Below are 72,089 nucleotides of genomic sequence, written 5' to 3' on the forward strand. Positions count from 1 at the left end.
ATGCTGCCTGAACACCATGGTCCACCACTTTTGGGACTGAGGTGTTCTAAACTTGTATTGTTGAACTCTTCCATTCATTTGCTTATGCTTAAAATTTGAACTTATATGAGCAGATGGATTCATGGCTTGGCAATAGAAAAAGAATATTAGTCCTGAATAGAGAAGATATGATATCCACTGCAGACCGGAATGCTTGGGCAACTTATTATGCAAATCAGGGAACAAAGGTTGTTTTTTCCAATGGCAAGCTTGGAATGGTACTTATCTACATACCTTTCTTTAATTTTTGATAGTTTAAACCTTCCTTTCTACACACACAGTGAGTGTTTGCGTGTGTGCATGAGAGAGAGTGAGATAACTTTCTTCTGGGAATTGCAGGGATCCATGAAGCTAAGCAGGTTGGCAAAGGCATTAGCTGCTGGTGTGAATGTAAAACGCAAAGCAAAAGGTCTACTTCCTCGCCCAGTAAGTTTATCAGATCTATGGTGTATTGATTCACCTTTCTTTTAGCTGGGAGTTATTGACGGTGCCTCTTTGGTTGCTTACTTGGCTTTTCACTTGAAGGTGTCAAATGAGCTGCATTGAATTGCCGTAGAGTCAAATGTACATTGCGTTTTTGTTCTTAAATTTTTTTATACCTGCATTGGTTGTATAGTTTCATATGTGCATTGAGTGTTCACACAAAAATGCTAAGCCATTTAAATATTCTTGTGTACTACATTTTGTGTAGTCTCGGAGGCAACAAAAAATTTGTTTGTTCTTACATATTAGACAAATGTTTGCAATCATGTCTTGTAATATAAGGCCACATCATCCGCAATTTATACTTTAGAGATCTCGTTCCTAAATAATTATTTAAGTAGACTTTGGATTTTTTAATTTTTTTTTTTAGAAAGAAAATTCATTTTTGGCTGAGTTACAAAAACAGAATTAAGAATGAGTTATGGGAGTTATTATCTCATATTTACCTTCACCTAAAAGGAAAAAAAAAGTGGGGGAAGGGGGGGAATTGTTTTCATCGTTCACAAACTACAATGATAGTTATGAAGCCTAAAATTGAGGATTACCTTCACTATTTGACAGGTTCGAGCTGGAATAGTTGGGTATCCAAATGTTGGTAAATCATCTTTAATTAACCGTTTGTTGAATCGCCGGATGTGTGCAGCGGCTCCAAGACCAGGTGTTACAAGGGAATTGAGGTATGTCTTATCAATCTTGTTTCTTAATTTTTTTATAGTAGAGAAGGAACGATAAGAGCATTCAGTTAAAATCTTTACTTTTAATAACAATGATGATAGTCCAAGAAATCAAAATTTCTTCAGAATTCTGTTAGGAATGATTTTATCTAAAAGAAGGTAAAGTTTTTAAATATTAAAATATAGTTTGGAAGAGGCACAAAATTAAATCAGATACACTGGGAATAGGTATTGAGTTTTGCATTTCATATCTTTCTGGGTTTGAAGAAAAAAACTTCATTTTTCTACTCTAGGTATAGATGAAAAAAAATTGTTGACTATTTCAGTGCATTTTTCTTTACTTCTGTATCCTATTTTTTAATCTTGGAAAAGATGGGTTCGATTTGGGAAAGATCTGGAGTTACTGGATTCCCCTGGAATAATCCCAATGCGGATCTGCGATCAGTCTGCAGCAATAAAACTTGCCATATGCGATGATATTGGAGAGAGATCCTACAATGTTGCTGATGTTGCAGCCGTTCTTGTGCAGATCCTTTCAAGGCTTCCAGCAGTAGGTGTGTTACCTTTTCTTTCTTTAACTGGTTTTGTTGTTTCTTGGAACTAGGTAGGAGATTTGTTGCAAAGAAACATTGTTGGTTAGGGAACAGTTTCAGAATTAGTTTATGTTTAATAGGTAAGTATTTGAAACTAGCAAATAATAACATGTTATTGAACTTGTGCATATCATAAATAGATAAATGGAAGACTAGAGGTCAATCTTGCTTTAGCTTTTTTTTTTCCTAGTTGGTACTCACACACACATGCCTCCACTGAGGCCCAAACCCTAACCTCTCTTTGAGAAGTAGGGGCTTGGTATCGCTAGGCCACTGGCCTGTTGGTAATCTTGCTTTAGCTTTGGTTTTGGTCCTGGCCTAAATTAACTGAAATGCTAGAAGTGGTTTGAGTCTTGTTTCTTGTTATGCAAATTTCAGCATGTTGAGACCATCTCCACAGTTAATTTCCGGATTCTAATTTTTTTTTTTTTTCTAAAGAAAAGCGTGATGATAATTTTTTTTTTTTCTAATTGGTACTCACACACACATGCCTCCACTGAGGCTCGAACCCGTGACCTCTCTTTGAGAAGTAGGGGCTTGGTACCGCTAGGCCATTGCCTGTTGGTGAGCGTGATGATAATTGGAAAACTTCATATGTAAATCTGCTGAGATATTTGGACATGTGGCCTCATGTTAGTTGGTATGAGAGAATATGATCAAACTTATTTGGACGAGACCTTAATTACGATAAAGTCCTTTTTGTTGTTGAGTTGTAAGGGGCAATAACTCTTGTTCAACCTGCTCCACTTCTGTAGTGGCTGAATTTTAAATTTGTAGTCAATTGTCAAAACTTTGTAAATAACACTATTTTATCTTGCATACGGTGACCCATGTTCCATTTGAACTTTGTAGTTTAAGATCTTAAGCTTTTCATTAATTAAAAAATAACTTCTATTGTGATATACACTAGCTTTACAGAACTGGAAGCTTTTGAGACTCAAGGTAAAATTTGTGCTACAAAGTGTGAGAGTTTGAGGGTAATCAGTTCGTATAAATAACACCAAAGGTTAGGTCTTTCTACAATTAACTCCTCCCAACAACCTTGATTTACTGGGACCACACCAGGTATTGTGGTCTTTGAGAGCCGTGGTAGAACATATGGAGTATGGACTAGTTGAAATTTTCTCATAGTGCGAAACATCACATTATACATTACACTTGAAGATAAAATCTGAACAGATTTGCTCATATAGTCTAGCAGGAGACTTATCATATTATGACAAGTAGGGCTGCAAGTGAGCCGAGCCGAGTAAGGTCTTGTTTGAGCTCGGCTCAATCATGAAACTATAGTGCTCGAACTCGGCTCAAGCTCATTTGGTAGTGCTCAAGCTTGGCTCGTCCATTATTAATGAAGTTCGAGCTCGGCTTGATAGCTCGTTCAATTTTTGAGTGGTAGAACCCTTGTCATTTTTTGAGAGTCGAGCTTTGCAATAGACACATTCTGCCTTCAAAGAACCATCCGCAAGTATAACATCCTGAAACTCATTCCAAACAAGAGAAACTATGAATAGAAGAATTTTCAGACTATTTAATAAAGAAAATGAGAGATACTTTCAAATTTTCTCAAAAAGAAGAAACCCCAACTCTCTCAAAGAAAAAAAAACTCCTAAATTTATACATAAAGGTTCAATAGATGAAGAGATAAAAACAAAAAAAAATCAACAAATCAGTAAGAATAAGTTGTGTTTTCAAAACAAATAAAATCCTAACTTTTCAAAAGCAAAAACACCCAATTTATGTAAAGATATTTGAGAGAGAAGATAAAAGAAGTGAGGAAGTAAAAAAATTCAACTTACAAAGAAGATGTTCGGCGTTGTTGTGGGGCAAAACGAGCAACCGAACCAGTTGTGTGAGTAGAGAAACTGAGAAAGTAATATGAATCATGAATATGATATCTATAAATGAGAATTGAAGAGTGAGGAGTGGGTTTCAATTTTATTGTGTATCAGTGCATCACGTGGATAGTCAGACTAAGACAACCTAAGTTCTAGACTATGATGGATGTCGGCTGATGAGAAAAAGGGTGTGTGGATCACATGGGTACTGGTGGCACGCTAGCCGCAGGTTTGAAAAGTTGAATACTCCAAGTTTTAGACTAGGAAGTCTAGGATGGCATGGTGGCAGATTTTAAAAAAGTTGAATACTTATTTATATAAATTTATTGATTGATGCGAAAAAGTCTTTGAATCACATGGGCATAAGTTAGAAAAAGTTGAATACTTTTGTGTGTGTATATATATATTATGAATATATAGAAAAAGTTGTATATATAGAAAAAGTTGAATACTTCTGTATATTTTATAATTGAGTATGTCTATATATATTATAATCAAGTGTGTTCGTGAACGCATTATCGAGCCCAGTTCGTGAACGGTTCATGAACAAAGGGGTCGAGTCTACTGATATTCAGACTCGGCTCATTTATAAATCAAGCCTCATAATTCGGCTTGAGCTCGAGCCGAGTAATTAATGAGCCGAGCCCGAGCCTGAGCCGTTCATTGACAAGGAATAATAAAGGTCTCATCCTTGTCCTTTCCTGATGGTGTTTGTTCATACGTCTTGAATTAGAAAATAAAAATACGTGGCCCTAAATGTGTAAATAGGAAAATGATAGTTTGTAACATGGTTAGCATAAGCACGTGTTATACGCGTATAATATATGTATGTATATATAATATAAAAATAAACTTCCTTTGTCCATATAAGTTTCAGACTTAACAAATGATACTCCTATTTTTTTTTTGAATCGTATAGTACACATATTAAATGTTTTACATTATACATCCTCAAAACTACTTCACTTACATAATTATTTAAAAAAAAAAGATTACATTGCCTTTAATCATTTTATTAGAAGAAAAAAATAAGTTATAAAATAGTGTGCAATTATGGTAACATAATTGGCACTTAACGTAAACATTTCATTTTCCCGGTCAGTAAGAAAGTTAATAGTTTTATATCTCGTGGGTCATAACTATTATCATACAATATTATATATCTATGCGTTATATTATATGCTATGATGAATTAATTCAACTACATAATTATATGCACTTTGTTAAAACTATGTATTAATAATTGAGATAAATAATACAAGAACTATTTTTTCTGGTAAGTAAAAAAAAAAAATAAAAATAATGCAACTCTATGGATGTTTTATAATATTCTTATGACAATGAATTCATTTTATCACACTATTAATTTCATCAATATTGGAATATCATTGGAAAAAAATAAAAGAACAGTATAAAAATTATAATTATTTTAATATACTTAAACAAATAATATATAAATACTACCAAATTTTTCACCACAAATTTTTCATTAGCATCGGTATTGAACCTGTATACGTAAATATGCATTTCTTTACAATTTATGTTTTTTTTATGCCGAATTTTTAGTCTTACTTTTAAAGAATCGTACTATATTTTTACATATTACGTACTTTCTTTTTCCCATTCCACATTTTACGCTGCTGGTCATACCATGCTGACAGGGCTGGCATTTCAGTGTGGGCCAGTTTCTCTTGCTTTCTTAGTAAAAGGACTGGAATTCCCCTTTATACTAGGATGTGGCAAGTCATTTATAACTGGAGAGGCAGAAGAGCCAGTCTCTTTTCTGTCCTCTTGCATAAAATTTTGATTTACACAAATAGACCTACTTGCTATTACCAAATAATTGTTGAATATTAGTCTTCATGCTCGTTGCCACATTTACCAGTGGCTCATAATCGTGTACTTTTCTTGTAACTGAGATCTTCAAATGCTAGCATGAGCCAGTATTAACGGGATTTCCCTTTTTCTTTATTAACAGGTACAGAAGCTCTTTATGGTCGCTACAAGATTGAGATGTCTGGTCACTGTGGTAAAACGTATGTTTTAATTATGTGTTGCATGATGCATTATTGACTTCACTTCGAATAAAAAGGTGACTTGACATGACAAGATGGTCAGGAAAATTTCTAAAATCTGAATAAAAAAAGCAATTATGCAAGAAATGACCACTAAATCACTAATTATTTGTGAATTATAGATTTTTTCGGAAGCTTGCGCTTCAATTAGTCTAGTGACAAGTTTTAATTATATGTTGCTTCCTGCATCATAGTCTTCACTTTAAATAAAATTATGACTTGACAGGATGGTTAGGAAACAAAATATTCAAAAATGCATATCAGGAAAATCTACTATTTAAGGAATGACAACTTATTCTGTAGAAGTATATAAATTAACGCATCCCTTGCAAAGATCTGATTCCATATTTTTCTTTTGGAATCTATTTGTTATCAATGCAGACACCTTGACATTTTCATTCCACTCCAAACCGGACTTGAGTTGGAGCTAATGTGATTTTATGAACTGCAGATTTGTTCAGAAGCTTGCGCTTCAATTGTTCAATGGTCATGTTCATCAAGCAGCATTTCGAATCTTGACGGACTTCCGGAAAGGGAAATTCGGTTGGTTTGCCCTGGAGATGCCTCCCAGGTAATGCTGCACGATAATTTGTTTGAAGGCCAGAATATCTCGTCTTTGTCTTGTTATTCTCTATAGGAATCTAGGAATCCTTTATTCCAATTCACCATGACAAATCTTTTTCTCCATTCCATTGGGTGGTGGGAGTAGGGGGGGTGAGAGAGTTAAATATAGGGTCCGATTACAAAATGTAATGAGATACCGGACTTGAGATTTATACCTTGTATTGCAATTGTAAGCATAACTTCTGATACAGGCTGTTTTATGTACATCTTAAGCTAGTTAAATGAGTCTTTTATGTATCTTGTGTACACAAAGCAATTGGGGGACAACTCTCTAAACCTAAAGCCAGGATTTTCATCTGAAAATAATACTACAGGTTCTGTTTTTATACGTTATAGACAGAATGTAATCATCTAGAGGCATGACTTCTCCATATAGTGCGATCATAAGCATGGTTGAAGTTTGAGTAGTCTGAATTTGAGGCTACTTTTGACTTTTCACATGCTTGGATGATAATTTTTAAAGATAGGGTGGATTGTACACTGAAAATTCCCGACTCTAATTTCCTCTTCGGGATTGGAATGGACTGAGAAATTTGTCTAAACCCATCCAACTTAGTATATACACATCAATTACACGTGTACAAATATTTACAATTTTTTTATGTTAAAAGACATTGATTCATGCAATTTTATTTGTTTGTGTTTAGGCTTGAGCTAGGAAGGTTGAGCTTGTGGTAATTCAATAACATAGGCCAGTTCGAGCATAAACTATTCTTAAAAATTTGGTTACTAACAAATATGCAACAAATGTTAATGTATCCTGCGCGTATCAAGTGCTTAGTGTCTTCTATACTTGTATAGAATTGAATAAGATTATATGTTACATTCTAGAATAGATTAAAATATACACCTAGAGTCTTCTTTACTTATATCTTTACTCATATAAAATTGTATAAGATTATGCGTTACAGTCTAGAATAGATTAAAACCATAAGTTGTCCCACAGTGTGGGAGAAAAATATATTTCTTTTTTATTATAGATTTTTTAAGTAAGTACGTAGATGTGAGGAGTGTTCTACAATTTTTAGGTTGTGGGAAAGTGGAAACTTATATAAAGGGTAGAGAGTCATTTGCTCTCACACAACGCATATCATAAGCCATAACATAGTTCATTCACAGGTCTTAACATAGGTAATTCATCATATATGAGACGTCCTGCTTATGTAGAAGCATTAACCATCCATGACTAGATTTTGCCCTAGTTGCTCTCTATTTGTTATGACTATATTTTACCCTACTTGCTCTCAATTATTTTACTCTTGCTCTCAATTTTGTTTTGGTAGGGTGATTATTAATTTAAGGAAACTTATTATTATTTTAAATGAATGATATCCTTTTACTAACTTGTAACACATTTATAAATAAATATTGGTTTATAATGTCTCTGGGATTGATATCTAACAATAAGGATGGCAATTTCCTCTAACCTGTTGGGTTTACGCCCCACTCCGTTCCTAATGGGACGGATTTGGTAGCTTCATGAATGGGTTTTGGACGGATATGGTAAAAGAATTGAAAATCTGAAGCGGGTTTGGGGCGAGGGCGGATTTAGTGATGCCCCCGCCCCGCCCCGACCCCGATTGTGTGTGTGTATATATATATATAATGTATATATTTAATTTAAGTGTCCATTAATATATTTTGACTAAATATTCGTTAGAATCACTGTTTACTAAAATTTTACAATTGTACACGTGATTCAATCATCAAGGATTCAAGATCTTAGTATTCTATTCCAAGTCCAGGAATTAATTCAACAATTTCAATTTTACCGCAATTAAACGGAATATGCGGGGCGGAGTAGATATTTTGTCTACCACAGTAGGGGCAGGGATGGTATACCAATTATAAACCCGTCTCGGAGTTGGTATGACGAATTTTTTAATGGGGCGGAATAAAATTTAGCCAACTCCATCCCAACTCCGCCCCGTTGACATCCCTATCTAACAATAATAATAATAATAAATATATATATATATATATATATATATATATATATATATATATATAAAAGTGAATAGGAGGAACTCTCTACTTGAGTTATATGAACGTCAATAAGCCTCTAGTAGTTTTTTCTAATCACTCACCAAATGTCCAAACTAGCTCTCCAATTAACTATCATGGTTGCTAAAAATATGGTTGGAAACAAACGCATATTGTTAGAGTAGGTCATAGTCCCATCCTGCAACAATTATTGAGAATATATATATATATAATATTAAGACGGCCTCAAGGATCTCAATTGTAGATTATTATTTTTTATAATTATTATTTTTATTTTTTAAGTGTAGACTATTTGTTTCAATTATTTTGCCTTCATTTCATATATCTTACTTCAATGAATTACTTCATACCTATCCAAGATGAAAAAGAGTTGTCTCATCGTGGTTACAGTTGTTCGTTTTTGAGATCAAAGATTTCTTATTATTTGTGACATGAGCAGACGGATTTATTTTACTTTTGAAATATGATTAATTTTTTCAATATGCAGTGACAAATTAATATTACGACATGCATTTAAAAGATGGGCTAAGTGCATGGTTAATATAAAAATTCCCCGATCAACCATCACTTTCTCACCTTTCAAAGTTGAGGGTTTCAAGTCTCCATAACTAAACGTGTTTTTGGGATAAAAAAAAAAAAATCACTTTTTGTCCTGTGTTAATGTGTGATCCTAATTAAAAAAAAATGTGTATGTGTTTTTGGTTTCAAAATTGACAAAAATGTTAACTAAAATGGACCATTTTTAAAAATTATGCAAAGTAATGTTATGTATTTTTTTTTTTTTAAATGTTAAATTCATTATAAAAATAAAATTTTATTTTCTTATGAAATATCCTTTCATTACTTATTTTTGCAAGATACATATTATTCTCTAAGAATTATTGATGTGAATTGCTCTCTTCCAATGTCCAGCCCAAACCAATATAAATAGACCAATCCAGGTGGCCCACTAATGTCAATGGCCCGAAATCAAAGATAACAGAAGAATATTGGGGTATTTCAGTCATTTCAGCTCATAGGAAATGCAAGGCCTACGTTTTCGCTCCCAGTATTTTAAGTTGGTTCAGCATTTCCCTTCAATTTTCCCAACTCTCACATAAAAAGCCCTAATTTTTGTTGTCATCAGTCTTTTTGACGATTACACTCAACACAGATATTTTTCTCCATTCGATCCTGTGGAGGGAGTTGGGAAGAGAGAGTAAAATATAGGGACCCACTACAAAATGTAAGGGAGACGTACTCCACTTTACAATTGCATCTAAAAGAAAACACACTTATAATTCAAACTTCACACATAAATAATTATTTTTTAAATTTACACGACTAACATTCTATAATTCTATTTGTTGGGATCCAAACAACAAAAAGGTATCTATAAATTATCTATTTGACATAACCAAAAAATAATAATAATAAATAAATAAAAATAAAAGAGGTTATCCATGGTGAACCAAAAAAAAAAAAAACTAAATAAACGAAAGTACAGGACCTTTTCTCTCATTTTTGGAATAGTGCAGGCCGACTTGAATTTGAACCTATTTTTTTTAGAGTAGCGTGGAACTTGATGGATATTGTATACCAAGACTCAATTTTGTGGATTTAACTATCCGAATTTGCAAAGGCTTACTCTCGACTTGAATTTTTTGGAGAGTGTTTTGGTAATTTTTGCATTTGTTATGTTGTCCTAGTGCGAGGGCATATGTTCATTCTGAACTCTCTGTATTCTGTATTCGGTGTTATTTTTTATCATTAAAGTGAAATTCTTGCAACTCCTTAGACGTAGCCCTGATTTTTTGGGTGAACTAAGTAAAATCTATGTTCTTATTATATGTGTGTTTAATCTCTTTCTTATATTTTCAGTTTAATTTAACAATATTTTCACAGACTTGGATGATATTTTTTTAATGATTGAGTGGATTATACACTTTAAAGTTCCAACTTTAATTTATTTGAGATTGGACTGGGCTGAGAAATTTGCGTACAACCAAACCCAAATTCATATATTACACGTATCAATTATTCATGCACTTTTAATGATAGCCCATTGAATAGACCTAGTGATAAAATATGTAAAAAAACATATAGCGCAAAGTTCATGTACACAGCATAATCTTAATATGTGCAAATATTATATCAAAATGCCTGCATGATAAAGGCATATGATATTTGAAGATTATGCTGTGTGCATAACTTCGTGCTTTCTGTGTATATTTTTTTAAAATATGCTTATTCTCATATTTACATTGCAATTATATAAAGTCCCATGTACTTATTGTTTCTGACTAATTTTTCGTTTTGTTCTCTGTACAATTTTTTTTTTCTCGGTCTCAAAATAAATGTTCACAACTTTTTAAGAGAATAATTTTTATTATATTAATAGTGAATAATTTATTAAATTTATCCTAATGAGTTCAAGTGATGCGATGGTTCACTTTTTATTAGTTTTAAGAAGGTTAAATTGATAATATTATAAAAAAAAGTATATTGACTTTTCAAATTAGACTAATAAAAAAATAATAATAATAAACACTTATTTTGAGACGATGAAAGTATAGTTTTGATGTTTTAGATCTTTCTTTGGGTTTTGAGAGACCGAAAACTTGATCATTTCAAGGTTGTAGATAACGTGTGCGATGTATACCTAAAACCGTCGATGATGTATACCTAAAACCGTCGATGTTATTATTAGCAGGAAATTTTAAGAATTTGATCTGACAATGAACTCACCTGCACTATTTAGACATTTTGTGCTCAAGAGTGATAAATAGTTTAATATGACATGAGTGGAGTGAAATTACCTTTTTGTCCAAAAATGGTGGAACTGTTAATTATAATCCAAGCATATACAATTAGGTGTACGATTACTCTCATAATAAAACTGTTAAACCTAGAACACAATTTTCTTAAACATACATATATGTTACTAGTTAGGTTGACCCATTTATGTTACTTATTAGTGAGACAGTTTGTGGTGAAATTTCTATTAGGATTGGTGTTTAAAAGCTTTATTAATTTACCTAAGTCGTCCAGGAATTCTGATATGATTGTAAGACTAATATATACTGTATTAAAACACAACGTCACTCATTACATCGGAATTGGAAGTCAAACACTTAATGTTGACCTATAATACAATGTAGTTAACATTGTACTGATTCAAACAATTCCTAGAAACATTTGATAAACACAAAAAAATAGGTCACTAACAAACATTTGGTTAACTTCTAAACAAGCATTTGTGTCACAAAGCTCACTCTCTTGTTCAATGTCACGTGTGCGTATCTAGTGCTTAAGAGTCTTCTATATAATTATATTTTAAGAATGGACTATAATTTAGAAAGATAAGAGCTACTGGACATATAGAAAAAGACGAGAATAATTTAGATTATTATGGATTCGTGAATAACAGGGTATTTATGAAGAGTATTCTAGAATTTGGTTAAAATATTTGTGAAACCTATATAAAGGGTAGGGTGTGGATATCATAATCCTTTAACATAGTTCCTTCCTCTTATATGAAACCTTCGTTATCCCTTCTTAGTAGTTTGGTGACCAATCTACTTGTAGGTAGAATGCATCTCCCACATTATGAGAATACAAATAGTTCACTTCTAACCAATGAGACAGTGCACTAAATTTTAGACTTGCGTTACAATTCTCATTCTTTCAGTATAAGCCCTCAACAGGTGAACGAGCCTAAACCAAACTGTACTGTCAATGCAATGCCAATTGCACTGGCAAAGTTCAAAAACAGGACGACAAAGCAAAGTTCAAAAACAGGACGACAAAGCAAAGTTCAAAAACAGGATGACAAATCTCAAAATAAAAATTCACTTGAGTCACATTAACTTAGGACGACAAAGCAAAGATCAAAAACATGACGATAAATCTCAAAATAAAGATTCACTTGAGTCACATTAACTCATAGGGGTGAGGAGAATAAAATAATCACATTACATTCAAACAATTTAACAGTATTTAGCTACTTGTAAACAGAGTAGAAAGTTTAGGTTTTATAATAAGAAAAGTAAACCACGACAGTTATTGGTTATATTAGTATATATAGGGGTGTAGAGTGCAGTGATATTACATTGGCTTATGTTTTAATCGCTCTATTTGTACTCACATTGAAATTTATTTGTAATATATATATATATATATTTTTAAAAAAAAAGAAAAAGAAAGAAAAACTTTAGCAAATGACAAATTTGTATAGTAATACATATTTTGAAGGTTTATATTTGAGAATTGGCCCAATTGAGTGGTAATTGAATGTACATCCCTTGTACTATGTTATAACTTATAAGACGCTTAAATGGACTAACCATAATAATATTTTTTTTTTATAAAAAAATTTAGTGCATGTTCGTAACTTTTGTTATTGGCTCTGTCTCAAATTAAGCGTCTCTTAGAACGTGAATATCACCGGCCTATATAAAATATGAAAATGTTCTAGTAAATACTAAAATAATAAGATTATTACACACTTGCAATTTCTTGTGGAAAGTGCATATTAAAAAAATGTAGTACTCAAAACCTTTCTTAGGCAAATTTACTTAGAAGAGGTGATGATGAATATCCCCGTTTTTCTCTTTCGTTGTTAGTCTTATGCTTCTCATGCTATGCCATTTTCTAACGAAATTGAAACAAATCCAACTCTCCACTGCTAAAAATAGTTAGAAATTCCACAAAAATTCAATTTGCTTCAACAAAAATTGTTTGGGGATTTTTTTTTTTTTTAATTAAAAAAAATTGCTTTTCTTTTTTCAAATTGATACACTTTAAATTATATAGGAAAACATTTTTTAGAATTATTTTCCTTTGAAAGAAATGGAACAAATTGATTATGAGAGAAAAATAGTAACAACAATAAAGATTTAGAAATTTAATCCCTCAATCCATACTAAAAACTACACTCGGACAAAGTTAATAACCAAGTGAGGGCTAAACTAACAAGTAAATCCATACATAGATTAGTGCATAAACAAGCCAACAATCCAATCTTAATGACCATTAATTTTTTTATCAGAAAATGTAAAACCCTATAATGCAACCACAAACAAGAACAAGTAAATAAAATAGAATGCACTTGCGGAGAGAAATGGTAACAAAGTTGCGACTTCTTGTAAAAAAAATTTGTTGATGTTTGAGAGAGATGTGATAGTGCCTTTGTCATGTAAGGTACAGAATAGTCAATTTTTAAGTTGTATTGTAGCTCCACTTTCTAGGAGTACTAAACCCTGGACGTTGAATCAGGTCTGAGGGATACGGTATTTTTGAATATTTTAAAATTTTCACTCTGCTATTCGCTACAATATTTTTTTTCGAATTAAAATTAGCAATAACAAATCACAATTTCAAATTTTGAAAAAGGGCGACACAAGCTAAAAACCTTAGTGTTATCCTTAAAGAATAATTGTTACAAGATTTATGAGTCGTATTAGAGACTTAATTTTTGCTCGCATTTTTGACATGTACATAATAACACCGTAAATTTTAACAGTAATCATATTTTGACTCGTGTACGAAGGCACGATAATTCCATGATTCCAAATTCCGAATGTGATGGTGATTGGATCATGATTTCATTGTGAAAAAAATATATATATTCAAATTCATCACCAGACATCTGGTTTTGATTTTAAAATAATCAGACAGACTTAATTCTTGATTGCATTTTTGACATGTAACATATATTTATTTATCAGTAATTATGTGATTATTTTTCCTAGCTTGTTATATGTGATTTTGGTAACATTGTAATTGTACCATGCTGTGAAGTAGCATATTATAGTTTAAGATGACTATTGATATTAACATTGGAACCAATAAAATTCCTAGTTCTCTCTATATGGAAGCATTGTCAGTTCTCCGCAATTAAATTCACTGTAGATGCCTTAAATTTTTTGAGTAACCACCGCATTAGATAATCAGTGGTTGAATTGCTCCTCATTGTTCTTGGAAGCACGATTTCGAATCTTTGTATCTCTAATTTTTAATCTAACATTCTTACCTTGAAAAAAAAAAAAAGGAACAATTCTCATTTATAAAAAAAAAAATTAATGATAATATAATCCTTTAAGTGGTTGGTTAAATTATACATATTGTATGCTATATAGTACATAAATAAAAAATAAACCTTTACTCAACTTTTCTATTCTATAGAAGTATATAATACTATGCTTTCTTTTGAAATATGATTTATATTTTCAACTGACCCATCCTAGCAATGTTAAGCCATATATTAATTTTAAATGATTGTCCAAGTGCTTGGTTAATATAAAAATGCTCCAATCAATTTCTCCCATTACTTTTTCTAATGTATTACTTTGTTATCCTATTTATCGAAAATTAAAAAAAAGAGAAAATACACAAAATGTGTATGCATTTTCATTTTTCAGATTCAAAGTTGACAAAAAATTTATAGAAAATCATTCAAATTAATTTTATTCATTTTAAAAAAACCTTGAAGCCAATTAAAAAAATAAAAATTTAATTATCTTATGAAATATCCTTTTATTATTTATTTTTTTGCAAAATACATATTGTTGGCTAAGAATTATCTGGGCTGGATATGAATTGATGTCTCCATATGCCCAGCCCAAACCAGTATAAATAGACCAATCCAAGTGGCCCACTAATGTCAACGGCCCGAAATTGAAGATAACAGAAGAAGATTGGGGATATTTCAGTCATTTCAGCTCATAGGAAATTCATGGCCTACGATTTCGCTCCCAATATTTTAAGTTGAGTTCGCCATTTCCCTCCAATTTTCCCAAACTCTCTCATAAAAAGCCCTAAAAATTCTTATCTGCAGCCCTTTTTGATGATTTGTTGATTACACTCAACACAGGCGATAAAACAAAGAAAGATTCATACCGTAAAAAGGTTACTTTCTCTCACCCCATTTAACATTTTCTCTCTCTCTTATCCTTTTCTAGGGTTTGCTGTCTTCGATTATTGCTACCCAAGGTCTAGGGTTTCGTCTCACTCGTATGGTTCGCAATGATTCTTTCAATTTTTTTCTTGAATTATTGCTTTACATTTGTATTTTGTCGCTTGTTTCGTCACTACTGTTTTTATTGAATGAATCTCTTGACAGATTGAAATGAATAATTTGATTTACTACAATTTTTTTACTTTAGTGATTGGTTTTTCTATGATGACACAAATTTTACATTTATATTTTGTCGCTTGTTTCATCACTACTGTTTTTATTGAATGAATCTCTTGATAGATTGAAATGAATTCCTTATATATATATATATATATATATATATATATATATATTATAGTTCTAGTAACTGGGGCTTCACAGTGAACAACATTATATGTTACTTGATTTCGCGCAATCTTGAAGATCTCTCTGTGTATATAAATTGTGGCAGTTATATGAGTGAGACAAGTGTGTATAGGCTGCTGAGCCATTTTTTTGACTCAACTATTTTCTACATGCTATACAATACTTTCTCATGTTCTTAGTGGCTATGAATTACTGTTGTATGTTTGCACTGATTGTATCATTGTGATGCACAAAAACTTGTATGTCTCTATCATTTTATTGTTACTCATATATACGTATGCATTTGTGATCCGATTGATGTTGTTGGTTTAGTGATTTGGTTATTTAATGGGAAATATAAGAGCACGGTTGAGTCTTACCTGTAAATTTTAAGAACATTCTTGCACTTGCTGCTTCCTTCAAATATTCATATTTGCTATAATCCTAGGCATTTCTTCGCTCCTTTGTATTAATTGTTGGTGTTATTCTTTATTACATGAATTGTATTTATAATCAGGTTTATATTTGTGCAGCTGCAAACTAGTTTTTTGAGAGCGTTCTAATATATAATATAGCATCAGTTTGAATTTGTTGAAGAAATGGGGAGAATATAATTGGTCTTATAATTCTCATCCTTTGTTTTATTCATTTATTTTGTTTAAACTTAATATGCATTGTATAAGTATAAATCTGTATGAAAATGCCTAATCCACTATGCTGGAAAGAGCTCCGCTGTTTTTGTGAGTAGATAATGGATAAAAAGTGAATTATTGGGTGGTGTGGATAAAAACTGGGTTGTTACCAATAGGCCAGTGGCCTAGCGGTACCAAACCCCTACTTCTCAAAGAGAGGTCAGGGGTTCGAGTCACCTCAATGGAGGCATGTGTGTGTGAGTACCAACTAGGAAAAAAAAAAAAAAACTGGGTTGTTCAACTAGTTTTTTTAGGGTATGATATCTATGTAGTGTCTTCAGTTGATTAATGTTCACGAGGACCGGATGGTATATCGTGGTGCATAGATCCATTACAGATGGTAGATATACAAGGAATAAAGACAATTTTCATGTCTTTAATTGTACGGGATTGTTTTAGACTTTTAGTCAAGTAGGAACTTTTGATTATGCCAAAAATAAAGATTGAATGAATAGCCAAATTTAGTAATTAAACTCTTGAATCTTTTAACATATTGAATTACGTTAATACTTACCAAAATAAAAATAAAATTATGTTAGTATTGTTATAATGCTGATTATTGGGAATTTAGATCTTTTATTAATTGGTTGTGTCTCTAAGGATGATTAACTTATTATCTTGTGGTAACTTTGGCTTTGCTAGTCTAATTAGTCCAGAATCTCACAAGTTCTGATCAATTTTTTTTTTGTCTTGTTGTCTTTGTATTGTCTCAGTTTGTCTCCCCTCTCTGACTTTCTCCATCTATTTGCTATACTTTTAAGTTGGAATTCTCTCTATCTCCCTTTGTATATATATATGTTATAAATATGTGTTGTTTGTCTTCCATATATTTGTGTTTTCCGAATTTCTTTAATTTCTGAACGTTCCCTTAATGAAGCTTTTTCTACCATTATTCTACAATGCAGTATATCTCCATTCATTACGATGGAAATACAAATTGAGGAAAATACTGTTTTCATGTTATCGAAGTTTGCAAGAGATATTAGTGATAAAACAGTTTAAGATTGTTAAGGATCATATATTCAACCTTTTTGGTTGATACTATCATCCCTATTCTGAGTACCTAGAATGGTTTTTTACTTATGTAAAAAGGTACCCAATGCTCATATCCTACATTCTTTTATTCTCAAATACCACATAAGCCTATGTAGTGAACAACTTAGTATGTCTTTTTCAATAAATGAAATGGCAGACGTATAACTTTTTTGTGTATGGAAGTGGAAGGTGTTTTATGAGAATGTTAACTTATTCTCGAAGTCTTACATCATCCTTTCTTCTTTTTTTATGCGTTTCAAATGAGTATACATCTCTATGTAAAGGCCAAGGTCATGACATTGGAAGGACTAAAGAACCAATGTGTTGTGAGGGTACAGAATGGATGTAAAGTGAAGAATCCGATTGTGTGGATTAATTGTATGTTTAATTGTTCAACAAGGCTTCTTAGAGTATAATGTCACTGTATTATCTTCAGTTGATTAATGTTCACTAGGATTGGGTGGTATAGGCTGGTGCCGAGTTCCGTAACAGATATGCGAGGAACAAGGTAATTATATGTGTGTGTGTGTTGAAATATTGAATAAGTAGCATAACTTTATGAATCAAACAAACACACCACCCCCCCTCCGTTCTTTTAAGATATTAAAAATTATGTTAATTTTGTCATGATGCTGATCATTGAGAGTACAGATCTTCTATAAAAAGGCTGTCACAGTTGATGATAGCTTTTTTGTCTTGTTGCTATCTTTGTATTGTCTCCCTTTCTCTCCTCTACTGCCATCTATCTTCTATACTTTTATGCTGGACTCAGTCTCTCTCTCTCTACACAAATATATTATATAAATACACAGGAGGTATGTTTTGCATATATTTATGTTGTCCTTGCTGCTTTAGAATTTCAGGACTTTCTCTTTTACTTTTTCTTCCATGTTTTGCTGGTGCAAATTTTTGGGTTTATTTTGTTCTGTCATGTGGGCTTGCTCCATCTGTTGAAGATGTTGTCATCTTTCTATTTTTCCTTTTTTTTTCTCCTTCCCTTTTTTTTTAATGGATTGAAGTTCCATATTTTTTAGGCTCCTCTTTCTTTCTTCCGCATCCCTTGGTAACCCGTTCCCTTCCCTTCTGCTAATTTTTCTTCCAAGTTAGTCTCTTGTCCTTCCCAATAAATGAAATGGAATGTGTAAGGCTTATTTATTTATTTATAAATATATGGTGGGTGGAGGGTTTGTAACTTTGGTATCTGTGTAAGTCATGCCTGTTTATGTTATTCATTCTTTTGTTCATATCTAACTACTATGGCGTATTAGATATTTATATTACAATAATGTGATATGGGACTGTAGGAGTAATTGTTTGGTGCAATATAAAATTTTGAAGTGCCAAGCTTGTGAATGAGGTTTTGAGTTTGAGGTTATCCGCTTTGTCAGTTTATATCCGGTTTGCCCTTCTAAACATTCTTGATTAATAGGGATCAACAACTGGTTCCATTTTTGACTCTTTTTTGTTTGTCTGTTTGTTTTTGTTTTGTTTTTACACAAGGTCATATGGGATTTGTTGAGGACAATTTTTTGTAGTAGTGAGTCATGTGTGTGTAGGGCTGGTGAGTATATGTTTAAATTATTTTTGTAGGCAAAATTAAGCAGAATGATGAAAGGATAGAGTTCACAGCATCTTTTATTTTTTAATTGGTTTGAATTCCAGAATTGTGATTCGAATACATGCTGGGTGTCCAAGTTTATAATTTTGAGGAACTTATAATCTGATAGATTTTTATCTTTCTTTAGATCTCTCATGGATGTTCATTTATTGAGATAAGAATAATTTATTTGACTATTGCTTTTGTTCCATTCATTGGAAAGGTGATGGATGGTAATCAGGGTGCTTTTAGTGGATTCATTTCACACTCGGAATCTATAAGCTTGTGGGTCTATTTGATTAGAGACATGTAGTGACTTGTGTTACCTGTAAAGAAGATACATAGAATACTTGTCAGTAGCTTTCATTTGAAAAATTCTCTTAAGAAATATATATTTGGAATTTTTTATTTATTTATTTTTAATTGTGTATGTTAGTTTAATTCTTCTGTCTTCATAGATAATGACTTAGACTTCATAGTTGCCTAAATCTTCACATTCAAAGTTTTCCGAATCAGGTTCAACTTTCATTTTGTAATGTAAGCTTACGATGGATTGCAATAAATATATTCCAGGTTACTTTGACATGGATTCCTCGAGGGTAACCCGCAAGATGTCGATTAAACTATGGCCACCTAGTCAGAGTACACGGCTAATGCTTGTGGAACGAATGACCAAGAATTTTATCACTCCATCCATTTTCTCCAGAAGGTATGGTCTTCTTTCTAGAGAAGAGGCTGAGGAGGATGCCAAGGAAATAGAAGGCGTGGCTTTTGCCACTGCAAACCAACACTTTGAGAAGGAGCCGGATGGTGATGGAAGTTCTGCAGTTCAACTTTATGCTAAAGAATCCAGTAAGCTTATGCTGGAAGTTCTTAAAAGAGGCTCTAGAAGAAAGGAAACTGGAGAGGAGACAAAAGTTGAAGCTTCTTACGAGACTACTTTTGATATATCTGGAGGTCGCCGCGCATTTATTGATGCGGAGGAGGCTGAGGAGCTGCTAAAACCCCTGAGCACTCCAGGAAACAAGTATACTAAGATATGTTTCAGCAATAGAAGTTTTGGCTTGGATGCAGCCCATGTTGCTGAGCCCATCTTGTCATCTATCAAGGATCAACTGAGAGAAGTAGACCTATCAGATTTTATTGCAGGAAGGCCGGAGACTGAAGCTCTTGAAGTTATGAATATAATTTCGTCAGCCCTGGAAGGTTGTGAACTGAGGTATCTGAACCTTTCAAACAATGCCTTGGGTGAAAAGGGTGTGAGGGCATTTGAGGGGCTCCTAAAATCACAGAGTAATTTAGAGGAGCTCTATTTGATGAATGATGGTATCTCGGAAGAAGCCGCACGAGCACTGTGTGAGCTTATTCCGTCATCCAAGAAACTTAAGATCCTTCAGTTTCATAATAATATGACAGGAGATGAAGGGGCAATTGCTATATCTGAAATTGTGAAACAATCTCCTGTGCTGGAGGATTTCCGGTGTTCTTCTACAAGGGTAGACTCTGAGGGGGGAGTTGCCCTGGCTGAAGCACTTGGGACGTGTACCAATTTAAAGAAGCTTGATTTGCGTGACAACATGTTTGGTGTGGAGGCTGGTGTTGCTTTAACTAAAGCTCTATCTGAATTTGCAAATCTTACTGAAATCTACTTGAGTTATTTGAATTTGGAGGATGAAGGGTCTAAAGCTCTGACTGAAGCTCTTCTGAAGTCTGCTCCTTCTCTTGAAGTTTTGGAGATGGCTGGGAATGACATCACTGTGGAAGCTGCTCCTGCTTTGGCATCCTGTATAGCTGCAAAACAAACTCTCACCAAGCTAAACTTGTCCGAAAATGAACTCAAAGATGAGGGTACTATCGTGATTGCGAAGGCATTGGAAGAGGGTCATGACCAGTTAATTGAAGTCGATCTGAGCACCAATTCAATAAGAAGGGCTGGAGCCAGGATCTTGGCACAGGCTGTAGTATGCAAACCTGGGTTTAAGTTGCTGAACATCAACTCTAATTTCATATCTGACGAAGGGGTTGATGAGCTGAAGGATATATTTAAAAATTCTCCTGATGTACTTGGGCCTTTGGATGAGAATGATCCTGAAGGAGTCGACTATGATGAAGAGGCCGAAGAAGATGGTGCTGATAATGAGGATGAATTGGGATCCAAACTTCAGGATCTCAATATTAAGCACGATGAATAGAGTTACCGTGTGACAGGTATGCTGCCTTGGCATAACCTACCTCGATAGTCATCGTAACGGTTCTCACTATTAATTATGGAAGACTGAATTAATGTGTAAGCTAGTTCAGCTGCATCCAGAATAGTATAATAGATCCATCAATTAGTAGGGTTAATCTCATAACATTTGTGTCTGCTTTTCCCTGAGACGTTAGAACGTCTCAGGTTTTGTATTTTTCTGCTCTGTTGTACTTGGAGCACTGGATTCAACTCTAGACGTTGCTCAGCTATGTTGTACTATTTTTATTTCCTAGTTTAATTGCTTGTGGTTTGTTGTCTTACACTTTAAAATGCGTGGATGCTGCTGCAAATTGAAATAAACCTGCTGCATGGATAAATAGCAGTGCATATATACGTCAACGTATCATGCATTTTGCTTTCATATAGCTGTGAAGTAGCCAATAATGGAGGTCATTGTTGGATTAAAGGAATTTGGATCATGCATGTTTTTCTACATGCTTTTGATCTGAAAACTTTTACAGAAGGAATGTCACATTAGCTACATAATGCATTCTGTTTCAAGATCCTTCCCAAGAGATCTCGAAAAGATCAGATGCTGCCTGCTCTGTGGTAGAGGCAAATGACTGTTTTGGAGGCTATATATGTATATGCATATGTCCTCTTTTTTCTCTTCTTCTGGATCACCTAGGTAATGTGCTATTGTTCCTTGTGGATTCAGTATGATCTCCATGAGCAAATGCTCATAACAAAGCAGAAGAAATGGAGGGAGACGTGAAAGATGGCAACAATGATAACTTACGACATTTATTTAACTGAAAAAATTGGTTGAAGCATCAGAGTCCTGAATAGGACTTTACTAACACCATTTTTTTTTTTTTTCGTCATCGGTAAGAAATTCAGATACCCATTTTGTTCATTTGGAAACTCGAACTTTTACCATCCACTTTGGGAGGTAGAGAAGATACTATTGAGCCACGACACTTGGTTATTAACACCAAATTGACTAATAAAAAAATTAATTTCAATAAAATAAATAGTATTAAATTGAAGGTGGTTTTTTTTTTTTTTTTTTTTCCCGAAAAGGTAGTGTTGTCTACCTCATTGTGAGTACTTTTAGGACTTTGTATCACAAGATAGAGTAATGATAAAAGCTTTTTGATTTTTCTTATTTGAGTTTATTTAATTAAATTACTTTGTTTGATAATGCTAAACATCTTTTTGCAATTTTGATTATTTATTTCAACAATTCATGTAACTTTAAAAATACAAAAAAGCATATGTGTGACTGTGTGAGTCTGCTTATCTATCAAAAAAGAAAAGAAAAAAAACAAAGAAACTATTTGAGAACTACTCACATCAAGAATGTCCTTATCATTGGCTTCTCTTCTATAATTTATAAACATATAGTTATTTTCCCTCAACCATGTATCAATAAAAGGAAAGTGAAAGAAATAAAATTTTATATGAATTAAATGAAGCAAGCACAGAAGTTTTTCTTAATAGGGAAAAGAAATGTCCACTTGTGTCGTTGTGTGTGGCCTACGGTCCAAAATTCATTCACAATCACTCTCAGTGCTCATATCCTTTGGCACACCCCTTTGAAAATTCAATTGGCTCTGTATTTCATTCAGACAAAATCCCAAACAGATAAGAGGATAACAAAACACCGTTAAGAAGGAAAGATAAGGCTCTACCTTCAACAATCTCCCACCCTCTCTCTCTCTATTCTCCTTGATGCCCTAAGCTACGCAAAACCCATCTTTGCTTTGTCTCCAATTCTTCTTCTTCCATATGGTATCACTACTCTCTCAACCCACCTCCATTCACACCCCAACCCACTCTCTCTTCTTCAACCCAAACCAACACCACCATGTCCCTCCATTCCAATTCAAGCTCCGACCTAGCCGACTACATCTCTCTGTAAATTCAATCGAAAAGAACAACTCTTTCTACACCAACAGTCAAAATCAACCCAGAACGTCATTTCCGGGTGGGTACAAGCGCCCGGAGATTAAAGTACCCACTATAGTCCTTCAGCTGAACTCCGAGGAGGTGTTGGACGATAATGGCGTTCTGGGTTTGATCGATGAGGCGGTTTCGAAGTGGGTTGGGATTGTGGTGCTCAATGGCGGTGAAGGAAGTGGTGGGAGGTTGTATGAAGCTGCCCGGTTGTTGAAGTCGGTGATTGGCGACCGGGCGTATTTGATGATCGCCGAGCGTGTTGACATTGCTGCTGCTGTTAATGCCAGCGGGGTTGTTCTGTCTGACCAAGGTTTGATATCCCTTGGCTTGTATTATTGTTTGAACTTGTCTCATTTCCACTCTAAAAGTACTGATTTTATTAGAATTTAATTGTTATGTTTAAAATTTCCATGGTTTCATTACATGTCCACTTAAACTGTATTTTAGGTTAAATTGCCTAAGTTGATGAATTTGTAGGGTGGTGTTACTTTAACAATAATGACAAACTAAAATGTGCTTACGTGTTGATTGAGAAAAAGGATATAAAGATGTGATCCCTTAAAATTTGACCATAAGGAACACATGCCAGTGAACATCAATTAGATTATGTATCAAATGCATTGTCATACACTCGTGTAACTTAAAAGATGTTCTCTTTTTCGCCTAATGGTTCACCAAACTTCTCTGCCAAACTTTGATTTGTTATACAACCCAATGCTGGTTATATGAAGCCAAATCTGGTGGATGTACTGATGTTGAGAAAATCGCAATGTACACGTCCCAAAACCTTTGAGAGTAACATGATGTCTAGGGAATAGCTCATAAAAACTGAAGGCTGGGTGTTATCATTACTGCATCACTCTGTTTGATTTTACATTTGGATGTGCAATACCTACCTTGTATAGTTGTTATACATGGAAACTGATAAAGTTTTCTCCGACATTTAACTTAGATGTTTTTATGAAAAAAAGACATCACGGGTTGCATTGAAAATTTTGAACTACCAGTTTCTTAATAAAAAAACTCAATTAAGCAATAAATTTTAATGCCACAACCCCTAAGAAAGCAAATGTGGTTTGTCACAATGTTTTTTGTTTTCTTTTTCGTTTTATATTGTCCAAGTTGGTCACTGCATTTTCCTTTTTCTTTTGATAACGATATATACAGAAAGTAGAAAGGCGCCACTGAATTCATGCAGAGTATACAAAAAAACATATTGGAACGGCCAAAAAAGCCCCTCAAAAAGGAGAAAAGACTACAACTCCAAATTACAGTTCATCTTGCTCCAAAAAAAAAAAAAAAAAAAAAAAAAAAAAAGAAAGAAAGAAAAATCATATTACGTGAGTCTCCATCCGAAATACTAAGAGTCCAACGAACTCTAGAATGACTTCTTCAACTTGGATTTTGAAAGGTTCAAATCTGTAAAAGATCTTCTCTTCCTTCCTTCCAAACATACCAAATGAACCTACATGGCCATGCTCCAGATACAGTGCACCCTAGGAAGTGGACTTTTTCTCTGACCAAGAGTCAAGTGTCTCCCACACTCTCAGGAAAGACTCTAGACCCTATAGAGTGGAAAAGGCAAGCTCCACGTCCCTCGCAACAATGCAATTCAACTAGAGATGCTGCCCTCTTACACATACAACACCAGTTAGCAAGAATGTTCTTCCCTTGGTCAACTTGTCAATTTTAAGAATTTTTTCTTTCAAGGCTATCCATGTAAAGAAAGCAATCTTAGAGGTGACCTTGCTCTTCCAAGAAAAGAGGGCTATTAAACCACAAAGGCTCTATACAAAGATTTTGCCTCAACATTACCATTCTTAGAGGCCAACCACCTCAGATAATCTTCCCCAAGTTCACGTTGATTGGAATTCAATAAATTTGGATACAAGCTCCTACTCGAGTAGGATCATGCGCTTTGCTTCACTGTTATATTGCACAGGCTGAAATTGTGAATATGTTAATGTAATGTGAACTTTTCTTTCATGCTCAGTCAAAAGGCTCCCAACATTTAGACTGCTTCTATCGCTTAGCCTAAAATTCAATGTCAGTGCATGATTTTCATCATTCAATTTACATTCATTATCTTCATAATGTTTTTCTCTCTCATTTATTATTATTATTATTATTTTTTTATAACAGGCCTACCTGCAATTGTGGCAAGGAATACAATGATGGATTCCAAATCTGAATCAGTAGTTCTCCCTTTGGTAGCAAGAAATGTACAGACTTCAAATGCTGCTTTAAGTGCATCTAATTCTGAAGGTGCTGATTTTCTCATATACAGTATTGGTGGAGAGAGAGTTGCTGAGGAAATGGTGAACCCCGTTCTTGAGTTTGTGAAAATTCCAGTTTTTATCATGATGGCATCACTTGGACAGGACACATTATTTAATGAAGCATCGATATTGCTCAAGTCAGGAGCTAGTGGTTTAGTGATTTCATTGGAAGAACTGAAGTTGTTCAGTGATGAAGTTTTGAGCAAATTGTTTTACTCTATATTTGCATTGAATAAGAGACCACAGAAAAAACCTCAAAGTTCTGACAAGCTCAAAATGTTGGACGTGGATAATGGTTTTCCCAGGAAAAAGGGGTTTGCTGGCTTTGTTAAATTGGAAGATAGAGAACGACAGTTCATAGAAAAAGAGAGATTGGTATTGCTTGAAGCGATTAATGTTATCCAGAGAGCTGCACCACTGGTGATCTTTTAATATTACATTTGGTAGTTGAGTTCTTCAGATGATTTTACTTTCTTCAATGGTTTGCTTGCTTTACACTTATTTGGGCGTATGGGTCTTGATGGCAGATGGGGGAGGTCTCACTTCTCATTGATGCTGTTTCTCAACTCGATGAGCCATTTTTACTGGCTATAGTGGTAATTGTGTGCTGAACTTCAACAAATTCTGGTTCCACGGATATAAATTGGTATTAGCTCTAAATTTCAAATAGATTATCTTGTTTTTTTGGTTGGTACAATCTCAAATTAGGTGGCGTTTTACATCCTCCATGCATTTATTAAGACTTACAAATAACAAATGCCCTTAAAACATGTGACGTATTTGCTTTGCTGCTTCTATTTGAGAGTTCTGTTCTTACAAAATTCAATTGATGGGAGTGCACCAGGAATAATATCTAATAAGATTCTCATTTCTATATAAATTTCATGGACTACTTAACAACGTTTATGCTCATCTTCTATGGCCAATTGAATGAATGAGCGTTAAATTACCGACACATAGTGAACATTATATAATAGAAAGCAAGGCACGAACAATTTTCTTTGTGGACATTGATTAAATATAGCGGTCAATCTTACATTACTACATTACGTACATGCCCGATTTTGTTATAGCACTTTGACATTTTTGGGAGGCAAACCATCCAGTATTGGTCCCATCTTTAATTAAATGGCACATATAATCTCTCTCTCTCTCTCTCGCCAACTAAAATTTCCATTGGAGGCCTTCTCCAAAAGAAATTACATTTGATTTCTAGACCATCTTATTTCAGTGATAATCTCTCTCTTTCGTCATGAGGACATGTACATCTGAAACAACCTCTCAACTGAATTCCTCTATCTGGAGCATCTCTGAAAATTTTAGTGAAAAACACTAAAAATTTCATGGTCCTTTCCTTAGTTCCCTACTTCGTGGATCCTGCCAAAGATTTACCTTTTCCCTTTACTCATCACATAGCTAATAAATATTTCTAGAGAATTTGCCCATCCTTCCCAATGAACTCTGTAAGCTTCAGTCTTTGAGATGTTCTAACTTCACTTGATATCCATTCTCTTCTCATTTTCCCAAATTTACCCTCCACTCCTACCCTTCAAGGGGGGATCGCTCAACACCACACTTGTCACCTGCATAACCTTTTCCCAACAAAGCTTGGTTGGATACCTAAGCTTGCAATGAGTTGCATGTTGGTAAGAAGGCATGGTGTAGGAGCTTTTAGTTGTGAGTCAGAATGACAATTTAATGACTCTTTTCGTAAATTCATTTGCTTCCATGCAATAACACAAAACAGTTAACTAGATAATTTTGCAGACGAAAGGGTAGCAATTGTTTCTGTGGTATTGTTATACTTACCTGTGTCTCGCTTGACTCTTTTTTCCATTACGCACTCCTCCACACTGCTTCTCTCTCCCTTTTTAATCCAATTTGGAATTATTCATGCAACTATTTTGGGGTTTTGCTACATGAGTCTGCTCTTCCTTTCCAGCTTGATGAAAACCATCTCTTTAGTTGAGGCTTAATATTAAGATATTGTTGTTTTCATTATCCCCTTCAATATGTCAACAAAATTATTAAATTATGACCAATTCAAAGAATTTTTATTTATTTATTATTTATTATGGTAACATTGAACATTGTATCTTGATCTTTTTGTTATATACATTGCATTTATTTTCAGAAGGTTATTGGTTAATTTTTTATCATCCATGTAAATAATTTAATTTTCTCTTTTATGTTTCCTGAGTTTTTTTTCCTTGATATCGTCAGGGTGAATTTAATTCCGGCAAATCTACTGTAATTAATGCACTTCTTGGGGAAAAATACTTAAAAGATGGTGTTATTCCTACAACAAATGAGATAACTTTCTTACGTTATTCTGAGTTGAATTCTAATGAGCAACAACGTTGTGAAAGGCATCCAGATGGTCAATATATATGCTACTTACCTGCTCCGATTCTTAAAGAAGTGAGTTTCTCTAAACTTTCCAAGTTTTTACATTTTAATTTAGTTCCGGTAGATTATTTTCCTGATAAAAACACACATTCATTTGCACTTCTTGGTGCAAGATTGTAAAGTGTGTACTTTTGGTTGGCTTTTTACACACTCTATCATAGTGAACCTATATTGCAAGAAGTATTTTTTGTCTGAATTATGTTCAATTTCAAGGTTGCTAATATGCTTTTCAAACCAAATCTTCTGCTTCTATAACTGAGAAATATCCTTACACCAGCTTGCATTGTGCAATAATGTTATATTTAAATTTCTATTTGGTTTTATAAATGCTCTATTCGTATCTGCTGTTACTATTACTGTTGTTGTATCTGCTATTTGGTTGTTTTTGTTTTCTTTATAAAAAAATTAAACAAGCTACCAAACCATGAATTAACTTGGCAAGAAAAGATGTCATTTGAATGGAACAAGCAAATAAACCACAGAATTAACTTGGCAAGGATTCCAAAGTCGGAGGAATTAATTAGTTGCAAATAAATGCAAAGATTGGTAGTGTATTCTTTGAATAGTTTTGAGTTGTCATGTGATCTAATCTGAATGCCAAATGTGCTCTAAAGAGTAAGAGACACTGTCTCATTTGGTGAGAACTAGAAGAGAATATTTGGCTTTAATTGGAATTTGATACGATGGACATAAATGAGGAAAAGAAAAAATAGAAAAAAAAAATAAAATGAAACAGTTTCACATTATATCTATTGTGGTGTTCTTTCCATGTCTCTTTAGTATATATGCTGGTCTGATACTTGATTTTAACAGTCTGCTGATAATAATTGCTTTACTTGAATAAAACTAATTTACTTTAATCTCTTTGTAAACAGATGAATATCGTTGATACGCCTGGAACTAATGTGATTCTTCAAAGGCAACAACGCCTGACTGAGGAATTTGTGCCCCGTGCAGATATTCTTCTTTTTGTTGTTTCTGCCGATCGCCCATTAACTGAAAGTGAGGTATGATTTAGTGGCAGCTGTAAATCCTCGGTGGCAGGCTAGTTGATGTCTGTGTAGTTGTGGCAATTAATAAGATCATTTGCTTTTGTACTTCCTTACTGTTTGTTTCTTGTGGAGAATCTAAATTCGTGATCTTAATAACAAATGAGGAGTCCTTGATGCCTGGCTAATCTGAATATGCTGTTGAGAATTGTAGATGAGAGGCTGACATGCTATTGGTTTAAATATATCCAATCCTTTGATTCTTAATAATAAAAGTTAAAGATTTTTTTAAAAAAACTCAAAACTGTTATGAGGGCTTACATTTAATTTTATATAGAAGTATCATTTAATTAATATTACTAAGTTTGTATCTGCAACCACGTCTTTGGTGGCCTTTGGGGCGACAATATATTGTTGCACTCCTTATTCAGTTGTTCAAGGGCTGAGAAGAGAGCGAATACTGGAAGATAGATCAGCTAGACAAATACTATCTGTGGATATTACAAAGGGCACCAACCAGGAAAAGTAATGATATTATACAAAGTTAAACTGATATCTACAAGTAAATACAGTTTCGCAATGAAAGGTCCTGTTAATCTAAAAACCGCTACATGTCTACTTTGAACTAATTTACACGGTTATCCATATGTTTTTGATTTGCTCTTTTGTACATTCTGTCAATACTTAGCTGACTGAATGCAACTAGATAGTGAGGTTCGTAGAATTTAGCTTGTCCTGTCCGATTCACATATTCTCTATATATCCTGCTGCAAAATGCTTGTCGGCTAATAATATAGTCAGATTGTGTTCCTTAATGTACAAATAAACATATAATTTGCCAGTTTTAAATAGTTCTTCTGTTGCATTCTTTACATGTCTCCTGGTAACTCTGTTCCATCTTTAAGCCTGCTAAAATCAATAAAAAACATACTAGTTGGCATCTCTCTCTCTCTCTCTGTGTAGTAGTATTATTACTGCCAAGAGCTTAGCTAGAGTGGTATCTTCTTGGCTTGAAAAATAGATGGTTGAGGCCTAATTACAGGTGTGTATGTGTGTCTATCAACAAAAAAAAAAAAAAAAAAAAAAAATCTAGAATTTGACATTTGTTATTTTTTAGCTATTTGATTTCTGATTTCAATGCATGGGTATTGCAATGAGGTCAGAAATTCTGTTTCCCTTCTTAGCAAATGGCTTAACTTGAGTAGGTTCAACTTTTTGCTTCTTGGTGTTGTAAAATTCTCTGTGGCAGATATTTGGGGTTTCTAACTTTTTCTAAGACATGTTCTTTCTTGCTTGGCTAGAATTACAAATATTATATGTCACATGTGCATAGTGCATACAACTCCCTAGATTGTGCATGATCTTTGTTTTTCATATTTCTCACTGGTTTTAATCTGATCATTTATGTTAGCATAATCTGCATTGTTATGTAACTTGCTACACATCTCCATAGACACACAACAACATTCAACATTTAATATTTTTTATGTCATGCATTCATTTTATGTTTTCTTTGGGCATCTTTTCTGCATAATTTCCTGCTGAAGTTCTGTTACGAAATAGTCATGGACTGTTATTTCATTTTTTCATTATAGATGTCTAGCAGTTCATGATCAGACGTGCGTTGTTCGAATGCTTCTTTTGTTTAGGTTTCTTTGTACATCTGTATCATAGTGAACCATAGCTGTATTTTTCCCCCCTGAATGGGATAATTTTATGAAAATAGCAAAATAATTTTTTCCATGAACTGTGCAAATAAGAAAATAGGGGCATGGACATGGAAAGAGGGGAACCATTTTCAGTTCAGAAAACAAATAGAAAGTTAACAAAAGTTACAAAGCACAAAATCTGACATAAGAAAACTAAATCTTCAATTGAGAGGCCCATAATGGAAGTGGATTCCATGACAGCATCAGTAGCAAGCTGAGAAGCAGTTCTGAAAGCAGCACCATGAACTCTGCAATACGGCACTCTCCCACTTACATCTTGACAACAAAATTTCTCTCCTTCCACAGATTCCACAAGATAGTAGCAAAAGAGCATCTAACAAACTTGACTCTAATAGAATTGGCAGCTGCTTTCTGTATGATCCATTCAGCCATAAGAAGAACAGACCCAACCCTGTGATATTGAAATCCCAGCAAGGAGCACCACCAGATCCAAACCTCCTCAGCCAAAGGAATATGAATGAAAATGTGATCAGTAAGATACTCCTGACAATTATGGCTAACGGAAGTAAGATGCAACGTCTTTTCTTTAAGTTGGAATAAGAAGGCATGGCATTATGAAAACCATACCTGTATTTTAATGCTTGTAGTCTAGGAAAAACATTTAAAATATATATTAGAAAAACTACTGTCCATTTATGGTTTCATTTTGGGCAGGCTGGTTTGGGTTAGAGGTCTGCCTAGCCCAACTTGAGCTTCAACAGTACCTTTGCAAGCTCAACCGAGCCTTGCCTTCAGCCCGAGCAACTGAAGCCCAAGCTCAACTTTGTAAACTTGAGTTCCCAGAAGAATTTTGAAAACATATTAGCAGAGTATCAAACAACCCAAACACAGAAAACAAATAATTCAGGAAAAAGGAGGAAAACTTAATTTGAAAAGCTAAATCGGTCTTAAAAAGTAAAGTTTGTTAAAATGCATTAAATTTACAAAACTGAATACTTACAAACAAATAGCAAAACCAAGGACAGATTAGAGCAAAAGACTATTTAGTGGGGGTTGGACTGATGGTGCTTGTGTGAGGGAGGGAGGGGCATTATAATATCAGGGTCCTGCTTGGGTTGGTTGGCCTGGACTGGGTGACAGCCCTCAAAATAGGTTAAAACAAAGATCAACAATAGCCTTTTCTTTCTTTCTTTTTTGAAACAAAAACTTAGTTGAAGCCTTGTGCTCGATCTTAAATTTTTTTTTTTTTTTTTGTCTGTTTCTTCTGTCCGGACCATCTGATCCTTTTACCTTTTCCGATCGCCTGGATGCTAGCACAATTGACCTCGGCTTTTGACTGTGCCTATGAGAGAAATGAACTTTACATATTGACCTCTAGAAAAACTTTACTTTTCCAGAGTTTACTTCTTTTATGCGGAACTGAAATTTCTTGTTTTGGGCATGCACATTTCAATTATTATTATGAGTTAGATATTCCCCAATTCGGTACTCTTGTTACCATGGTTTGCCAGACCGGCTGGTGCCAAGTCTGAGTCCCACTGATATATTGGTGGGACAGAAAGTTACAGTAGAACCGGCAGGCTCAAAGCTGAAACGGATGATTCAGTCCATTTCTAACTGATATATTGGTGGGACAGAAAGTTACATTAGAACCGGCAGGTTCAAAGCTGAAACGGATGATTCAGTCCATTTCTAACTGAATTGTCCGCCGAACCTCTGGCCCAAACATTGACAAGCTCAAAATGTTAAAGTGGTGGAGCCGTGGAGTTTTGAACCAGGGACTTCTTGAATGAGAATCAGAGATCCATCCTCTATGCCACTTGTTGCATTTGTTACTTTACCCATAGTTTCATATTTATTTAACATCAGAAGCTGTTTACTTTATACATAAACTTTATAATGCTTAAATATAATCAAATATGAAATAATATATAATCAATTAATATAATAATACATCACATGCATATATTATCAATATTCAACAAATAAACATTCCGGAGATGTTCTTGCTTTTAGAAAAAAATTATTTTCTATTTTTTAAATTTTCATTTGTAAGTGGTAACTTTTTTTGTGATATACATGTTGCATGTGTTATGATTTATAATTTTCTTACTATTTTTGACTTGCATTATATTTTTTCATTTATTTTGATTTTCAAATTTGTTTTCTTTTTTTCTTTTTTTATTTTTTATTTTCAGTTTTTTAATGATCACATAATATATACTGTACAGATTTTTATTATTTAATGCTTAAACCTATTATTATTCATTAATTTCATAAAAAATATAATTACTAAGAATTTTTAATAACGAAAAAAAAAAATCAACTTAGAATTCATGAATAGGTGGTCTCTTCAAAAATTCAATAAAAAATCACTAAGAATTCATCTATATTGAATTATGTTGTAAAGGTTGTGTATTGGCTCATTTTGGGCACTAGGTGCAAGATCGAAAATTTCACGACTGTGATAATTGATTTCATTACATTATGGCAATACTGACCTGATTCCGTTACACCACGGCCGCGGCTGTCAACCATACTTGTTATAGTAACATATTATGTATTTTTGGCATTTTAATATTTAAGCTAACCTAGCATGTTTATTTCCAATTTTGATTTTGGTTCCATTTGTGGTTCTTTTCAGGTTGGTTTTCTTCGTTACACTCAGCAGTGGAAGAAGAAAGTTGTTTTTGTTTTGAATAAATCAGACATCTATCGGAACGCCAATGAGGTTCAATTCTGCATTTTATTCGTTTTTTTTTTTTTTCTTAAATAATTATTAATAGGATTCTCTTATAATAGGATCTGCCTAAGAGGGTCACATTTTCTGCTTGAGGCACCAAAATGAGTTTCTATTGCCCTTCAATTCTTTTACATGATTTTATGCAGCTCGAGGAAGCTGTTGCATTCATCAAGGAAAATACCCGGAAGTTGCTGAATACCGAACATGTGACTTTATATCCTGTATCTGCACGAGCTGCTCTTGAAGCAAAACTTTCAGCTTCCTCTGATGTTCAACAAGTATATGGAGAACTATCTGTGACTGATTCCTATTGGAGAATCAGTAGCTTCCATGAACTTGAAAAGTTCTTGTATAGCTTTTTAGATGGGTCAACAAGTACAGGAATTGAACGAATGAAGCTTAAGCTTGAAACACCTATTCGAATTGCAGAGCAACTACTTTTTCGTTGTCAAAAGTTTGTGAGACAAGAGTGCCATCTTGCCAAGCAGGACTGGACTTCACTGAATGAACTAATCAGTAGTGTAAAGGGGTATGCAATGAAGATGGAAAGTGAAAGCATTTCTCGGAAGAGACAAACCTTATCATTGGTATGTTTTCTGTTATTGAATTATTATGAGCCAGATGCAAAACCGGTATCTAATATGTATTTTCTATCTGTAGATTTTTGGCAATATTTGTCTATTTATATGTTTTTTGGACTTCATGACATAACTTTTATGCGTGAAAATGCAGATTGATTCTACACAAGCACGAGTCATCAAGCTTATAGAATCAACTCTACAATTATCAAATCTTGATCTCGTGGCTTCATATGTTTTTAAAGGAGAGAAATCTAACTCCATGCCAGCCACCTCAAGCATCCGAAATGACATTATTGGTCCTGCACTTTCTGATGCACAAGTGAGTGGCTCGAAGCTGTTTGGGATTTTTTATTTAAGCTGCAGTTCTTTAATCTAAATGTAGGAACTGTATATTCCTCATTGTTCTTTCTTTTCCTGAATAGTGCCTTTAACAATTGCCAAAACATGGCTTATCAAAAAAGAAAAAAAAAAAAAAAATCATTTTCAAAATCATGAATTTAGGAGCATGCAAGGCTTGCAACTTGAGTTGTGGTCCTAAGTTACACAGATTACACCTTGAGCTGTAGTCATTGGGTACATATTTAATCTACTTTGAAGAAGGATCGCCTATTTTGGTCATTAAAGTTTTCTTAAATGGCTTATTGTGGGGCATATCATTTGAAACAGTTTTATTATTATTATTTTTGTATTGATCAAAATTTTAATTACTTTTTTTTTTTTTTTTCATAATTAAATTTTTAATTACTGATCAAAGATGTGATATAAATTAATGATTGGTCAAGATATTATTTGGTTGTCTTCAGTCATTTAGATTGTGAAAAATTGGACTTACAAGTCTCATTTATTTGTATATGAAGACATTTGCACATTCATATCTTATATGTCTTTGGTACAAAGTGATTATTAATTCCAAATTCTGTATGTGCTTTTAAATGTGGCAATCATGATTATTCATTCAAATGGATTATATTTTAAAAGGGCTTAAACTCAGTTTATTAGAGGAATTTTTAGATATTTTTTTAAGACTATACATTTTGTTGAGATGCATTGCGGTAATTTATTTGTCATTTTTTTTTCTTTTCTTTCAGTAGTAATCATGGGAATTTAAATTAGCCATTTATCATAAATGGATAAAATGGTAATTTAGATCTTGTTCACTAGAATTTTGAAGAATGAACTTGATTAGAGCCATTTTCTTCCTTTTCATCAAGTATGCTGAAACTACAGGGACATTCCTGAGGATTCAAGAGCTATTTGGGAAATTGTCCATAATAATTTGAAAGAACGCATATAATGGATTTTTGAGTGGAAAAACAAATGCATGCTAGTAAAACATAAGTTAATTCTGGATCTATTCGGCATGATTTTGGAAAGAATGATTAAATGAAAACCAAGACATGTCAGGATAGCACTAGAAAACTACTTTAGCTTTTTTCTAGAGAAATAAACTCCAAAGCTTCTCTCACCTGGGTGATGAATGAATAGTTTGTAAGAGTAGAAGAAATCATCCTTGTGCAAACTGTTCACGCAAGAGATTTTAGCTTACGTATAGCTTGTTGCTTCTAAGTGAAGTTACTTTCTCCTTCTATTCTGTCTTTTTCATGTAGTGCTACTCATTCCCTGAAGTACTTAATAATAGATAATGCTTTAGCGAGATCCTATCATATTATAAATGGGAAAGAAACACATAGAAGTTTGTCATTGTATGACATACACATGTCTTGCAGAAGTAATTTTATCATAATAAAAATGATGTCTGCTCATATGACATGTTATGAACAATGGAATAGCTGCATATTTCACCAAGTAGCCTAAAGGTACTTGATAAAAATAGACATTTGCCTATTTATGACTCGAGAGTCTGTTCAATATGTATGTTTCATGAAATAGTCTTATTTATACTTGGAAAGGTGTATATGAAGTCTTATCTTTTACTTAGTAACGTGATTCCTATACATTGTTGCTTAAAACATTCAAAGATAAGAAAATACTTAATAAAATAATTTTTTTTTGTTAGTTTATGTATATACATTTATTTGTTTTTTACAAGCAATTTGAAACTGTCAGTGATCTATTGGGTGGAAGTTCTTAAAAGCTCTGATCTCTGTTAATTTTTTTACCTTTTCGGCTAAGTATCCGCATCTTATTAGTGACTGCATTCTAGAGAATTACTCCTGCCTATTTTTCTCTGTAATGATTTCATAATCATATTTACTTCTGGATATTCAGAGGAGTTTGTCTTATCTGTCCTTTCATGTATTATTTTTGTGGATGTTGTCTTGTTATGTAGAGACTACTAGAAGAATATGTGACTTGGTTACAATCAAACAATGCTCGTGAAGGCAGGCTGTACAAGGAATCATTTGAGAAGAGATGGCCTTCACTTTTTGATCCGCACAACAAGTTTCAATGGGAGACCAGTGAGCTGCTGACAAGAAAATATGATCTGAGCGTCAAAGTGATAGAGAACTTTAGTGCTTCTGCTGCTTCCAAACTTTTTGAGCAAGAAATTCGTGAAGTGGTGAGTTCAAAAACTTTTGTATAATAAATAGAAGTGTCTTGAACAAGAAGTTGACCTGACTACTGATGCACAGGTTTGGTCATTGATATAGACTTCTTTTGCATACATATACTGATATACACGTAAGTGTACAAATCAATATTGTTATAAGTACAACCAGGTCTAGTCTCTGACTTGATCGCTACATTATAAAGTGCCCAAGTCATCCTGGTTCCGAGTCCTAAGTCTTCTTTCTTTCTCGACTTCCCTCCCCCCATATCCACACACACACACACACTAGAGAGACGTGGAAAGCTAATGAAATCTGCAACAAAGTTGTGACTTGCATTCCATCAATTCTTTTAGAGAAAGATGATTTGAGACACATCAACCACACATCTCAAATGCAGGGATAAAGCCTGTAAAAGACTTATTGAAGGAGGACGTTCAATAGATGTATATCATAATCCAATGTTGATTGAATGAAACTTCATCCTGGACCTCACCACAGCCATATAGCCATATAGAGTGGTCTGGGTAGAAGAAACTTCCTTGACCGTCTCCAAGAGGTGTTTAGTAACAATTTAAACGGGTGGCTACTTCGATATGTTTTGGTGTGCTGTTTTACCTTTGAATGTAGCCCACGTGCTACTTGGTTGTCCTTGGATATGTGATTTAAATGTGACTCATCATAGTGAAGAGAATACCTATAGCTTCAATTATAATTATCAAATCAAGGTCTGCAAAGCCATTAGAAGGTAACTCTAAAGCACAGTATAGGCTTTCTCCACAGCCTTGTGATAACAAAAACACTTTGACAAAGAAGTGGCTAAGGAAATTCCCCATGTCCAATTTAAGGGTGTTTAAACGAAAACAACCGGAAGAGTTGTTACTGAATGAGTTCATTTAAGATTTTCTTATAGAGATTGTATGGGTCACTTCTATTGTGTCAAATAGTGATATCAAGTACAAAGTCTATTTTTGGGAGACACTTTGGACATTCTAAGGCACCAATTTGATATTTTCTTTTGCATTTTATCCTTAGATTGATGAGCGAATTGAGACTGCTAAGTGATGTCTAGGAGATTTGATTAAGTGACTTGTGGAAAACCACCTAGATATTGGGGACTGATTGTTACCTATCATGGGTATGCTTTTAATAGTTTGGTCAACTAGTCAACTGATAGTTGTTTGGTTGATATTAGGTATGATAATTTTTCTCATTAGCCTATTTACCTTATTCTTTTTGCCTTCATATTGTTGTTTGTTTGAATTTCTTGATTCCTTTGTTTTGCTTGTTCATGATTTTCATGCCGATATACGATTATAATATTTTTTTACTAATAAAAACTATGAACATTGCATATGCTCATCATAGGAATCATGAATCTATCGAAGGAGATTGTGTTATAATTCGTGCTACCACAACCTTATCCTAAGAACTTTATGACATTCGAAACCCAAATCATTGGACATTCCACATCATTCATAAATCCAGACCTAATGCATATTAATTTGACTTTCCATCATATAATAGTATTAGTTCAGTTTTCCATGTGGAATAGTTGTCACCTAGCTGAGGCACCTTAGAGCCTCCTATTTTTTTAGCTTGTGTTCCTACAAGTGGAGTTACATTTTCTTTTCCATGTGGAATAGTTGTCACCTAGCTGAGGCACCTTAGAGCCTCCTATTTTTTTAGCTTGTGTTCCTACAAGTGGAGTTACATTTTCTTCAGCAACTTTAGTTATTCCACCATTTCAGCCACAATATATGGATTGGATGGAGGATATTTTTGAGCATCGGAGTTCTTTTTTGTTATCCTGGATTTTTAACGCAATACTACCTGCTTTACTCTCCGTGGGAGAGTTCTTAGCCGAGGACAATTGACGGAGATCATGAAACCACTCGCATGTGTGAGCTGCTTGTACTTTGTCTTTACTTTTGAAGAAGAGGCAAAGATAGACGAGCTTAGGAATTTGATGTAATTAGGGGTAATCTTTATTATTTTAATAACGTTTTAATTTTTGGTTGTTTTAGTAATTTATTATTTTAGAATTTTTAGGGTTTGTTTATGCTTTTTGCCTATACAAAGGCTATTGCATAATCAAACAATTCAGTTTTTGAGGATTGATGATCATTTATCTATTCACTCTGTCTTCTCATCCCTTCTTTTTTCTTCTCACCCTATCTTACACGCACTCTACAAACATAGTGAAGTACCCATGTCGGACACATATTGCTTGGACATGGGTATAGGATATGTGTCTGGGACTTTAGGTTGGACATGTACTTAAAAAGCATGTCCAATCATTCAATTTTTTTAGATTATTATTTTAAAAATGAATTAAATGTCTATATTGAACATTATGTTACATAAAAACATTACTTTACTCTAGAAAATAAAATAATTAAGTAAAAGGGTAAATTACAATGGCACCCCTTGTAGTTTGCCCTATTGACAACCGTATACAACTTGGCCCATTTTTGAACAATGACAACCCATCAGGTTTGGTAAAGTGAACAAAGACACCCCCAACCATCACCTACCACATTTGACACATGATAAACTGACATTATTGCCCTTTGACATGTTAAATTACCAATTTACCCAATACAACTCTTTTGATTGACCAAAATACCCTTTAAAGTTGAGTGTCACCCCCACACATGAAATTATCATATTCTCATACTAGTAAACCAAGCACCACCACCACTTCACAGCCCCGCCAATCCCACCACCACCACTTCACAGCCCTGCCACGACCACTTCACACCCCCATCACACCCACCACCACCACCACTTTAGCCCCACCACACATTTTGCATTCTATTTCTCTGTAAAGCACTAAAGCTTTATTTATTTTTATTTTTTACAAAAAATAGATCTTATATATATATATATATATATGTATGTATGTATGTATGTATGTATCGATTGTATAGGTTCGATTTTGAGGCTTTATATCTGAAAATTGTATTCTCTATTTTGAAAAAGATTTAATTTTTTTGATGTGATGGTGATATGATATGAAGCAAGACACCACCATCACCACCGTTCGCATTCCGACCTCGTGCGACAACTGCGGCGTCCCTTCACGACGCCCGCCATAGCGGGATCTTCCGACGCCTCTGCACCTACTTTGTCCTCCGACTTCATAAGGTGGGGACATTAGTGGTTCCGGCTTTTCGCCATTTGGGTTTAAGCATATTGTTCACTTCTTGCTTTGGTGGGAAGCAAAACCAGTGAAAAGGGAGGTGGGCAATGGTGTAGGGGTGGTGAATGAGGAGAGAAAAAAAGAAGGGTGGGCATTGGTGGAGGTGCAATTGTGGGTAGAGGTTGTCGGTGGTTTTGGAGAGGACTAAAAAGGTGAGAGAAACAAAACAGAGTAAAAGAAAATATGTGGTTAACATTGCAAGGGCATTTTGGTCATTTAAATGTTATGATATTTTGCGCCAAAAATGAATAAAACATTAAAGGGCAAATTAATTATTTCATCCTTTTTTAGCTTCTGTTTGGATCCAAATTTGATAGGGGGTGTCGTCGTCAAAAAATGGGCCAAGTTTTAGATGGCTGTCAATAAGGCAAACCACAGGGGGTGTCACTGTAATTTACCCTAAATAAAATGAATATTTTGCCTTGCCCATGTGTCTTCTGTTTGGAGATTTGACACGCCCGACGACACATGAATACATACCCGTACCCAATACAAGTACCCGAATCTATGTAACATAGTTCTCACTCTTCAACTCTCCACTTGTTCTGTCTTCTTATCCCCTGCTTTATTTTTGGTCCTACATCAGTTTGTTATCAGAGCATTACCATCTGGCATCAAGTGGTATACTATCAAAACATACTGGTCATACATCACTTGGAGCCAAATAAAAGTTGTGTTTTGAAGCAATTTTGAGGAATGATTCTTGCTAACACAAGCTTAACTGGATTATGGTAGGGTAGTTTCATTTTATATGATGAAACGAAGCTGGTGATATTTGTTACTATGGTTGGATGCTTCATTCCAACTTCTGAACTAACTGCTTCATCAATTCTTTTAAGTAGTTCCGGCGTCTTTGAAGAATAATTTCAATGGTGAAATTGTGTAGTGCTCTATTTGATTTGAAGAACACATGGAAAAGGAAATGGAAAATTAGTAGCTTATAAGTGTGTGGGGTTGATGTTGCCATCGAATGAGATCCTAAGTGTTCCTTTTGGGTAATTCTCCTCAAGTGAAATAGAACAAGATTTATTATTAAAAAAAATTAAAAATTAAAAATTAAAACAGAGCACATGAAGTTGTCTAAAACTCTAAATCCCTATTGAAGCATCAGCATTTTCAGTCTACCTATTCTCGGTTAAATTAACCTAATGCTAATGGATCACTCTATCTTTGAATTTCAGTTCTTGGGAACTTTTGGTGGACTAGGAGCAGCTGGTATGTCTGCATCACTTCTGACATCTGTGCTACCAACCACGTTAGAAGATCTTCTTGCTCTTGGCCTTTGTTCTGCTGGCGGGTAATATTTCTTTTCTCTTTATTAATGAGTTTCCATTTCTATTTTACTTTCTGTTTGCTGCTATTGTGAAGCCTCTGACTTTTTAAATTTCATTCATTTGTTGTCGTTGTTGATATATTGATGTTGCAACCAAATTAATAGAATTAGAATGTTCTGGGCTGAGCTGTTAGGGTTGTATTTCCAAGGCCTTAAACGGATGTGTTAATGAATGGTTTCACTATGCAGAATGGGAAAGGGAATTCGATATGCAATTTAATCTGGGATGTGCCATGATGTGCTTATATTTAGGTTGTGATGAGATAGTTGTGAGTTTGATCTTGAGTTCTATCTTGACTGGCAGAGTAGGGTTAATGTTTTGGGGATGAAACTACCTTTTATAACATTGCACCATACCCCAAGTATCTTTCTAAATTTTGATGTGCTATGTTCTTTGCTCTCGTTTTATAAAATAAACACAAATCATTTCTATTAGATTTTACTCACATTGTGGATTTTTCTGTCTTTTAAGGAAAAACAAATTGAGGAATTGGAATTGTATTTTTGGTTGCCAAATCAATTTTAAATTCACTATTTTGGATTCAGCTCGAGCAAATTGGATAGTAGACTGGTATCCTGTAGATTATTCCTATCGGTGGTATACAATGATTATGCACTAGTATTTTGGGAATGAAAAAGCTGTCATTGGGTTGCTCCCATCTGAGCCCAAACACTCAGCCGTTGGATCGAGAGGCTGTAAGAGTATGGTCTCCATCAAGTGGATGAGGACACGAGCTTAAGCTAAGAGCACCCTCGTGATAGACTTACTGTTTGGGGACTACAATTTGTTTCTATACTTACCCAGAAACTAAACTTTTCAATATTTGCATGTAATTGTAAAGTTTGAACAAAGATAGGGGAAGTGAAGAAAGATGTCATTATTAATTTACAAGAAAATGTGGTATTGGTCTGCTCCAGGAATTACTTTTCTAGGTGTTGAAATTTGATGAGAGTGGAAGAAATTCTATGGTGCTTCGTCGAAAGAGATCTGCTTATAATATCATATTTATATTCACATAGGTTTGGCTAATGTGGGATGGGATATGATATGCTTTTGAAGTATTGAAAGTGATATAATCTGTGTGCCCATCACTGTGGTGTGTCATATGGGATCAAAGGCTTCACAATTTTTTTAGTGTTGTGTTTTAAGCCCCAAAGACCTGTATGATGTGGTAGATTCTGAGAGTATAATGACAACATTGACCTGATACTTATGTAGCAATTTGTGGACACTTTCTACTTACCTGTGATAATAGTATTTTGGATATTAAATGGTGTTGACAGTAGCCTCTACCATTGGATTACTTTCTTGTGTTTGGGTTGGTACGGGATCATTCATCAGCTTATAGCTTATGTGCCTGAGCATATTGCTGAAGCATGATGATAATAGTGCATGGCTAGAAGTTTGTTTTTGATTCTTGGAGTTGCATGACATGCCAAACTTGTGCTTATATTCCTGTAGTTTGTGTTCACATGCTTGCGGGTGTGCACATGCATACGACCTTTACAACATTTCGTATTAGTAATTCCATACTTGAGCTAATTGAACTTTTGTTCCCCCTCATCTAATACGTCCGTGATTCCACATTCAAAGAATTATATCATTTCACTACTGTATATACCTGACAAAACCTATAATCTTATTGACAGTTTATTAGCAGTTTCGAATTTCCCAGCCCGTAGGCAAAAGATGGTGGATAAAGTGAAAAGGACCGTTGATGCCCTGTCACGTGAGCTTGAAGAGGCAATGCAGAAGGATCTCGGGGAGTCAATCGAGAATCTGGAGAACTTTGTAGAACTTATAGGTAAGCCATATCTGGATATAGCACAACAAAGGCTAGACAAACTTTTGGACACTCAAGATGAATTAACAAATATCGAGAAAAAACTTGAAGCATTGCAGATCGAAATCCAAAATCTCCACGTATCATGATAGTATATCACTTAATACTATCATTTTTGGTGTTCGTTCTTCAGCAATTGTTGCAATAGGAAGGTCAGATGTTGTACCAGCATAGTGATTATGATATTTATTTTTATTCTTTATGTATAATAAGGGTTGTGCATGAAGAGCAGCTGTTGAATGTGCTCGAGCATTTGTGCAATGCCTCCCTTTTCCAGAGAATTTATCCTGCTATGTCTCATCAATATGTTATTGACATATAATAATTTTGTGTGCTTTATTATCTAGTAGAACTAATGCATCTTACAATCTATAAAGGTTGGAATTGAGATTCATAGATGTATTTCATTTCCAAAGGCCATTCAGTATTCTGGTTAACAAGCTTGAGAGAGAGGTGAAATAACTATTTTATACAAAAATATTGTCAAAGCTAAGTATGTTTCTTATCTTTCTTTCAGTATTGATGATGGTCTCAACAGTTGCTTGCTAAATTTTAGCTTAGCTACTGAAATCTCTTTAGTTGTATCAAATACTTTGGTCAGTTCCTGCATAAGTGGTTCATGAATGAGAATGTAGTAATGATAGGTATTCGGAAATGCAGAATAGAGAATATGTGAGTGGGGTGTGGGTCCCATTATATGATGTTAGGGTGACGGTCTAAAACTTCACTCACACAACCATCGTTGGCATTCTCGGAATGTGTCATTTTTTGTGAGAATACAAGTTTCTTTCTTTACCTTGATTTTTAATATAAGTTGGGGGAAATTATAATTTATTTATAAAATTTTAAAATAGTTGCAGTAGAGTGAAGGGTCTTTCTCACAATGTTCTTTCAAAATCACATGGTTGCCAAACTGTGCAATTCCATTACTATGCTCCTCACTTAGACATTTACCACAAATCAACATGCATTGCATATAAGATCAAAGGCAAAAGTCAAGAATGATTGTCCCTATAAAATTCCTACTCCTTTGCCAAAATTACATGTTAGTATAGAAATGGAAAACCTCAACATTTGACTTTGATGCCTACTCTACCATAACAAACATTAGTGGTAATAATAATTATTATAATAATAATTATAATGACAGTAATAATATTGTCTGACGGTTGAGATTCCATTAATGTGTGGTTATATGTAAAGTTAGCCCTTCAAGTCATCAACCATTATGTTTCTGTGCCGTCCATAAAGTTTGTCTCATGCTCAATGTATTGGTTTTATATAATCAAATTATTATTATTATTTTTCTTCATAATTTAATCAAGCAAAACATAGTTTCTTGACATGTTTGATTGCTTTATATGGTAGGGTCTTTTTTCTTTCCTTTGTTTTCTAAGGTAAAAGAATCACAAAGAACCAAAAAGGTGTCACTAACATGGTCAAAAAGGTTGCATTAGAGTGCGCATTGTTGACATGCTTGTGTAAGCCATGAATGGCCTCTCTTCGTTCTAGTGAAGCCCTTAAGATACTAATAATAATGTATAATTAAACTTGTAAAGTAGATGGAAAAATTAAAATAAAAAAATCAGTGAATTTCATCGGAATCGAAGGCGATGACACGGTTTTTAAATTTTTTTATTTTTCAAATTAAAAAGGGTTTGGTCGGCCAACGTAACAAAAAAGCAAGGGATCAAGAGGTGGATAGTGAGAGCAATTTTGGTGGTTAGGGTTTTAAAGAGAGTTTTAGGGGTACATATTCTTGTTGGCCTTGGTAGCAGACTAGGCTTTTTGTACCTGGAATAAAAAAATGTGAAGAATCACCAAAATTTACTGTATTGTTCAATGTTAAATGCTTTTAGACCTAGCCTTTGAGAAATACTTTACTAGTTACTAGGGTTATTGACTGATTTTTCTCTAAAGTGTCTATGATTAACCCTCTTTGACAGTTTTCTAAAAACGCTTTTGAGAGAACTATTGAATTCTCTACAAATGACGATTTTCTAAAATCAGATATTTTCTCTCCAAACTAATTTTGAAAGACATCACTTTCAATTCTATCTTAATAACAGATTGAAGACTTGTTTTCCTTCAGTTTTCTAAAAATGCTTTTGAGAGAACTATGGAATTTTCTACAAACGACGATTCTCTAAAATTAGATATTTTTTGCTCTAAACTAATTCTGAAAGGCATCGCTTTCAATTCTATCTTTTAAGAGTGGGGTTGGGGTTGGGGTTGGGGTTGGGGTGAACTATTGTGCAGTGATGGAGCCTACAACCCTCTAAATGGGAGATACTAATTCGGTGTAGCGTTGGAACCCACATGACCTTGCGGAAGTCCCTATCAGGACTTATGGTTTAAAATGGTCTTTGAGAAGGCTTTTGTAGGCTTAATGAGGCATTTGTCTTCGTTAAACAGAATTGTGCAGGGCATATGACCTACACCACCGTGGCTTGTAGTTATTATTGGGTAATTCATTCAAATTCTAGCAATAAGAATGGTCAATGATGGAAGAACATATTTAGAGTGCCTGACGCACCTTACACCGGACACATTAAATACCTTCTCTGCCAATTGGTCATTAAAGTTTCCGTTCCACCAAAAGAAAAATTGACAAAGACCTATCATGTTTCATTTTCAGGGCTATAACCCTATAACCTCAAACACCATTAAATTTGCTGATGTACTGCTGTACAGCATTGAATCCCAACTCCTGAAACTAGCAGCATATTGTGTGACTTGTGAACAGTCTCACTAACTTAAGAACTGAAGCACCAAATAAGGTGTACTCAAAATGTTTATCAAATGGCAAAAGATCAAAACAATAATATGAGAGAGAGAGTTGTGTTCCTAAACACATTTGTTCCGTTGCGAGTACGTGATTGATCGGGGACCATGTAATAATTTCTCATTTCCTGAAAAACATTATCTGAACACATCCTTATACAAGCATTATGTACTCACACATTGTCCTCCTTATACAAGCATTATCTACTCACACATTGTCCGTACAATCTTTATATATATATATATATAAAATGAAACCAAAATGAGTGATAAACATGGAGGCGGTAGCCAAAAAGCAGAGTGATGTTGGTTTCCTCATCTCTATAAAAAACAATAGCTTTATGAAAAAATTGGTGTGTAAAGTAATATTTTTTTTGGTTATATAGTAAGAAATCAAAGGTAGTTGGACCTCCATTTACATACATACACACACATATAGATATATTACATTAATGAGTTGGTATCATTTAGTCGGTCGGGTTAATTAAAAAAAAAACTAGCAAGTTCAGTTGATTGCCATTATTAAAAATGCTGTCTTCCCATCTTATTATAAGAGTTGACATACATCCTACGCTAGTATTGGTTAATTAATATAATCATACATAAAGTTTAGTTGAAGAAGAGGGTCATTAAGTGATTTTATATTTGAGTGAGGCAACCAAGTAGTGGTTTGATAATGAGTAAAGTCTATCAGCACAGTTCTTCCAGTCTTAGTAAAGAGTGTGACCACATAATACTCCAAATTCAAAGACCTAAATTATCTATTTAAAATATTAATCCCGAAAAAAATTCTTTGGAGTTGACTTCAGGAGAATTCAAACTCTCAGTCTCTAAGTAATCATGTGTGAATCTTTGTTATTAAGTTATTCCTTAGAGTTGTTAAACATAATTTACAGGAGTTTTAAGATGTCGTTGTCTACAATATATCGTCAAAAGATTATCAGTAGCTAATGACATATAAATAGAATATTTAGAAGAATTCCAAGATTCTTGATTCTTGAATAGTCGCTTTAATTTGGGGGTGCTTAATGTGTGTGTGTCACTGTGTGAATTAGCCGAGGGCTTTAACGTCCTAGTCTCTCAACTTAGGTTTTGACCTAGGACGTCACTCAACTGTAAAATAAACAGGGACAAATATAAAGCAACAATTGAGGAAGCAAATAGCAATCCCTATCAATGAATACAATACCATAAAGAATACTTTGTTTTTGTTCTTCTGTTGGAGCCCTTTTGGATGAAAAAGGGAAATACCTATGGAAAGCTTCTTTTTTAAATATCATTTTATAAAGTATTCCCAATGGACCAATAAAATTAAGAGATTCAGAACAAGCCCATCAACTCCTTTAAACAATAAAAAAAATAAATAAACATTTCCCACTTCTAAAATCTTTAAAATTATCAAATTTTTTTGTAAACCTTTTCCTTTGTTTCTATTGCTTACTATAATGTGTGGCAGGGCAAAAGCTGAATATTTCTAGTGGAATAAAAAGCTCCACTCTCTCTAGTCACCACAACAGGGTCCCCTCCGTGAACACTTTTTTCCACCTATATATTCACCCTCACATTCACCTCTCTTTCATGTTCCCTCCTTTCTTTCCTCTCCAACTTCCTCTCTCCCTCTTTCTCTCTCTCTCTCTAGAAACCAAACAGTGGGTTTTCCTCTAATTTTCATTTTCATCTTCATCACTCACTTCTGATCCATTCAAGCTCCAAAATTCTAGCATTTGAGTATAAGAACCAAACTCCTCTGTTTTTCCCCTGTTTCTGCTTTGTTTCTTCTACTCTGTTTTATTCGAGCGTAAGACCAAATTCCTCTGTTTCTGCTCTGTTTCTACCCTGTTTTATCAACATCTCATTCACCATTGACAATATGTCCTCAAGTGTGGTGTGTCAAGGGTTGCAATCTTGTCTCGAGCCTCGGCTTGTTGAACCACTAGTTCTGAGGCACAAATTGTCACCACCCAAATCAAACTCTTCCCAATCCTTTTCATGGCCTCAGATGCCTTCTTCCATGCAGCTACAGCCAGAACCCCAAGAGACCCCCAATCACGAAAATGACGATAACAAAAACAAAACCAATGAAATCAAAAACGACCAAAGCAAAAACTGCGACAACAACAGTGGTTGTGGTGATGGTGACAGCAAAAACAGCAGCAATGGTGATTTGGGTGGGTGGAGCTTCATACAAGCTCTCACCAACACATCTCCCAACTGCAAAGAAGTGACTGAGAGTGAGAAAGTCTATGTCCACCCTCTCGTAAAGCGCTCTTCCTCAATGCTAAGCAACAAAAGCTTGGAAATGTGCACTGAAAGTTTGGGAAGTGAAACTGGTAGTGACATTAGCGAAAGCAGCGATGAATTCACTTCTTTCTCGTCGGAGAGCCAGAAGTTCCGTGCCATACAGAGATTAAAATCCCGGCAATTCGCGAAGAAATTGAATCGCAGAGGCAGTTTTCCGCCTCCCCTGAGCTCCATTAGTGGCTCAGACAGTGTTCAAGTGAGGCCTCACCGCGAAGGTGGCCGGTTGGTTATAAAAGCTGTAGCTGTCTCTTCTTGTAGCAGCTACTTCCAAGCTGAGCGTGTCGATGGCCGGCTTAGGATCTCTTTGTTGAAGGAGTGCTGTGTGGACAGTGAGGAAGAAGAAGAAGAAGAAGAAGTAGGAAGTGATGAAGTTGTTGTTGTTGAAGAACATGACAGGGTTCATGAAGATGAAGCTGAAGCTGAAGCTGATGGCGAAGAAGAATATTTTGATGGTGATGATGATGGTGATGATGATGATGATGATGATGATGATGATGGTCATGATGATGATGAGGATGGTGGTGATGGTGATTACTGGAGTGAGGGCATAGGAGGTAAGAGTGGGAGTGAAAATGAGGTTGGAGAGCTTCCAAGACCAAGCAGGTGCAAGGAAAGTGGGAGTGGGAGCAAAGGGATGCCAAGTTGGGGGCCACTTTGGGTGGCTATTTCTTGAATGCTTAAAGCTCTCTGTTGGAACTCTGTCTGTCTGTCTCTCTTTTTTTTCTCTCTCTAGAATCACTATTGATTTCTATGTTTCCATTTCCTTGCTGCACCTTGGATTTCATAAATGGTAGTTATTATGGTTATTGGATATGATTCAGTGCTGTCTCTCTCTCTACTGTGTGTTTCTTCAAAACCATCTTTGATGGATTACCTTACAAAATTACAATTATACCCTTATGTGATGTATAAACAAAATACACTAGTGAGAATAATTATGGGCTTAACAACATCATAACCAACCACTCCAGAGTTCAGATGTCAAGAAGGTTGGCATGATTCACCAACTACCATAACCATAGTAATACTGCAATGCCTTATTTCACCGAGATTATCACTTTCATGGGGTACGTTAAGTTTATTATTTTAATTTTATGATCATTACGACAATATGAGAAACATCATATCTTAGGTATTTTTTTAGAGTCTGGATCCTCTCCTATTATAACACACATGATATAAAAGTTGGACAATTTGAATCACTTTTACGTAAGTGTTGTAACAGTAGAGAATTTAGACTCATTTCCTCAACATCTTATTTGATACAAAAGATAAATTAAATGAAAAGGAAAGTAGATACGATAAAAGAACAGTGAAAAGGTCACATTTTTTTTTGTAAAGCAAATAGTCGGAAAAAAGGAGAGAAGATATCTCTTTTCATTCACTTTCCGAGAGATTGCATTTTTGTATGTAGCAACTAGCAAGGAGAGCTCCTCCCCTCTATCAAATAGGGGGAAGTTCCTCTGTCCTTTCCCTTTCTCTCCCCCATTTCCCTCCACGCTTTTCCCCTGCCAAACGACTCAAACTCACTAGAATTCATCAAGGTTATATAAAAATAACCAGAAGGACAATTAGATAATGTTTACCAACTCTGTAACAAACAAGGATTAGATTGGCATTCTGGAAATTTTGTATCCAATAGTAATCAACAGAGAGCAAGTGGGAAATGGTACGACCTGAGTACGTATATGTGGTAACTATCAAGAATAGGTCCCACAGAGACAAACATGCACTGACCTCACATAAAAATGAACCGTGAGACCATGTGCCAAGGGCCTCTTTCAAGATTCTTAACATTCTACTGTCAATATCTTTCATACAGACGTCCTCCATCATCTATCGCCTTAATTTACAACATATTGTGAGAAAATTACCAAGACACCCTCCATGGTTTTATCGAATAGCTCAATGTAAAAAAGGGTAAGACGGTCTTTTGAGGTGCACGGTGTAGGGGTGTATTTGGTAGTTGACAATGGACACATGGGCCGGGTGAGGAAAGTGGGTAGCATTCCTTAAAAGAGGAGGGCAGTGTCCCAGCGTGGAGTTAGGGCTTCCATACATTGTTTGTTGTGAGTTGTGAGAGGATAGGGGGGGAGAGAGATGGATAATACAAGTGCATGTACAACATGCCTAATACATCATTGTGTCTCTCTATATGTCATGTGCATTTAGAACCCACTGGTCCATTACCCACGACTAGCCTCTCTCACCATATCACCATGGGAATGAGCAAGATCTTTAGCCAAGTGACCATGTCTCCTCATTAATTTTCACTAATCTATGCAAGAAAAACTTAAATGAAACAAAGATGGTCTTAACAATTAATGGATTAAATCTCTTATAAACAAATGACAAGTTTGTATTTGAGAAAAAAATTGATTCTATACGTCTGGTACCTTAATTATCATCACACTTGTTGTCCAAGTTTTGTTTTAACATTTTGAGAGGGTAATGGTGAGTTTGTGAGGAACATGAGAATGTTTAGAAGAAGGCGATGCCATGGGCATCTATATTATTTTTGAAAACAGTACTTTCTTTCTTTGTTTTTTGCGAAATTGTTCCAATCAAATTTATGTAGAACAGATTGCTGATGAGTTTTGAGTCTGTTTGGACCGTCAAAAGACTAAATAGGTGATTCCATTTTGACTTGCAAAGAGCCCAGTTTGATCGGAAATGACTTAACTGGCAAAAATTAATAGTTTTGTTGCTGAGTTAGGATGTCTTTCGACCAATTTCAATCGTTTAATGCTCGGGAATTGAATTTCTCCAATTTTGAATATTTCATGATTTTCGTACAAGTCTGAACGGATTCGAATTTGTTTCCTTTTTAATATTTAGTACCAATTAGGTTTCTTACTCTATTTATTTATTTATTTATTATTATTTTTTCTTCTGGAGAACGGTTGATTTTGAACCGTTTCCTTATACTGTTAGTTTACTTTTATTTATTTTTAGGGTTTTTTATACTATTAGGGTTTTCATTTATAAATACATGTATTACAGAGTGACTCATTCAATTATTAATAATATTTTAAAAAATTTGCAAGTTTTCTTCAATTTTGTGGATTCAAGTTTACTCTACTTTTTGGATGAAAAATAATATTTGTTCTTTCGTAAACGATTTAGACGTTCTTTGGATATGTTATTAAAACGTAAACCATGGATATACACAATTACTCACAAATCACAAATACCTCTTAAACCTAGACTCCAACTTGAAATCTTAAGGTAATAATCTTGAGACCATGTCATTGGAGCAACGTGACAGGAGGACATTGTTGGCTTAACGTGCTTGTAAAAGTTCGACATCAACATCATTTAACTCCCTTATTTAAGCTTTTGATCAATTTGGCACAATTATGAAACTGCTATGCTCTTAATTAATCAGATTATATTTGATCATAAAAAGCAATGAGGGAGGCCAAAAGTGTAAATTCACAATGCCATTGATGTAATGGTGACCTCAAGCTAGGTTGGGAGAAGTTCCCCACTCCAATATATCCTAATATGGTTGTTTATATGGAATTGCATAATGGTTTTATGGGTCTAAAACACATCTCCAAAACAAACTTCAGTGTTTAGTCGGTAATTCATTTAAATATAGTTCAACTACTCTAATTACATCATGATTATTGTATAAATGGAGCCCAAATGTAGGGGAAGGTCGATTGGACTTGGTCTCACCCATGTGTCTGTTGGTATGCAGTCATCCTCTGTTTCATAACAAAGAGAATCAAGTGGTCGGGCCAAGGACCACCTCAAGCGGCTGTTTTCCCACCAGAAGGGGCATACATACATACATACATATATATATATATATACATGTATGTATGTATGTATGTATATTTTCAAGTAATTGAATTAAGATCTTAAAGGCTTGTTTGGTTCGTCCCTCATAGAATTTTTAAAAAGTTGAACTAAGTAGAAAATCCAATTATATGAAAGTAGATATTTTTTAACGTTTTCAAAAATCAATTTTCGGAAATCGTTAACCAAGTAGATTTTGGTATAATTTTTTAATTTTTAGTTATTAGAAATCAGAAAACTATTCTAAAAAAAAACAACTTCATTCTCCAAAACATTGAACCAAGTAAGCCATAAATGTTTTATCTATAAAGTAAAAATATCAAATTCTTAAGAATATTGACTTACTTTGAGAGAGTTCTTGTCCACGTCGTATACAAATAAGAAAGGTCTTGAGCATATAAAGGGTTTGAAGGCAAGCGCGGAACTCGCTACAAAGACCAAGTCCTTAATCCTTATTAAGCTAGGGTCCACCTATAAGAGGAACGGGTAGGCATAGTAGTCGGATTGCAACAAGGATGTTCCAAGTTCTGACAAAAAAAAATTAAAAAATTCTTGTCCCATGTTAGATCGATAGATAAGAGCAGATTCCTTACACGATAGTATGACCTTATATTAGACGTGTTAGATTATAAAAGTATTATAATATTTCTTACCTACAAATTAGGGTTTACACACTTACACCTAACCAATTACGATGTATATCTTCATTTACCTAGCTACTATATATAATTGACTTGATCATCACTCACCTGCTCCAAATCTTTTCTTACATATATACAAACTTCATTTAATATACTTCATATATTTTTATTTATTTTTATTTCTAACAAGATATACCTAGTAATTAAGCTTTGCATATAAATCATTCTTCTTATACTTATCATCTAACCCTATCCATAATTAATGGCATTTGACCTTACCCTAAAAATAATCACCTTTCATTTCACACCACTTGATCTGTGTGATTCCAATTGCGTATTGTGCATGTGACCAAACGCGTAACCCTTTTGAAAAAATCAATGGTGTCATTACAACAAGTACTTGTTGGCATGTAGGGTCCCATTGAAACCTTTGTTAGGAGGGGGAAAGAGAAAAGTGACATCAATTCTCACACAATAACCAAATTGGTCCCCCTCAACTCTTCATATATATTCTTCTTAGCTATTTATGTTACTTATTACATCTACTCCTTTTATTCAAATGGTCCCATTCCAATTGCAGATATTGCAACCACCATACAAAGAAATCATTACCTTCATTTTCAGTAGGCCCCCACAAGAAAATTCACTAGCTTCTCGTGTAGGCTTATGTTGAACGTTGGGGGCCTAGTGTATTTTTAAGGATTTTTTATTTATTTCCTTTTGTGAAAAAAAAAAAAAAAACAGCAGCAAACAATTATTTTTAAAAATTTATAAAAGACAATTATTTAAAAATACATCTTTCAAAAAATTATACTACGTATAACTGAACATATAAAGTATGTTAGATTGCTCGTTGGGGACTAATGACACCCTTATTAAGTGTGACTAAGGATCGATGAGTTGATTAAAGCCCTCATAGTTTGCTAAAATTACCACAGTGCCTCGGGTTTTTTTGAACTTGAGGGGCCATAACGTTCAATTCTCTGTGCCTATTTTAATTCTGCCCAAAAGGACATGATACGGTGATGGTGCTTTTCATTGAAGACTCTGGTGTGTGTGTGTGTGTTTTTTTTATTTTTTTAAATCTCTACTTGATGATTACTCTGTTGGTCATTTTGGTTATATCTTTTTATCCTTAATTTTCTTATGAAAATTGCCTTATAAAATGAAAAAAAATTTGCTTATAATGAAATGGAAAGAAAAGTGATAAATAAATTCTGATGGGTGTGTGTGTGTGTATATATGCGTTGTTTAAATAGCGTTACTCTTTCCTTAAACTTCAATCTAGCTATTATCAATACTTTTCAGGGTTGTTTTGTTTTTTTTTTTTTTTTTTTTTTTTTTTTCTAAATAATGGTCATTGGATTCTTCTTCCTTGCTACATCCACACATTGGATGGAGAGAGACTGAGTGATATACAGAGAGAAGTGTTTGTATAAAGCTCCTTCAGAAGTAAAGAAGGTATGGACTATTCTAGTGTATGCACCATTCTACTCCCGTCATTGCGAAATTTACGAAGATTAAATGTACATAGTCCTACTCTCACATGAGAAGAATGCATAATCCTATTCCGCATGAGAAGATGTTGTTTTGTTAAGAAATAAAGAAAGTATTAAGCATAATCAACAATTTAGAATATTATTAAAAAATCAACTTTAACCTTATTTTCGTAGAAGAATTATGTACGAATCATTATTCGACATTATTACACACTTTCATTACGCGATTTATTATTATTTTTTAAAGATTCAATATTATTACACACTTTTATTATTTAATCAATTTACATTATTAAAATAATTTTTTATCCACGTGAGGTTCAGTGCGCGGGATTCCACTCTGTATTTGTGAATGATCTCTACTCTGTCCTATACACTAGACCATCAAAATCGAATCCTTATCGGACTCATCCATCCAACACAGAACAACAGAAGCAATTTGTCCACCCAACCTTGGACATAAAATAAAACCACATTATATTAGCCAAAAACGGGACAATTACATAAATTGAACGTATTCCCCTTTTCAGCTGCCAATCATACATTATGGTGGGCCCCTTCCCCTCTCTCTATCTCTCAATATATATATATATATATATATATATATAGCTAGGGTTTTAATTAAGTTGTCCATTTGTCGACGACAAGCCATTAACCTGAAAAATCCACCACATGACACGGATGTGTTACGTGTTAAAGAGGAATTGCACCCGATAGACCCAACTCGGATGGACAAGGGTTGTGGTCGGCCAGGCCTCATCGTGCCAGCACGGACCATTGTACCCCCACCATTTCTTGTGGTCTACCACTATTGTTGCCCACTGTTCCTACGTGTTCAACTTTATTGCCCTCCACATGTATTCTGTGGACCCCAATCTTTTAATTAATCGGTTCTTTTCCATATGTAGTAGTTGCCCACTCCCATGTCATCAACCTTATCCAATAATTTATCTGCTTAATCCTCATCCATTCTACGTTGGCTTCTAAACAAAAGTTTTACAATTGCTAACAAAAGTATTATAAAGTACTCTTGACTCAATATAAATATGTGATGATATATATAGATATATATAGATTTTGCTAAAAAAAATGCTTGGATTGAATATTGTATATTAAATTCAACGTATATATTTGAGTGTCATTCCATGTATATCTAAAATTAGGATTATAAATGAACCAAGCTGAGCTGAACTTAAGTTTGTTCTGCCTTAGTTGGCTCATTCGTTTGTGGATTTAACTTGGGCTCGACTCGTCAGTATTCATTCGGATTTAAGTTAAGCTCGTATTCAGAATCGTTTTGGCTTGTTCAAAAATTTATACGAGTCTATACAAATTTATATTTATGAATATATTCATGAGATTACATTCATGAACCTATTCAAGTCTATGTTTATGAATGTGTTCACGAACTCATACGATTCTATACGAGCCTAGTTTTACGAACATATACAAGTCTATACGAAACGAGCTCAATACTATTTAAGTTGAGCTCATTTAGTAAACGAGCCTAGAAAATTTTAATCTTATCTAATGTATACATGAATTAAGAAATTCTCAACTAACTTTCTCAATTAAACTATTAGGTCAGAATAACTTTGTCAGGAAAGAATAGGACCACAAGGTAGCTAGCCACGGAAGGGCGCTTTCAACCAAGGCCACTAGGCACTAGTGGCTTTGATTCACATATTTTCAATAGAAATTCCAAAAAATAATGGTTTCACAATTCCTTGGGCCGTGGTCGTTGATGGCCTCGCAATAGACAGACAAGCAAATGTTTTAAGTCAATTTTTCTTCATTGAATAGGCCCATGCATATGAGTCTGTGTGTGTGTGGTGTGTGTGTGTGTGAGAGAGAGAGAGATATATATAGAGAGAAATAACCTGTGCAGTCATAAACTCCTACAGGAAAAGGATCCCATGCATGCAGACATGCATGAGTAGGAGGAATGCCCTTACACGCGTTCTGAAAGAGCTTGGGGGTGGCATGAGCCAATAACATACACACACATATATATATCTTATATACGGAGCGTATAATATATATATATATATATACATATATATATATATAAAAGTGGAAGTATAAACTTTTTGAAGTAACCTCACCAATTTTATTCTAATGGTTGACAATTGATGAGAGAGGAACTGGTACAAGATCCACTAGGGTATCCATAGTGGGTCCTACTTTCCTATAGCCAATAGGATTCTGGAAATCTATCCTATGCTGTGTTGGGGAATCAATTAGAGATTCTTGTCTTCTTGCATGCAATTATTCATATATGTGTTCCACAGTGTTACTAGTATATTATAAACTGAAAGATATATGCACCCAACTGTAAATGTAAATTTTGTCCACCCTTTGATCATTAGATATGGCCCACCCAAATGGTATTATTCAACTTACAACCGATGATCATTACATCTAAGGAATCCTAGCCGTCCATGTCTCTTACCGACTAAACATATTACTATTCCATGTAGATTCTGCAGGTATCGCTGTTTATTAATTTGAGATATAGATGATATATATATATATATATATATATATATATATATATTTATGTGAAATTCTGTGTGAGGAACTGAAATTTTCGTAGTTATAGTGAAGGGAATAATTTGAGAAACAAACCTTCAAAAATAATTACTATGCAACTTTTTTTTTTTTTTTTTGCTAGAACTTTTTTTAAAAAAATATATAGAAAATAAATTATTAGTGAAAAAAATACTTATAGAATGACCATAATTTGAGATATTGCAAATTTGCAATAAAGAAAAATATTTGGAGTCTTCCATGTTTGCTTTGTTAAACAAATATTGAACTATATGAAGCAACATTAATCATAATTATTTCGATAATAATTAAAAATACTTGCAGAATTTGATCGCTATACTATATGAACGTGAATTTGTTTGAGATCTGGACAATCATTACGCAATAATGTTTGCTTTTCGGATTATTAATTTGGAAATTTTTACTAGTTAGCTAGGTCTTTCTATGTTTGCTTTGTTAAACAGTAATAGGCTTTTGCTTTTCCCATTTTCACTTATTTACGCATGAACATGATATTATCACTCTACTTCTTTTTTTTTTTTTCTTTTTTTTTTTCTTTTTTTCTTTTTTTTTTTTTTTTTTTTCTTTTTTTCATGCACTCAATTAGAAAAATATCATAGGAATAATTTTTTCCTTTCTTTTCTCATGCACTCAATTAGAAAAATATCATAGGAATATTTTTTTTTTTCTTTTCTTTTCTCATGCACTCAAATAGAAAAATATCATAGGAATAATTTTCGCTTGATAGAATATTGATTAGAGCTCATTATAAACAATATTAAGAGAGAATGTAATGAAAAAGAGGTAGTCATTTGGACTTTGTGTGTCCTGGATGCAAGTCCTAGTGTCAAAACTACGATATATCTTTGTGTTCTTCAAGTTTAATTTCTCTATTCAACTTTTATATTTTTCAACATTAATAAATAAATGCTGATACTTAGTGTGATAGAGCTCATTAAAGTAAAGGATTTTTTACTTTTGCGATATAATATAATTGGCAGATGACACGGGTGTCAGCGATCCAAAAATTCAATTGAGGGAATGGCATTGAAGAATAATAAGCTAAAGATAGATTTCATTTATTACATAAATTTTCATACAAATTGAATGAAAAACTATGTAAATTTAAGTAAAACAAAAACAAAACAAATTTATATGCGTGTGTTCTAGGGTATCCCTCATTCTCTCTTATGACGTTTACAAGAATTTTTCAATAACTCAAATTAGTTAAGAGTTAAGACTTAACAAAATTAGAAATTAATCCCCTTCCGATATGGTCTAGTGGTTTACTCATTGAAATTTGGAACTTCGCAAGCTCAAGGTTTGGAGTTAGAGTCTCACTGGGGTGCTTTTTGTGACTAGTCTTCGCTACCCATGTAGTGACTTATCCGGTTCGGGTGGGGAGGTGCCCTTCCAGGTTCTCCGGAATTAATCGGGTTGTTAAGGCTAAGGGTTTGTGCCTTCCTAGACATTTCAGAATTAACTAAAAATACAAAAAAAAAACAATGAAAAATTAATAAATAAAACTTGAATATGTATTCGGAACTTGAATTTTTTTAGTCAAGTTTTTCTAATAAAAAACTTACTGATAATAATATTGAACCAAGCAAATAAGAAGGTTACATGATTTATAATATGTGTCTTCAAGTTAGATTGTGATTTTTTATTAGATTGAAAAAATAAAAAAACTTTCATTAAAAAAAAAAAAAGATATTGAAAGACTATGGAGTGTCGAAATTCTCTTTGTACAAGATAAAAATATATAAAATAAAAAACTTAAAAAAAATAAATGATCAGATAAGGCAATTTTAACGTATATGTGACTAATAATAAGAGATAGAACTTTGTTCATTATGATGTGGCGAACGTACATATAATGCCTGCAAAATCGGCCTTGGAAGTTGAAAGGCATATTACTACCTTCATACACACATCCAATGGTAGTATGAAACGTATTAGCCCGGAAACTTTGCATGAAGAGAACAATAAAAAGGTACCTGAGAATAAAATGATTAGGTTTCAAATTTCTATATATATATTTAAATGTTATATAAAAAATAAAAATATAAAATAAATGATTAATCTGGTAATTTTAGAATTTTAAAATTTTATATATAGCAAAGCAGAAATATGCTAAAAAATTTGAAGGACGCCTATACCTCCTAATCTCATCTAATTTCGGCTCAATGACATGGTATTACTGATACACTGAAGTTTTTCTCGTAAGAAAGATATTTTTGTATTTGTTAAATATTTTAATAGATAAATATTGGTAGATAAATATTTGATTTGAAAATAAAAAATAAAAAAAAATTTGTTGTACAATTATTTATGAGCGAGCTCTCTTGGTCCGCAATATGAAAGGTTGATTTTAAGTTTTTAACGTATGTGTGAGTATACGTTATGAGCAGGCCTACGTACAATACGTGCCTGCAAAATCAGGCATATTACGTCCTTCATTCACCCAACCAATGCCAGTATGAAACGTATTTGCCCTGCAACTTGCATGAACAAAACAATCAAGAGGCACGCGTTTGAAGAAAATGATTAGGTTTCAAAATTCTATACATATATTATAAAAAATAAAAAAATGATTGGCAATTTTAGAATTTTAAAATTAAATATATAAAAAAATAGAAATATAAAAAAATTCCAATGACCTTCTTTTTTTTTTTTTTTTTGCCTTTAGTTGATAGTCACACATACATGTCTCTACTGAGGTTTAAACCCTGACCTCTCTTTGAAAAGTAGGAGCCTGATATCGTTAGGCCACTGACCTGTTGGTCACTTTTTTTTTTTTTTACTTGCTCTTGATTCAGAAAGACTTCTATGCATCTTTAATATTCGTTATCTGTACCATCAATTAATTATATCGTATTATATAAGTAAAAGTATTGTATTTTAATAGATCCAATCATTACGTGTCAATATCTAATCAATTCATAATAAGAAGATGACACTAATACAATCAGTGATCCTCATCTGAATGGTAAATTTTATATATACAAAAATAGAAATATAAAAAATCATCGATCCCTAAATGACATGGCATCACTAATAAGTCTTCCCAATTATGTTTGGTCCTCATTGAAAAAATTTGTTGTCTAATTGTTTGTAAGTACTTCGCTACATTTTTAATTCGTTATTTGCGCCATCAGCTAATTGTATCTTGTCACGGTAAAAATACTTTACCCAATGTTAATATTTAATGAGACGGTAATACCAAATCAGTAATATAACGGGCGCAATTAAATTTACATCGTGATACCGTTTGAAAAGGTAAATTTTAAGTTTTTAACGTATGTGCGAGTACAATGGGAGACAAAATTTCCTTCGAATCAGCAGGCGTACATATATATGCCTGCAAAATCAGCCTTGAAAGTTGAAAGGCATATTGCATCCTTCATACACGCAGCCAATGGTAGTATGAAACGTATTAGCCCTGAAACTTGCATGAAGAAACAATGAAATTAAAGGCACGTGAGAAGATATAGTAGCAGAGACTCAGAGAGAGAGAAACTTTTTTTTTATTGTAAGAACGTGTGTTTGTGTGTGTGTGTGTGAGAGAGAGAAAGAGAGAGGGACTTGACTATGCGAGTTTTCTGATTGGGAGTGATGGATATTGTTCACAGAGTAGATCTTCTTTAACCCTTTCCTTCTCTACCACAATCCTTTCCTTCTCTACCAAAATCCTTTCCTTTCACATCAACTGCTGCTTCACCTTTTTTGACAAAAGTGAAATTTTCAGAGCTGCCCGCATGATCTCCCTTATCTTGAGAAGATCTCCATTCAAATTATCTTGATGTATTCATACAATATATATGGATCATATGTATCTGTGCTTACATATACACATATATATATACACACACACACATACACATATGTCTGGTACCTGGCTGGTGGCTATGGATGGAGTCAAATTCCAATCAAGATTTGCTACAAGTCTACTTGAATCAATTTCCTTGAACAGACCTAATAATTGAGCGCCGATCAATTGTGCAAATGGTTACCCACTCAGCATAAAATTTATATACATATATGTACACATTGGCGGGCAAAAGCAACTCGAAGCCCGGCCCGAATTCAACCCAATCCAGCCTGTGGCGGGCCATTGCATTTACTTTTTTTTTTTTTTTTTTTTTTTTGAACATATTAACAACTAGGCCACTGATTTATTTCATTTGACCATTGCAGTGTGATATTGAAGAGTCAAAGCGCGGGGGCTTGGGCTTGAATAGGATTGGGTTTCCAAAAATGTCGACCGGGCTCTATTGTAATGCAGCCCTATGTATAAATGTATATTGGCCGAATCATTTGTTATTCTCACACACAAGTATCCATGTATAAAATGCGACTTTAGGCGATTTTGGTCTTGAGAAACTATTAGATAGTCCTGGATTATATGGTGGTCAAGTTCAATCAAATCATATGTTCATGTTTTTTATTTTAGTTTGTTTTTTTTTTTTTTTTGTACTTTATTGGGTGCCGTTGGACATCTATCACCAACTGCAAGAGGTGTTTCTTGCGATTCCCAGAAGTTTGATCCTAGCTCCGGACTCTAGCTCTATCAACTTTTATACCATGAGCAAATGATACATCTTCCGAATTCGAAAGATGTCAAATATGTTAGCATCCTTCAAATTCAAAGGATGTACAATTTTTCTTTGTTACTATATTTCTTAATTGGAGAGTTTTAAACTTTTAATTGAACTGTACCACATAATCTAGAAAAATGATTCTTAGGCGATTACTTAAACTGAGAGTTTTATCACTACTCCATAATTTAATAGGGAGTACCATCTAATAATTTCATGGATAGTCTTACCACTGCTCATGGACTTGTTGGACTCAAGCTGTTATCCTTATCTTGGGAGGTGGAGCTGGATCCAGAGACGTTGGGCTTGATTCACTTAGGCCTAGTCCAGTTGGACCGTCATAGAAAATATATGGGTCACATTTGGGCCACAAAGATGATCAAAACATTCATTTGTAATCACAAGACGGACGAAAAATATTTTTAACTAGGTTCGTTTGTTTCAATGTAAAATATTCTTTTTGAAAAATATATATATATTTTTAGGTAAAATATTTTTTTATTTTTTCTTTGTTGGTGTTTGGTAAAAGTTTACGTTGAGGTCGAGATTGAGTCCATCGGGCGGGCCATGTAAAATAACTTGTCGAAAATTAATTGATAAGTTATTTTTGTTAAATTTTAATTTTTTTTTTCGTAAATAATTTACGACAACCAAACACTAGAAAATAAAAAAAATATTTTTTAAAAAATATTTTACGTCTAAACAAACGGAGCCTAAATTATTCCTTAGAGTGTCTACAAATAAAATGTTGGAAAAAGAACCCTCTTACCTACCATAAATAAATAAATAAAATAAACAACATAACACAATTAAGTTTTCATATAAACCTATGTTTTGAAAAAATTATTGTAGGTACCAATCATCATTTCACATCCAAATAAAAAGTTAAATAAAGTTAACACAGTTTTAATATATTTACAACAATTTTAAATTATGATCGGCCTGAATCACGCAATAATTTCTTCACACCTCGATAGCTGAGACCTAAAATTAGCTTAAAGGTTAAAACAGCGTACTTGAAAGAAGGACAAATTCTTTGTAGCATTTCTCAATAAAATATGATAAGTTCTCTACTAAAAATAATCAATCCACGGCAACATCTATTCCAGTTTATGACGACTCTATATTCGTTCCCAAACAAGATCTTCTCTCCCATCTACCACACTCGACCCGCCTAAGTTCATTTCAAATATATCCACAGAGGCACAGTAGCGATTCAAATTAGGAACACACACACACTCTCTCTCTCTCTTTCACACACACACACACACAAGCAGTTGCGAAGATATGCAGGCGATAGAAGGAGAGGGGAGGTCGGAGATGGAGTACACGGAGATCGAGACCTCCGCGGACTCTCTTGACAGCTCTGTTATATTCCACGTGGTTACGGACATCCTAGGGTTCGTCCTTTACATGCACCAGCAAATCCCTTCGTAAGTTCTCAATTTCATTAAATTTTAGCTTTTTTTTTTGTTTTTTATTTTTGTAATAAAATATTAGGTGTTTGCTCAAAATTGAAAATTAAGAACCTTAATTCTAGGTGTTTGCTCAAAATTGAAATTTAAGAACGTTTAATGTCAGAATCGCTCTAATATGAATCGTTATTCGGTAGAAGAACAAGGTTTGCTGATCTCAAAAGCTTTTATTTTTATTTTTATGAAATATTAGAAGAAGCTGAGTTCTCTTCTGCCCCAAATTTTATGATTTTAGGGTAATTACAGCTCCATTTAGAAAAAAAAAAAACCACAAGCATTTGTTAAATTTTGCTCTCTGAAGTGATTTTCTTATCATTGAAAGGCTATATTGATTTCTTTCATGCACTTACTCAGAGGTAGAGAGAATACTGATCGTTCATATGAGGGAGTTATTATCTACATGTTGATCACCTTTCTGGTTAGATATTCAATATTATGCTAAAGAATGGCATTTTGGCTTCAAAGTCAAATCTCTCACAGTATGCATGTAGAATGAAATTATGTTTGGGAGCACGAATTCGTGCCTTAGATTTGGGATTGGAGGAGGTTTAGTTCAAAATTTGTGCTAAATTTTATCCGGCACTGATTCGGTGCTGCCAAACATAGCATGAGATTTTTTTATTGGGTGAATTGGAGTTTGGGCATTGGGTTTAATGTTGCTTTATCTAGAAGGATAGACTATTTCCCTGATCTCATTTTTATTTCAATAATCAATATCAGCTAATTAAATCAGTTGAGTATCAATTAAAATCCCTAATCAACTAATCAATCCAGTTGGGAAATGGGATGTTATAATTGCATAAGTTGTATGCTAGAGCTAAAAAATAACTGACTGTTTTTTATTTCATTCTTTACTTACTAAGATCATTGCAGTTATTTTACTTTCACCAAGAAATACAATATCTAGTTTTCGTTATTTCGTTCTCTATTTTCTTATTGATATGACCCAAGTTGTGTTAAGATGCTGGTTTTATATATTGATACTGAGGTAGTGGATTTGGTTTAATTTGCTGAATTATGTATAAAGGAAAAAAGAAAAAAACGGAAGGATTTATTTGTTTGACACTTGTCTCTGGGAGTAATTTTTATTATGCAGTATTTTTCAGGACATCTGTGTGGAATTTGATACACTGCGAACTGAATATAAAGAGTTGGTATGTTAGCTAAGTGAAGGTTGATTGTATCATAAAATTTTTGCTTTATTTCTGTACCCTAAGAATTTTCAATTCAGGAGAAAGATCTTGCGCAAACTGAAGAAAAGGCATCTCTAAGGAGAAAGCATGCTGGGAGAATGAGAGATGTCAAACGGGAGATTAGAAGACTGGAGAAATTGATGAATACAGTTTCCAATCTTCAGACTGCTCTGCAACTGATGATCAGTGAGAACCCCAATATCCAAGAAATCATTTTAGCCCTTGGAGCTACTCCATTACGACCTCAACATGTTTATCAGGTTTGCTTTTCACACGGGAAGGTCGTCTCTAAAGGTGCCTGTGATTTTACTAAAAGCAAAGCAGCAGAAGCTCTTTCAAGAAAGGTTCTTCTCACTATTTCTATTTTCTACTTTGTATACATCTTTGCCTGGGCTTATATATCACATTTTGAACAGGCTATTCGGACGATGATCTCAAAGGGTGCAGGATCTGATTCTTATCCAGGTACTTTATTGAGCATCTACCTGTTTTTATAAATAATTAATGCTTGATATCTCTGCAACTTGAAGCACTATTTTCATTTTCTTGCAGGTCCTACCAAGTTATTTATGCTGGTTAAAGCTCCCTCTTCTTTCAGTCTGCCTTTGCATTTTCTTCCCAAGCGTGACTTCAAATACAGCAAAAAGGTAACAATTGGCAGGCGTAGCACACTTATTTACATTATTCATAAATATGCTTGCTTTTATTTGTTTTAGAGGATTATCCCATTCGATCATTGTGAAAACCTTGGTAAATACAAGAAACTCTTTGAATTGTTTAAGGATGCATGCCATTTTGCATTTAGTTCAAGGAATCTTAGGCAAATTCTTGTTCTGAGGCCAGGATATTCTGATCCTTTTTGATTTTGAGGTTCTAGATAAGCAACTTGCTCAAGTCAGTCTGAATAACAGTTCATGTTTTGCATAATGGCTAATTGAGTTAGTAAAATGCGTACAAGCTTGGATTTATTCTCTGTTTGAGATAATTTATTAATGGTTCCCACAACATTCATAGCCAATATGAGCTTTAATTTACATTATAAAATTCATTTAAAACCAACATTAAATATTTGTTACCAACAGGTCATGTATTGCATCATTTATTATAAATTGTATTGTTGTTATTGCTGTTATAGTTGGTTATGCTCTTTTGTAGCCATTAATATCTGGTATTTTGACTGATTTAATATGTATCTTAATTCTTACATAAGTAAGTCATATGTTTAAGATTGTAAAGTGTTCAAATAACCAGATATATCTTTTGGGCTGCCCTCATTCACCATCACCTCGTGGCACCTGGCAGAAATTTTTGGTAGCTTGTAATGTATCTTGAAGCTTCCTTATATGAAAAGCTTTAATCATAATATTTGAACTATCCTTTTGATATTGTCTACCAACACTGCATTATACTCTCTGCATTTTCCATCACAGGTAGTGCCTTTCAGGTTACGATTTAAGTGCAGAACCCAAAATCATGAAATGGATTCTTCACATTATGACTCTGAAGCTGCTAGCTCTACAAAATTGGTGGATTCTACTTCAAATGATCTGCTCTGGTAATCAATCTCTTAAATGTTAAAGTAATAAATCCTCTATAAATTATGCTTTTCCTTATTCAGAAATTGTTGCCAAGTACAAATTTATCTTGCTCCTTTCCCTTTAACACATGAAGTTTATGATTAAGTACTTGGTTTCCTAAGGCTTTTTTCATAATCATTTAACACTTTGATACCTTTCATTAAGCTAAGCTCGTGCAATTGGGATTTTGTTGCATTCGTGTGGGATCAATGTATCAAAATAATACCTTGCGGATCACCTTCTTTCTCATGTATTGCCAAAATTAGTAACTGCTCGGATTAATGCAGTCTATTTAGCTTTATCATTGGACAATTCTGATTTGAGAGACTGGCTGCTGATACTTTAATGGGATTTAGTTGTCAAATTATGTTGCTTCTAAAGATTTTGTGACTAAATTAATTGCTAGAGTTCTGTTTGGTCAAAATCATGACACTGTAATTATCTATGAGTGCTCACGATTTACTTTAAGAGTCAGTGGTTATGGACAGAAAGTGCCTTTTGTTTAATGATTTATTCAATTAAGAATTGTTCTGTTCAATTTATCTTCCCTTTTTTTTTTTTTTTTTTTTTTTTTTAACCTTTTACATCAAGAGGTGAAAACAAGTAAAGTCCCTATCCTTTTGTGAGGGAATTCTTAAGGATGTTTAGTTGTGAATTTGGTTTTTCATTTTTTTTTTTTTAATCAATTCCAGGTTTCAATGTCGACATATACTCAAAGGCCTAGCTTGCAAGACATCGACAACAGAAGAGTGAGAAGGTTGGTCGTTCAATATTCTGACATCCTCTCTATTATATTGTTCGATTCCTTGGATTACATTGCAGTTTAATGACATTGTCACTTCTCCGGCCTCAAGTTGGACGGAAGTTGCAGAACAGAACTAGACATCTCCCCAAGTCATGTATGTAGTAGTAGTAATCATCCATAGATTTTTTAAATTCATAGGTTGGTGCAACTGAGATACTTGTTTGAACAGTTCTCTATTTCGTAGGCTGTTATGGTTTCCCGTCATGATTCAAATGTTGTAAAACAATTTAGGTTCCTATCAAATTGTACCGTTCAGAAATAATTAAACCACCAATGGCCTATTGCTCCATACTGATATGGGAAAATTATTCAATTCGAGGAGGTCCGTGGCTCATCCAAGATACTGAGAACAAAAAATTATCTTGTTCTACTTGTTGGTCTTTTTGCCAAATGCTGTTTACAATTTGTTTATGAGTTACAACAAGGAGTTCTCCTTGAACCTCAGTTTCATTCTGTTTTTCTGAAGTTTTCACTGCTATTTATATTCTAACACCGAACATGAGTAGAGTCAAATTCATCTAATCTTTTGGTAATTTTAGGGCTAGATGTAGCATAAAGCTTGTTAGATTACGCTGAAAAGGGGACAGTGGGATACCTATTATATATCATGAACAACCTACTAAATAATATAATGTTACATGGAATGATCAATCAATGACCAATTTGGTGATCAATTCTCTATAAAATTAAGTTTTAACTATATATACTTGACTCACTACTGGGAGGTATTATCTGACGTATTGCCCTCTTTACTTCCATAATGCTTGCTTTCTTCCCATTAACATTCTCCTTCACCTGAGCATGAAATATAACATTGTAAGTACATATATATACACACACACACACACACACGCACACAGAGAGACAAACGCACACACATAGGTAAGAAAATAGATAGTAGTATCGAACCTTAGCCCTTAGCTCAGCAACATATACACCATTGGTCAAGGAGGACTGGACGGTTGTGATCTCCACACGAAGGTCTCTTAGTATCTTCATAACATCCAATAACAACCCTTCTCTGTATGGACACTGCAGCTCCACCAATGCATCACTTTCAATTATGGACACCTCTACCTGCACCTCAACCCCCTCCACCGGCTTCGGTGGTGCAGGAGGTGGCTGTGACTCCACCGCCTTTGCCTTGCCGCCTCCACCGATCCCCTCCACAATCCTAATCTTTCTCTTATCTGTTGGCGCAGCAGTCACCGCCCTCGCCGTGACCACACTTTTCTGCTCCTTGGTGTTTATGCTGCTCGTCCTCTGTGGCTCCGCCGTGGATCTGGACCGTTGATCATTCTCCGTCTGACGCGCACGCGCCTCCAGCTCCTGAATCTTCTTCCGCAGCTGCTTCACGTACTCGATGGTGTCGCCGAGGATGGAGGCCTTGTCCATTTTGGTGACAAAGGGGACTAGAGACCGGAGTATGATGAAGCGCTCGTTGAGCTTCTCTCTGCGACGTCGTTCAGCGAGGACATGGTTGGCGCTGAGCTCGTCTTGGGGGGTGGATTTGCGGAAGCGGGAGGCGGAGTCGGAGTTGGCATCGCGGGACTTAGGGGAGGTGTCGTCACGGGCCTTGGTGTGGAGGAAGGGGACGGTGAAGAGGATGTACTTGAGGAGCCATTGGGAGGTGGCTTCGAAGGGGACCTGGTGGAGGAGGTGGTGGTGGTGGTCGGAGGCGCGGTTTGTCCACTTAGAGAAAGATGATTGGGAAGAGTACATGACGCGGGCGGCAGCGATGGTGGAGGATGAGTCGGACCACCGTGTGGACTGGTGGTGGAGGATGGTGGATACTGTATGGGAGTAGTGGGTGTCCTCTTGAGTGGATTCTTGGAACGGAGGGGCTCCTGTGCAAATAACATAAAGTTAAGTACAGTTTAATTATGCAGAAATTCTATGCACAAAGTAAAAAAATAAATAAAAATTCATGCAGAAAATGCTTTTACTGTTGCCAGAACAACATTTTCTACCTACAATAATGCTTTTACTGTATTTATTTATTTTATTATTATTATTATTAGTTCTAACAAATAACACACTAACTTGAACCTTAATTCTCTACTTTGAAAATTTGATCAGAAATCATTGAGCTACATGATGCATCTCCATTCAACAGATGATATCACATCTTTCATAACGAGCACCTTTGAAAATAAATTAATAAAGCTAACATTTTCCTTTTGCCCCCTTCACTTCTAAGATTAATTAATAGCTAAAAATTGTCTTGCATTTAGATGTCGAGTAGTATCTAATATGGGACCCACATCCACATGACAAAATGTAGTCTTCTTTGTACGTAGAAGTTCTATTTTTTTATTTTTGCATGGTTTGCATGGATGAGACTGAGCATCTGTGTGTGATCATAGATTACCATTCACCCTTCTCTTAAATTATACTACCTTCGTCCCTTATTTCATATTTGATTTTATAACCTTTTAAGGGGACATGTAATTAATGCATTGTCTCCTTTTAAAATTATCAAATTATCTTTTTTATTTTAAATATATATAATTATGAAGATTTAAATTTTTTAAAAAGATAAAGGGTAATGATGAAAATATAAAGAAAAGATATTTTAACTTTTCAAAAAGGACAACTAATTTGGCACATGTAAAAAGAGAAAAATGAACTACTAATAAGGGTCAGAGGGAGTACTCCTTTTGTCTCATTTTAAATATTATTTTCGGGAACTGTGATTCATTTGTGAGTTATAGTCTCTAAGACGACATCTAAAATAAAACAGAATATATATATACACACACACATACATATGAATAAATGATCTTTGAACAAGAAATTTATTCCAAACATGTAATATGGTGATAGTTGGATATGTGATACCAAATAAATATAATAATTATATACAACGGTCACAGTATGTGGCGAATATTTTTTTTATTATGATTAAAAAATCATTACTCGTGTTCCGGCACGTCCCTAACATGGGATCAGTGGGGCGGATTTGTTATATTTTTATTTTATACCATAAGGTTTTTAGAATTTATAAAGATACTCCCACTAAAATTACAATTCGCCCATTGAATTTTTTTTATTTTTTTTTGCATTTTATACTTCAAAATTTTTAAAATTTATAAAGATGTCCCTACTGATTTTATTTTATTATTATTTTTTTTTGTATTTTATACTTTAAATTTTTAAAAAATTATGAAGAAAACTTCATTAAAATTACAAAAATGAACTACTATATAAGTTTGTCCAACAAATTAAAAGGCCGCCCTCTTCACAAATTTTTTTGGGTCAATCACTGCTCTTTTGTGTGTGTGTGTGTGTATAATATCTTTGTTGAGAGTAGAAGGGCCTTTATTTTTATTTTTTTTTGGTTAAAGAAGAAGGGCCTTCATTGTGAACCCTAAATTGATAGCATTTATCAAAGGGCCAAGATTGCTTAATTAATCCAAGTGTTGTGCAGCAACTGAGTAATTCAAAAACAAGCTAATTAACTACCAATATACCTGAAGTTGGAGCTTGCAAAGTGCTGTCCAACGGGTCTGGTAAGACTACTGGCCACCGGCGAGTCGACTCAGCCCTATACGAGTCAGCACCGGGTTGATGATCGGCTAGGGTGTTGATGGGTTGGCCAGCAGCAATCATTTGAAAATCGGAGTCCAAATTGTCGGAGCCATCCTCAGGTGTGCCGAGTCGAATATCCCCAGACATCTCAAGTTGCATGATGAGCTCACTCGGCTCGGCCGCCGGATGAGTCACAACTACTCCCTGAGCTACACTGTGAGGGTTCTGAAGCCCGGATAAGCGGCTGTTACGCCCCGTTTCGGCTTCCGAGTCCGACTCACCTTCTACTTCCTCCTCCTCCTCCTCCTCTTCCTCTTCTTCCTCTTCTCCTTCTTCTTCTTCCTCCTCCTCGTCTATTTGATTAGCATTGGTTGGGGGATCAATGGGTGCATACATTACTGGTGGAGAGTGGAAACGTGTGTGGTCCGTTGATGCGGCCGGATTAGAAGTCGAGTGCTCGGAGAGGGCGGGTTTTGGAGGGTGAACTTGGTGGTGGTCAATGAAGAAGCTCTTTACATGTTGGATGAATCCAAGGTCTTCAGGAACCTGAAATGGCGGCAATAGGGTTTTTTACAAGGTTTAGTAAATTTTCAATAAATACTGTAATATTGATTTTGATTTTGTGATAAATAATGGGGTTGTTTGGTTCACTATTTTTTGAACAAAATTTTGTTTTCCTAACTGGAAATCAAAAAACTGTGTAAAAATTTGTTTCCCTTATCCTTTTTGAAAACTGTTTTATGACAATTCAATTAAAAAATATAGGACTTGCTTGGTTTGTAACTATGAAAATAATAAAAATAAAACTCTGCTTGGTTTAATTTTATGAAAAATTCGATTATAAAAATGTTTGTTTTAAGAGAACGATTTTTTATAATTCTCTAAAAACTATTTTTTGTTCTTTGAGTTCTTCAGAATTTCTCTAAAAACACTTTCAGATAAATGTGTTTTATAATTTTTTAAAACCTTCTGGCACCCGTATATGTAATATCTAAAGAAATTAATCAGAAGACATCATAATTTAGTAGAAGAACATTCGTATTACCCTTTCCGTTGTGCCGAGTTCAACCACCCCATCTAATAGAGGAATGCACACCACTGTCTGCATGATTAGAACAATGATCAGGTTTTTCGAAATCAGAAAATAAACTTATTTACCGGAAAAAAAAAAAAAAAAAAAAAAAAAGCATTTGCAGAAGTTCATGTCTATGAAATGGACAACAAAATTACCTGTACGCGAGCACTCTGGTAGAATCACAAGGAAGTTCAATTCAAAAACAGGAACAAGAAAAAACAAAAGAAAAAAAAAAGTTAGTCCACTAAAAAACTTATATTCAAGTTGAGGGAATGAATAATATATATATATATATATGGAAGAAATTAGAAAGTACCTTGGCAAGAATAGCTCTAGAGAACACTTTGCTATCAACCTCATTTGCCCCGGTAAGCCAAACATGCTTCCGCTTTGCATATGCCTTTCCGGGTAATCTATAAAGTCACAATGCTTAGTTGTTAGGTCTACTTGCATGTAGATGCAAATGCATACATAAACACAAAATATATATATATATATATACTCCTGATTTCTTGCTCCCCATGGAGCAAGAAAAATAATTCACACTTTCTATATAGACCGTTAGATTAAATCTAACGGTCATTTTACAAACCCACCTATGGCCTTTCCTTTCAACACAAAACCACCCTCACCCTATTTTTAGTTTCTATAATTAATTTTACCATTACCACCTACTGTTACAATAAAAGATAATTATCAAAATTAAAATAGAAACCTATGAAAAAAATTAATTCCCGTATATTTTACTAATAAATTTGTTTTTATTTAAATATTTCTTTGAAAGAAAAATAATACCCGCATTTTGCTAAGAGACTTGATAGTGTCTGGGATGCCTGGTTTTTTTTTAGGTTTTTTTTTTAAACCAACTTTGAATGAGAAATAAAAGAGTAAGATCACTTGGGAGAGTATTGGGGTTGGTGGGTATGATAAATTAGACTTGAAGCTTGATGTTTTCATGGTTCAGCATGATACGGAGAATATGTATATATGGGTTTTCAAGGAGAGGCTTGAAAATACATTAAGAAAGATGCAGCTGAAATGTTAAGCGGTGTGCACGATTCCGGGATTTAGAGGTGTTTCATGTTGTTTCAGAACCAAAGCTCTCATGGAAAACAATATTATTGTTATAGTTATTTGTGCGTGTATGTGTGGATAACAATATTATACAACTGAATAATGAAATCATATGATATTGACTTTATTCAAAATTGTTAAAGCTTAAACTAAATAAAACAAAAACAAAAATTTTAATCTATTCGTAAAGGGATGAAACTTAACAAAATTTAAAAATATTTAATCCTCAAAGCCTTAAAGTAAACTCTTCCACGACAAATAAAAGTAAAGTTACAGGAATTAATTTTTTTTCCAAAAAAATGGTGAAAGTGGTTTTGTATTAAAAAGAAAGATCATATGTGGGTTTGTAAAATGACCGTTAGATTTAATCTAACGGTCTATATAAAAAGTGTGGATTATTTTTCTTGCTCCATGGGGAGCAAGAGATCAGGACTCTATATATATATATATATATATGTATGCTGGAGAGAGATGAAAATATAGGCTTCTATATATAACTTGAGGAGTTTGATGACAACAACAGAAGAAAT

General features: G+C 34.1%; 6 protein-coding genes across 7 annotated transcripts in view; 5 read left to right on the top strand and 1 right to left on the bottom strand.

The window, feature by feature from the left end:
- LOC132306919 (DAR GTPase 3, chloroplastic) overlaps positions 1 to 6,656 on the top strand; it is a 9,273-nt gene extending 2,617 nt beyond the window's left edge. The window contains exons 4-9 of the mRNA XM_059804520.1: positions 114 to 257; positions 379 to 465; positions 1,084 to 1,199; positions 1,569 to 1,750; positions 5,603 to 5,660; positions 6,151 to 6,656. Of these exons, the coding sequence (XP_059660503.1) occupies positions 114 to 257; positions 379 to 465; positions 1,084 to 1,199; positions 1,569 to 1,750; positions 5,603 to 5,660; positions 6,151 to 6,274 (711 nt within the window). The 3' untranslated portion in view covers positions 6,275 to 6,656. The remainder of the gene's footprint in view (positions 1 to 113; positions 258 to 378; positions 466 to 1,083; positions 1,200 to 1,568; positions 1,751 to 5,602; positions 5,661 to 6,150) is intronic.
- Positions 6,657 to 15,074: 8,418 nt separating this feature from the next.
- Positions 15,075 to 21,444, top strand: LOC132306920 (RAN GTPase-activating protein 1). 2 transcript variants are annotated; one of them, XM_059804521.1, is made up of 2 exons: positions 15,075 to 15,215; positions 19,507 to 21,444. In XM_059804521.1, exon 2 carries the CDS (start codon positions 19,518 to 19,520, stop codon positions 21,123 to 21,125), a length of 1,608 nt encoding a protein of 535 aa, XP_059660504.1. In that variant the 5' UTR covers positions 15,075 to 15,215; positions 19,507 to 19,517; the 3' UTR covers positions 21,126 to 21,444. The 2 variants fall into 2 exon arrangements, with proteins under 2 accessions (XP_059660504.1, XP_059660505.1); XM_059804522.1 differs by lacking the exon at positions 15,075 to 15,215 and adding an exon at positions 15,260 to 15,325.
- A 1,294-nt stretch (positions 21,445 to 22,738) lies between these two features.
- LOC132306921 (probable transmembrane GTPase FZO-like, chloroplastic) lies at positions 22,739 to 42,991 on the top strand. Its single transcript, XM_059804523.1, has 11 exons — positions 22,739 to 23,396; positions 25,229 to 25,785; positions 25,893 to 25,961; positions 27,589 to 27,786; positions 28,650 to 28,781; positions 33,078 to 33,164; positions 33,323 to 33,763; positions 33,909 to 34,076; positions 36,048 to 36,278; positions 40,654 to 40,769; positions 42,456 to 42,991. Exons 1-11 carry the CDS (start codon positions 22,916 to 22,918, stop codon positions 42,736 to 42,738), a joined length of 2,763 nt encoding a protein of 920 aa, XP_059660506.1. The 5' UTR covers positions 22,739 to 22,915; the 3' UTR covers positions 42,739 to 42,991.
- A 4,007-nt stretch (positions 42,992 to 46,998) lies between these two features.
- On the top strand, positions 46,999 to 48,547 carry LOC132306922 (protein FANTASTIC FOUR 1-like). The gene has a single exon (XM_059804524.1). It carries the CDS (start codon positions 47,304 to 47,306, stop codon positions 48,405 to 48,407), a length of 1,104 nt encoding a protein of 367 aa, XP_059660507.1. The 5' UTR covers positions 46,999 to 47,303; the 3' UTR covers positions 48,408 to 48,547.
- Positions 48,548 to 61,956: 13,409 nt separating this feature from the next.
- Positions 61,957 to 66,224, top strand: LOC132306924 (uncharacterized). The gene is made up of 7 exons (XM_059804526.1): positions 61,957 to 62,262; positions 63,401 to 63,458; positions 63,536 to 63,841; positions 63,914 to 63,962; positions 64,050 to 64,144; positions 64,928 to 65,052; positions 65,767 to 66,224. Exons 1-7 carry the CDS (start codon positions 62,117 to 62,119, stop codon positions 65,825 to 65,827), a joined length of 840 nt encoding a protein of 279 aa, XP_059660509.1. The 5' UTR covers positions 61,957 to 62,116; the 3' UTR covers positions 65,828 to 66,224.
- A 222-nt stretch (positions 66,225 to 66,446) lies between these two features.
- LOC132306923 (transcription factor BHLH42-like) overlaps positions 66,447 to 72,089 on the bottom strand; it is a 9,034-nt gene continuing 3,391 nt past the window's right edge. The window contains exons 3-8 of the mRNA XM_059804525.1: positions 70,802 to 70,898; positions 70,641 to 70,655; positions 70,456 to 70,512; positions 69,353 to 69,956; positions 66,789 to 67,726; positions 66,447 to 66,674 (exon numbers count right to left, since the gene is read on the bottom strand). Of these exons, the coding sequence (XP_059660508.1) occupies positions 66,573 to 66,674; positions 66,789 to 67,726; positions 69,353 to 69,956; positions 70,456 to 70,512; positions 70,641 to 70,655; positions 70,802 to 70,898 (1,813 nt within the window). The 3' untranslated portion in view covers positions 66,447 to 66,572. The remainder of the gene's footprint in view (positions 66,675 to 66,788; positions 67,727 to 69,352; positions 69,957 to 70,455; positions 70,513 to 70,640; positions 70,656 to 70,801; positions 70,899 to 72,089) is intronic.

Source organism: Cornus florida, unplaced genomic scaffold, assembly GCF_030987335.1.
Source record: "Cornus florida cultivar Cherokee Brave unplaced genomic scaffold, ASM3098733v1 CherokeeBrave_3.0.0_Hap2_Chr05, whole genome shotgun sequence".
Taxonomy (NCBI): Eukaryota; Viridiplantae; Streptophyta; class Magnoliopsida; order Cornales; family Cornaceae; genus Cornus; species Cornus florida.

What these genes read in the sequence shown, in the direction of transcription:
- LOC132306920 (XM_059804521.1), top strand. Translation starts at nt 19,518, where the DNA reads ATGGATTCCTCGAGGGTAACCCGCAAGATGTCGATTAAACTATGGCCA.
- LOC132306924 (XM_059804526.1), top strand. Translation starts at nt 62,117, where the DNA reads ATGCAGGCGATAGAAGGAGAGGGGAGGTCGGAGATGGAGTACACGGAG. An exon ending in ATGCACCAGCAAATCCCTTC is followed by an intron (nt 62,263 to 63,400) that starts GTAAGTTCTCAA and finishes TTTATTATGCAG; the next exon opens with TATTTTTCAGGACATCTGTG. An exon ending in CAGAAGCTCTTTCAAGAAAG is followed by an intron (nt 63,842 to 63,913) that starts GTTCTTCTCACT and finishes CATTTTGAACAG; the next exon opens with GCTATTCGGACGATGATCTC.
- LOC132306922 (XM_059804524.1), top strand. Translation starts at nt 47,304, where the DNA reads ATGTCCTCAAGTGTGGTGTGTCAAGGGTTGCAATCTTGTCTCGAGCCT.
- LOC132306921 (XM_059804523.1), top strand. Translation starts at nt 22,916, where the DNA reads ATGGTATCACTACTCTCTCAACCCACCTCCATTCACACCCCAACCCAC. An exon ending in GCCCATTAACTGAAAGTGAG is followed by an intron (nt 28,782 to 33,077) that starts GTATGATTTAGT and finishes GGTTCTTTTCAG; the next exon opens with GTTGGTTTTCTTCGTTACAC. An exon ending in AGAGACAAACCTTATCATTG is followed by an intron (nt 33,764 to 33,908) that starts GTATGTTTTCTG and finishes GTGAAAATGCAG; the next exon opens with ATTGATTCTACACAAGCACG.